The sequence below is a fragment of the Protopterus annectens genome, chromosome 1.part0 (genome assembly GCF_019279795.1).
Source record: "Protopterus annectens isolate FY-2018-M chromosome 1.part0, PAN1.0, whole genome shotgun sequence".
Taxonomy (NCBI): domain Eukaryota; kingdom Metazoa; phylum Chordata; order Ceratodontiformes; family Protopteridae; genus Protopterus; species Protopterus annectens.
The window spans coordinates 317,345,679-317,417,767 of NC_056725.1; positions in this window are offsets into that span (position 1 = coordinate 317,345,679).

Here is a 72,089-nt window from a genome sequence, read left to right on the forward strand (position 1 = left end):
ACAATGCATCCTGTTATTACACAATCACAGCAATTTCCACACAGGATACTGATGACAGATGCACACACGCACACACACTTGCCAGTACTGAGAATCAGACCCCTACCTAGTTATGCATTGCTACTACAGTGTACTGAATTTCTTGCTTGCACCACAGAGCTTATTAGATGAAGGTTGTCCTAAGGTACTTCTAAGCTGAGGAACATCACCAGCCCTTTTCTAAATACTGGCATTGGGTGATGTAGTTGGTGACAGATCGCAAAAATAATTATTTTACCCTGATTACACATTTACATTTGGCAGGGGTGAGGTTCAAACCTCTATCTAACAATCTTTACAGACCATTATGTTACACACTTACATCATGCACTACTGACCTAGCATAGCTTACGTCTGGCAACATGTACTTGTAAGGTGGATGATATCTGCAGGATTGCTAAAGTCAGGTTCTGAGATGTGTACTGGCTGTAAATGGGGCCAACATTTTTGAGGTACACACACAAACACTTGCCACAGATGAGATTCAAACCCATACCTATGTAGTTACTGCTCCTACACTGTTTCTCATTTATGGCATACACCACTGAGCTTATAGGGCTGGCTTTTGTCCAAAGGGGTATTTCAAGGTGACTGACATCAGCAAGCTTGGTAAAGTAGGGCAATGGGAGGTGTAGTGAATGTGAATGGCCTCAAAATCATTAATCACTACACACACACACACACACACACACACACACACACACACACACACACACACACACACACACACATACAGCTTCACAGTTGCCATGTCTGGGATTAGAACTCCTACCTGACTAATATATTATGCTATAGCATTACACAGTTATTGGACATGCCACTGAACTTATAGGGCTAGTCTTTGTCCAAAAGGGTATTTCAAGGTGACTGACATCAGCAGGCTTGCTAAAGTAGGGCAATGGGCAGTGTACTGACTGTGAATGGCCTCAAAATTGTTAATCTCTACACAAACACAGAGTTTCACAGTTACCATGTCTGGGATTCAAACTCCTACCTAACTTGCATATTACACTATAGCATTACACAGTTATTGCACACACCTCAGAGCTTATAGGGCTAACCTTTGTCCAAAGGGGTATTTCAAGGTGACTGATATCAGCAGGCTTGCTAAAGAAGGGCAATGGGATGTGTAGCAACTGTGAATGGCCTCACAATCATTAATCTGTACACATGCGCGCGCGCACACACACACACACACACACACACACACACACACACACACACACACACACACACACACACACACACACACACACTCACAGAGTTTCACACTTGCCATGCCTGGGATTAGATCTCCTACCTAACTATCATGTTACACTATAGCATTACACAGTTATCTCACATGTGTGTGTGAATGGGCCATAAACTATTCCACTGGGAACACACACACAACACTCAGTCACACACAACTTTACATTTGACAGGACTGGCTATAAAATGCTAGATGAATACTGATTTGAACTATCATGTTACACAGTTATCATAAGCAACACAGACAGTATAGGGCTGAGGGGTACCAAAAGCAAATATCTACAGTGATTGACATTGGCACATCATGTGATATTGGCCAATTGGATGTGTGGTGGGTGGGACAGGACTCATGATGGCAATCTCTTTGTCACTGTCTGCCTCTCTCTTCTCCACATCTCTGTGTGCGTATGTTTGACCTATTATAGTGTTTGGCCTTGGATATGTGTGAGTATTCCTATCCAATGTGCGTGCAAAGCATGAATCGTGTGCAATGTGGTGTGTGTGCACAGACATCTGCGACTGACAGATATGTATAGTCCACTGTTGTCAGACATGGGCTTCATTTCTCTAAGTGTAGGAGCATGTCCAGTATGACCTTCTGTACTGAGTGTGTGAATCCATTCCAGGTAGGCTGTACTCCAGTGCAGGATCTTGTGTTCTACACCTACAGCTAGCAACCTGTTTCTGCAGGATATCTGTAGATAGGTTGACAATATGGAGTCACAATGGGTGGCAGATAGTGGGATACTGTAACTATTGCTGTCTGTGCTGCTTGTGTTACATGGTTGGTGTTAGCAGAGATATTCAGAGTGTTAGCAGAGATATTCAGACATATACTGTTTTACACTGTGATGTATTATGTCATCAACTACTGACAGATATACTTATTTGTTCACAGTAATTTCATGGGAAATACAAGATGAATGAAGCTGTGTCCAGTATTGTGGTCTGCAGCCTATATATTCTTGCACACTCATGCCATTCTGGAGGGGTAGCTGCATACACTTACTGATGGATCTCTGTAAATGGCCCTGCACCTTGGTACTGTAGTGGCTGAGGATCCCCTGCTTGTACATCTATCAAAGTGACAGAATGGCCATATAATGCTGTGGCCATACTTCCCAGCTGTACAGATTCACCCAAGTTATCCAGAGGCAGGGTTCATATATCTGGTCAGTTCCCTTCACATTGTGGTTTACATGCAGGTTTGTAGCCATCCATTACTGGGTTTGCAGCCAGGGGTAGTATGGGCACATATCAGAGTTTCAGACTTCACACACTCCATGGCATCCATGCTTCTACACCCCCTCCACTTTGTTATTCTATCCACTCCCTAACATTATGCGAGTCATATCTGTGAAGTATTCCTATAGTTGTCCCTTCATCCCAGCATTATTTAGGAGGTGGTCCACATTTCATTCAGTAGGACATGGTGGGCATGCTACTGGGATTTTTCAACATGGCCTTGCATTTGTGTTCTGTGGACTGTGTTATGCTGTTATTTGGGACCCCATGAGATAACATACATTGGCAGTATGGGTGAGGCACAGGCCTTTGACAAAGGACTGTGGGGCATTTGGTAGTGATGCAGGCCATCTGTAGCAGGCCAGTGCACTCTGTCACTCCTACAGTCCTAGGCTGCGAGCCACTGGATTCCCCTGGGGTGACAGGGTAAGTGTGCAAGGTGTTAATGGCAATAGTTTCTGTCCATATTAATCCATTGGTCTGGATGCTGGCAGGATGCTGCTTACAGCTAGAGACACATCTGCAAAGGACACATTTTCAGCATGCTACATTCTGTGGGCATTCCCATACAGAAATGGGGGTCATGTTGTACTCATTCCCAACAGCAGGGATATGACCTGTGATAAACCTGTGGATGATGGTGGGGTAAAGTGAGTGCATGTGTGATATGGAGGCTTCTTGCAGCTAACTCACAGATATACCTGGGACATTCCCCTTATGCTGCCTTGAATGGGGACATAGGCATTCTCTCATTACTTCACAACTGTGCCTTTTGTAGTCTGCCAGTGATTGTCCAGACTACATCAGTATTCCATACTACACAGACAACTAATGTGCTGCTAACCTGTATGTACAATTCCAAAGGTGTGTGCAACTGACAGTTACATTTTATGTACTCTGTCTAGGGTACTTCCAACTGTGTACGGTGTGTATGTTTAGGCCCACATTCATGGCATGTCCATCTTTAAGATGGTGACAGATATTGACATCTGAACAATGCGTATGGATGACTGCTGAAATGGGTCTTGCTGAGATGCATTGTGGTTGGCACTGCAGTTGTCAGAACATGGCCCTGTCATCGACAGTAGTGGCCATAGGCCACCGGGACACAACTCTCCATGCCTACATGCTGACCACTTCCACACAATGTACAACACACAACCTAACAATCAGAGCCCTGCATATTGTACACATGCAACAACCTACCCTGTAAATTGTGCGAGCTCAGGTAATCTGTGCTCCACTGTTATTAACTCCACTCATACATGTTACTGCCTTTCTACGTAGGATTGTAGGGGTGGGGGGGGCACACCTGACAACTGTAAACATTTGCTATGACTGTAGTGGTATTTCAGGTAATCTGTTGGCTTCCATTTCATTTTGTATTCTGACCTATCATGCAGACTAGAGGCATATCAGTAGAGTACAGATTTTAGGTTTTATTGACCTACATTTCAGTTTCGGACTTCATATCCTGCAGAACTATCATAAAACTGCCTGACCTGTTGTAGTCTCTCTGTGTAGGTCTGAAGGGGGGGGCTGTTATCCATTGTTGTTATCCATTGCCATTAATTGGAGGCCTTAGTGCAGCCTTTCTTTATGGTCATCTACACCTGTCCTGCTGGCTGAGGCTGTTGTTGTGTATGTGAACCTCACTAACATGCATATGTGTGTCCTATGGACACACATTTGGGCCACCACATGTACTGCAGTGGTATTTGTCATCTTGTCTAGTACTGTCTACTTTGTTGACACCAGTATTTGTTATGGATTCCATGTTGCCCATATAGGTCTCCACTATCTGCTGCCATCTCATTTAGCCAAACGATTCCCTTGCATGCTCACATCCATACCATAGGTACAACTAGCAGAACATACTACTCCATTCAGCAATTGATAGGAAGAGTGAGCTACTTGTGTCTGTGCCAGTATTGAGAATGGTGCTGGAGGGCTGACTATGTCAGATGCACATAGTACACTCACTATACATGGTAAAGCAAAGGTAGTGTCATGTTTGGCATCCCTTGTGATAGCTTCCAGGGCTGCTAGCACACACATTCATTATAATGCCCTGGGCATCGCACATGACCTGGCAGTTGATGGAGGGGAAGCACTTGCAGTTTGCTTAGATGCTACCCCACTCAACAGGTGGTGCTTTGATGTGTATGTGTGTGCAGTCTGTAGCACCCACTACCTCAGGGTATTCTGCGATTTGGTGAAAGAGACAACTATTACTAGTCAACGCCTCATGAGTGTTAAGGAAAAACATATTTGCTCACTGGCATGTGCTGACATGGAATCCAGGAACAGGTGGAGTACCCTGGATGCTGATGAATATGAAATCCCCATTATATCCCCAGTTGGCCTTTGGAAGGTTCCTGTGGCTGGTATTCTTAAGCCTACACATACCTTGGTATCCACTGGGATGGGTTCCCCTCTGTTGGTTCTGTGTGAGAGGCCTGGCAGGCACAGCTCAAAAATTTGCTGTAGGATGTCCTTGTCCACCCTATAGCTCTCCACTCTCTCCAGCTCATGTAGCCCTTGGTAGGTTACCCTGGGTCTGTACAATCTTCTCCTTCTCCTCAATGTGAGATGGTCATTAGCATTCTCATCCTCACCAGCCTCAGCCTCTTCCACATATTGATGTATGAGAGCAACAGTAGCCCCTATCATTTTGTTAGTTTTGTCTGGTAAAATTTCCCCATCTGTGTACACCAGTGATGTAGAGTTTGTGGGAAAAAACAGACTGAAAGGTGTTTGCATAGTTTATAGTAGTGTGCTAGGCTGTTCCATGTGTAATTGGCTGATTCTAATACATTTCACCTGCCAGCTATGCTTGTTCTCCTTGATTGCCTTCCTATTGCTGTTTTCCCTTCCCATTGCCTTCCTGCTTAAGCCCCAAGGTGCACCATGCATACCCTGTGATCAGATGTGAACACAGCTGCAATTTCCTGTTTTTTTTTGTTTGTTTGTTTAAAATCCGGTGCGCGGAATGCACACCACTTTAGGCATTGTAAACACTGCTAGGCAGCCTCAGACACACCCTCTTCATTAGCTGTGTTTAGCTAAGGGCAAACCCGAGCCACAGAGCTCCAATAATCCTACAGCATGCATGACACTCCCCCTTATGAGGTCATCTACCTCTTAGGCCTGCACCATGGTGTTGCTGCACTTACACGGTTGGGTGCTAACTAACACTGAGGGGAAATCTGCGATTCAGTATCAATCCCCTCATACCTCAGGGTATTCTGCTATTTGGTGGAAGAGACAACTATTACTAGTCAACGCCTCATGGGTGTTGAGGAAATATATGTGCTCACTGGCATGTGCTGACTTGGAATCCAGGAACTGGTGGAGTACCCTGGATGCTGATGAATGTGAAATCCCCAAGATATCCCCAGTTGGCCTTTGGAAGGTATCTGTGGCTGGTATTCTTAAGACTACACAACCCAGACAGGAAGAAATAGATACATTTTGGAGAAATATCTATGAAGTTTCTGCGGAACATAGCAAAGATGCTAATGGACAGATGAAGTAAAAAAAAGGAATAAGTTCAAATGTACAGGATATAAAATGGGATGAAGTAACAGAGAGATTGAAACAAAGTTAAGAAAAGCCTCTAATTGGAAAACCCCAGGCCCAGATGCAGTACCTAATGTCTGGCTGAAAGTATTAACATCTTTGCACAAAGATTTAGCCATGAGTAAAAACTATTTATGTGTGCACCCTAAACAGACCCCAGCATGGCTAACAACAGGAAAAACAATGTTCCTACTTAAGAGTGAACCTGCAAGCTACCCTAAAAATTATAGACCGATAACTTGCCTTAAAATGATGCATAAATTATACACCAGAATTGATGCCGACAGAGTTTACAGTCATTTAGAAGAAAAACACAATTAAGGTAATAGAACAAAAGGGTAATAAAAGAAAGTCATATGGAACAAACACGCAACCTAACAATCAGAGCCCTGCATATTGTACACATGCAACAACCTACCCTGTAAATTGTGGCAGCTCAGATAATCTGTGCTCCATTGTTATTAACCCCACTCATACATGTTACTGCCTTTCTACGTAGGATTGTGGGGGTGGGGGGGCACACCTGACAACTGTAAACATTTGCTATGACTGTAGTGGTATTTCAGGTAATCTGTTGGCTTCCATTTCGTTTTGTATTCTGACCTATCATGCAGACTAGAGGCATATCAGTAGAGTACAGAGTTTAGGTTTTATTGACCTACATTTCAGTTTCAGACTTCATATCCTGCAGAACTATCATAAAACTGCCTGTCCTGTTGTAGTCTTTCTGTGTAGGTCTGAAGGGGGGGCTGTTATCCATTGCCATTTATTACAGGCCTTATGTCAGCCTTTCTTTATGGTCATCTACATCTGTCCTGCTGGCTGAGGCTGTTGTTGTGTATGTGAACCTCACTAACATGCATGTGTGTGTCCTATGGACACACATTTGGGCCACCACATGTACTGCAGTGGTATTTGTCATCTTGTCTAGTACTGTCTACTTTCTTGACACCAGTATTTGCTATGAATTCCATGCTGCCCATATAGGTCTCCACTATCTGCTACCATCCCATTCAGCCACCTTATTCCCTTGCATGCTCACATCCATACCATGGATACAACTAGCAGAACATACTACTCCATTCAGCAATTGATAGGAAGAGTGAGTTACTTGTGTCTGTGCCAGTATTGAGGATGGTGCTGGAGGGCTGACTATGTCAGATGCACATAGTATACTCGCTATACATGGTAAAGCAAAGGTAGTGTCAAGTTTGGCATCCCTTTTACTGTATGTGCATGTCAAAGAGAGATGTCATTCCCTGGATTCCTACCATGTTAGTGTATGTGCTATTTGTTGCCTCTTTGCCAAAGCCTGGGCAAACTGGGCATGCCACCTTCTGCCTACATGTGCAGGCTCAGGTTGTTCCTCCTCCGAGTCACTCTGTGCCTGTGCTGGCAATGGGGGGGGGGGGCTGTGTGGCCCTGCCCCATGCTGTTTCTGCTGCAGCTGTTTCCTCAGGATCATATTGTGTAGTATGGCATTTGTGTACATGTAGCTGGAGAGTACTTCAAGGCTCCACCGGATATGTCCAGGCACCAGAACCATGACTTGTGCATCCCAAACACATGCTCTATTATGATTCTCATTTGTGTGTGTGTCTCATTATGGAGTTCTTGTTCGGGTGTGTGCATTTCTGATTGGTGTCATCAGCCACAGCTCCAGTGCATAACCAGCATCCCCCAATAGATGGCCATATGGGATATCCCCACTGGCAAATCTCTGGTATAGCTGTGTCATATGCCAGATGTGGGAGTCGTGATAGCTTCCAGGGCTGCCAGCACACACATTCATTATAATGCTCTGTGCATCGCACATGACCTGGCAGTTGATGGAGGGGAAGCCCTTGCAGTTTGCGTAGACCCTACCCCACTCACCAGGTAGTGCTTTGATGTGTATGTGTGTGCAGTCTGTAGCACCCACTACCTCAGGGTATTCTGCTATTTGGTGGAAGAGACAACTATTACTAGTCAACGCCTCATGGGTGTTGAGGAAATATATTTGCTCACTGGCATGTGCTGACTTGGAATCCAGGAACTGGTGGAGTACCCTGGATGCTGATGAATGTGAAATCCCCATGATATCCCCAGTTGGCCTTTGGAAGGTATCTGTGGCTGGTATTCTTAAGACTACACGTACCTTGGTATCCACTGGGATGGGTTTCCCTCTGTTGGTTCTGTGTGAGAGGCCTGGCTGGCACAGCTCAAAAATTTGCTGTGGGATGTCCTTGTCCACCCTATAGCCCTCCACTCTCTCCAGTTCATGTAGCCCTTGGTAGGTTACCCTGGGTCTGTACAATCTTACCCTTCTCCTCAATGTGGGATGGTCATTAGCATTCTCATCCTCACCACCCTCAGCCTCTTCCACATATTGATGTATGAGAGCAACAATAGCCCCTATCACTTTTTTAGTTTTGTCTGATAAAATTTCCCCATCTGTGTACACCAGTGGTGTAGAGTTTGTGGGAAAAAACAGACTGAAAGGTGTTTGCATTGTTTATAGTAGTGTGCTGGACTACTGCCTGTGTAATTGGCTGATTCTAATACATTTCACCTGCCAGCTATGCTTGTTCTCCTTGATTGCCTTCCTATTGCTGTTTTCCCTTCCCATTGCCTTCTGCATAAGCCCCAAGGTCCACCATGCATACCCTGTGATCAGATGTGAACACAGCTGCAATTTCCTGTTTTTTTTTTTTTTTTGTTTGTTTGTTTAAAATCCGGTGCACGGCATGTACACCCCTTTAGGCATTGTAAGCACTGCAAGGCAGCCTCAGACACACCCTCTTCATTAGCTGTGCTTAGCTAAGGGCAAACACCAGCCACAGAGCTCCAATAATCCTACAGCATGCATGACACTCCCCCTTATGAGGTCATCTACCTATTAGGCTTGCGCCATGGTGTTGCTGCACTTACACGGTTGGGTGCTAACTAACACTGAGGGGAAATCTGTGATTCAGTATCAATCCCCTCATTTGCATAAAAATGACTGCTAATGCATGGTTACAAGACTGACACAGCCTTCCACCTTAGCAACCACTATTCAATGGCATTGTTGTGTTCTGCATGCCATTGACTATTATGGCAGAATGCTGATTTTGGTTTAAAAGCTCATGTCCTATTTTTTATTATTTTCAGGCCGATCCCATTTGCCCTACGCTTAAACGGCCGAAATTGGCCAAAACAAAATAAGCTTTTTTTTTATAATTTTGCAACTATTTACCATGCCATTGGCCATTGGCATACCTACTACATTGAATATATGCTTTCTTTGGAGCTGTCATGCCTCCATTTTATAATTTGCAGAAATGTATTTGGTTAGTAGCCGAATACATTTCTGCAGGTTACACTATTCCTGCACAGATGCATGCCTGCTTCCTGGATCACTAATTCATCTCATTTGCATGTTTTTCATCTGCAAATGGGGTACTTAGCATACAGGAGCTCTGTCCATGCAGGAATAGTGTAGGAGCACTCGTGCATGTCCTGGGAGCTCATTCCTGGATCACTCGTCGGCCATATTGCACGCAGCAGCTCTTGCACTATTCCTGCACACCATGCAGAGATCGCTAAATCCTGGGGTATGTGTCATAGGTTGGCAGTTGTTGTATAATTACGGGGAAGTAGCACACTGCCACGTGCATATGGGTGAAAAATTTGTGATACACATACATAAATCACATGATGCATGAACAGTTTGCTGCAGCTGAATTTATATTATAATATGTACTGCATAATGTGGATAAAGAAAATGCAGAAATATACCAACATCATGCTAAACATGTTGCTTAGAAGGGTCGCTTCCAGCAAAGGACATATACAGCATCTCATGTTTGGGTAACATAGCCTCTAATTCTTAGTATAACTGACTGCAACTAATATAAATTACTAAAACTAGAAAGTTCACATGTAGATATACATAGCATGAAAAGAGGCCAAAGCTGTATGTTTGGAAAACACAGAAAATGCTGATCCAGATTCTATAAATTTCATGGAATTCAGAGGATTGAGCTGAGTTATTTGCAAGAATTATGACAAGCCAGGCTATATGAAAATCTGGTCCAGTCTAGTGGGCATAACTCAGTACAATGCAAAATCAACAAATAACCTGTAATGCTAGCACAAACACATTTGGTCAGGATCAAATCATTTGACAAGGAAAACGCGTCCATAAAGTGGTATGTCTTCATTAACAATGCAGATATGTGGAAGGTATACAAGCTCAATGGAACGTGTCAGTAATATGTGGAAATTGATGGCTTAAGAGAAATGGAAGTCAGCAGCATTCTTAAAAAAGAGACAAATATAAGAAAACAGTTATGGACATTGTCGTAAAAGTAAATAGACATATATGAACACACCTATAATAATTTGTGTAACCTGTGGTAATCTGCAACATTTCCAATAATATAATTAATCAGTTAGGGTGAAGTGGCAATCACTGCCACATCACCAGGGCTAACAGTAGCTAACAGTGGAAGCAGGAGAGATATACACACCCAAGGACATAGGGTGATAGAAAAGCAGATGTGGGGTGAAGCTTAAAAAGAGGGGTACACAAGAAGGATGATAGAAAAGGAATGTGAGCGGAAGAGTCAAAGGGGTATGGGCACGTTTTTTTGAGGGAGTAGCCTTATTATTTATTTTTTTTGAGAATAGAAGGAATGCAAAATACACAGAAAGAGGAGGTGGGGAAATGTGCTGGTACATATATATAACAAATATCACAAAATATTAACAGACAAAGGTCAGTAATACACATAGAATATAGGAAAAATACACAGAGTACACACATGGACTATGCAATATTGGTAAAGAAAAATAACAAATAGGGTAGAAATACATACTGACTATGGTGAAACTCAAAAAAAATAGATACGTACAAATTCACAAAACAGTGATAAGATTTTGCAAACTGTGATACACTCATACCAAAAGGAGAATGGGTGATGGTAGCATGTGTCACGAACACTAAATAAGGGGCACTGAAAATGCAATATATAATGGATGACTGACATTGTTATCCACTAGGCTGTCAACATTACAAGTGTAAGCCAGGCAACAATAAGGATTCTCAAATCCAGTCAAGAAAACGTAGAACCAGACAAGTAGAGACAGATGAGAATCTTGAACCCTGCATCCAATAATCAAACACCAAAGCACAGTCTCAAAAAGCAGGACCGTAGTAACATACGAATGTGGCTGCACAATTAGCTAATAAGTATACATACCACTAGGGCAGGGTAAATGGGATCCAGATATCAAAGAAGGCATCTCATGCCAGAAGCAAGCAGTCTACATGTGTGACAAACAATGATATCACACAACCAAGACGGGAAGAAATAGATACATTTTGGAGAAATATCTATGAAGATTCTGTGGAACATAGCAAAGATGCTAATGGACAGATGAAGTAAAAAAAGGAATAAGTTCAAATGTACAGGATATAAAATGGGATGAAGTAACAGAGAGATTGAAACAAAGTTAAGAAAAGCCTCTAATTGGAAAACCCCAGGCCCAGATGCAGTACCTAACATCTGGCTAAAAGTATTAACATTTTTGCACAAAGATTTAGCCATGAGTAAAAACTATTTATGTGTGCACCCCGACCAGGCACCAGTATGGCTAACAACAGGAAAAACAATGTTCCTACTTAAGAGTGAACCTGCAAGCTACCCTAAAAATTATAGACCGATAATTTGCCTTAAAATGATGCATAAATTATACACCAGAATTGATGCCGACAGAGTTTACAGTCATTTAGAAGAAAAACTCAATTAAGGCAATAGAACAAAAGGGTAATAAAAGAAAGTCATATGGAACAAATGATCATTTGTTGTTAAATAAAATCATAGTAGAGAACTGTAAAAAGGGAAAGAATTTAAGTATGGCATGGATAGACTACAAAAAAAGCATTGAGAGTATCCCACATTCCTGGATAAAAGAGTGCTTAAAAATGTATAAGATACACTTTACACTGCTAAACTACAGCAGAACAACCATAAAACAGTGGCAAACCACTTTGCAGTTAAGCCACGATAAAGGACACATTTTTATTCCAAGGATAAAAAATTCAAAGGGGAATATTCCAGGGTGACTCTCTGTCACTGTTGCTCATTAAGCTATCTGCTTAACAGATTATTTCATGGCTATGATTTGGCTTCCAGAAAGCAACAGAGTATAAAGATTTCTTCTCTTTGTAGATGATTTAAAACTGTATAGCTTATCAGATGACGAACTGAAAGCACAACTGCAAGTAGCCAAAACTTTTTTCAGATGATATGGTGGTTTAAAGCAGGAAAGCTGCAGCACCAAGAAGACATCAGTTTGGGACAACAATGTGATATAAAAGAACTTGAGCAAGCGCGAGTGTATAAATATTTGGGAACTGATGAAGGAACAACAATAAAACATGAACTATTGTGGACAAAACTCAGTAAGGAATATTTTAGAAGACTTAAATTAATCCTGAAAACAGCGTTGACATCTAGGAACAAAGTTCAAGCTATAAACCAATTTGTTCTTCCTGTTCTAATTTACAGTTTTGGAGTGATTTACTGGCCCCAAAAGGTGTCAGATTAGACAGATAAACAAAAAGGATGCTTCATGTTCATCAAATGATTTATAAAAATCAGTGTATACCAAGATTATATATTCCCCCTTCCGAAGGAGGGATGGGCCTCCTTGAATTTGATTACATGTATTGATCTGCAATCATGGGACTGCATACATATCTACTGATCTCACAAGACCCAAACGTAGTGAAAGTTTTGAAACATGAGGACAATATCAGCATCAAGTGGGAATGGAAATCAAACCAGAAGTAGATAAAAATCAGGCATCAACTGAATGTGCCAAAAAACAAAAGAAAAATATAAGGTAAAGGATCAGATGAGAAGGAAATAAATATGAAAAATGCATAAATATAGTTACTAGTATAGAAAACTCCTGTAACAACCTCATGCTAATCAAGATCAAACACAGGAATGGTTAAGGAGAGGCAAATTCAATCCAAAAGCTGAAAGGTTAATAATGGCAGCCAAAGATAGTCGACTATATACACGTTGGTTTACAAAGTCCATTGAACATGTGGGAGGAAACAGACAAATGTAGGTTTTGTAAAAAAGAAACTGGAAACGGTTGCACACCATCTTGCTGGTTGTGACATACTAATGGCAGAAGGACTGTATACTGAAAGGCATAATAATGTAGCAAGACTGTTGCACTGGGCATTGTGCAAATATTATAATACTGAAGTAGCTGAAAAACACTGCAATCATGAGCCACAAAGCATCATAGAAAATTATGAAGTCTACATCACATGGGATCATCCATTACCAACTGTTCAAAAGATAGATGTGAGAAAACTAGATATAGTGGTCCATGAAAAGAAGACAAACATAGCATTGATCAGTACAATTCTACATCCAGTGACTACAGTGTCTTGCATACAGACACAATGTCATAAAACACCAGGAGTTGCAGGCAAAAATGAGAGCTATGTGAAATAAAGATATCCAGTAGTAGGAGGAGCAATGGGTCTTATAAAAAAGAATGTACAACCATTTTAAGAGTTTACAGGGACCTCCAAGACAGAAACACACTCAACCACCACAACACAACACTAATCATGAGACACATAACTCCCCTAAGCAGTGTGCCACTCAACCAAAGCCCCCTAAAGCAAAACAGCATACCCAACAAACTAGTCATAGGTGACTCCATAGTGAGGCACACTTATGTCCCCTCACTAGGTTGAATAAGGAGAAAGTAACAGCTGTGTGTTAGGTGGCAGGATCCACCACATAACGCATGCACTCAGGTCCCTCAACAAGTACAAATATGACTCCGTCATTATACATGTGGGTGTGAATGACCTGAGACTTACCTCCCTGGACTACATGAAAAGAGACATGGAGGAGCTCTCGGACTATGTAGCCCAAGCTGGTATGATCCTAGCCCTGAGCAGCATCCTACCATCACCCAGAATGATATCACAGTACAAGAAGAAAATTATTGATTTCAACAATTGGCTAAGTTTCTGGTGTTATTCTAAGGGGATCCACTATCTGTCTGCCTGGGATTACATGTCTGACAGACCTCGATACTTTGCCAGAGATGGCCTGCCTCTGTCACCCCTGGGCTTCCAGATACTAGCCAAGGCTCTTGCCTTTTTTAGGCAGTGTTCCAAATACCAAATTACCACCATAATAGCTACAATCAAATGCAGTCTGAGGGTCATGCTGTTCAACGCTAGAAGTCTAAATCTCAAAATGCACTCACTTGAAGCACTCCTTAAAATGGTGAACATTGACATTTGTGGTGTAACAGAGACCTGCTTCAAGGCAGCAGAAAGCACCCCTGCACTACCAGGCTATAACTCATTCCACACCTTTCAGCCTCAGAACTTGGACCGAAGCTCCAAAAGCAGTGGAGTTTCTATATTTATAAAGGATGCACACACCTCTAGACTGGTAGCCCAACATAATGCATCAGAGATACTTCAGGTGCAGCTAACATTTTGTAAGACAGCGATTCAGAACGTAGCCTGCTATAGGTGCCCAACCATGTCCCAAGTCTCACACTCCACATTCCTATGCACCCTAGAGAATATTAGGGCCCAACCTAACACTCTCATACTGGGTGACTTTAACAACCCCTCCATTAATTGGGAAAACTACTCATGTACCAATACACATACCCAATGCTCCTTGGAATTCATTAATTCCAATGCCCTGATTTGTTCTTACCCCCATTAGAAGTAGGAACATCCTTGACCTGGTCATTACTAACATGGGCAACAATTGCTCTACTCCAATAGTCAACTCCTCCCTAGTTAGATCCGACCACAAACTAATCACCTTGGAAATTCACATCCCTTCCACCACCTCAACCCCCCCCCCCCCCACAAAGGTACAAAGGTAACCACCATGAAAAACTTCTCCAAAGCTAACTTTGGGCTCCTAAAAACAGAGGTGGCTAACTTCATGGCACCCATGCAAATGGAGAATAGTTGCATGACTGCAGAATCATGCCCCAGTGCACTGTACGAACACATACACAAATGCATGGATCTCGCCAAACCCAAACGAACCAAGATGCTCTCCTCCAAAAAAAGGAATCAAATCTGGTGGTCTCCTGCCCTGAACAAACTCTACAACTGAAGGAGGAAACTGATGCAGAATAAGGTGAAGTCCCAGCAGTGGAAAAACTCCCTTGTCAGCCTCAACAAAAAGTTGAGCTCCCTCATCAAATCCCCTAAAGCTATCTATGAAAACAGAATAGTAAAGACAACCACAAGGCCTTCTATAGTTATGTAAAGAATCTCCATGGCAATACCCAGATTTGCTCTGAGCTATGCCCAATGGTACCTACTATACTGAGCCAACAGATATTCCCAATATACTGGCCAACAGATTCAGTGTCAACTTTACCCCTCTCTCTCCCCCCAAAGACCAATCACAATACCAGTAGATTGCCAGACTCCCAGTATTACTGCTGCACAAGTTAAATCAGCACTGTCCAAGGAAGGCCAAGAATACAGCTTCTATGGGACCTGACAATATCCCCTGCTGTGTTCTACATGAACTACAGATAGAACTGGCACCTCACCTGTGTGCCCTGTTCAATCACAGCCTCACCTCAAGCTTTGTCCCTACTGAATAGCACCCTGCTACAGTCATCCCTCTCCACAAAGGAAGAGGAGGGACTACTGACCCTGGGAACTGTCGCCCCATTCACCTGATGAGTCTGATATGCAAAGCTATGGAATGCATCATCATGGGCCTAATAAACAAGGATATAGGGAATGTCCAGACTCTGGATCCCACACAGTTTGGTTTTGTGAAGGGTAGATCATGCCTGATGAACTTGGTTGACGTCTTTGAGTCAGTTACAAGAGCTGTGGATGAAGGCAAGGTGATACATACAGCCTACCTTGACCTGGCCAAGGCCTCTGATACCATCCCCACTCACTAATCATAAGAAAACTCACTAAGCTAGACATCACCCCCTATATCACTAGGTGAGTTGCAAACTGCCTCACAGATAGAACCCACAGTGTGAAAATAGCTGACTCCAAGTCAGACTGCTGAACAGTCATGAGTACAGTCCCACAGGGTTCAGTCCTGGATCCTCCCCTGTTTGGTATCTACTTCTCTGAAGTCAAGGTCAAGATGAAGGGACTCTAGCTGAGAAAGCTCACAGACAATTGCAGGTTGGGAGCTATTATTAACTCCCCAAGTGACGTTGACATCCTACAGAAAGGCCTCACTGAGACCAACGACTGGTGTCAGAACCATGGCCTTAAGCTCAATGCCAAAAAATGTCTTGTCATCCCCTTTGGGAAAAACCCATTTCCCATGAATTACCACATCAATGGTAGTCCACTGAACACAAAAGGCATTATAAGAGATTTGGGAACACAGGCTGACACCAACCTCTCTTTTGACCACCACATTGCCACTGTGGTCAGAAAGTCCTTCTATGTGGCACATCTTATTACTAAGGGTTTTGTATCCAGGAAGAAAGAGGTCATTGTCCCCCTCTACTCTTCACTCATTAGGCCAATCATTGAGTACAATGGCCTATTTGGCCTGTACCTCACTAGACACCTGCAACAACTGGAGAGGCCACAAAAGTACCTCACAAGAGAATCCTAGGCCTTAAACACTTGTCCTGTATGGACAGACTCAAAAAATTACAACTATTCTCTTTCTCATATCACCTACTTAGATGTGATCTCTGCTTGACACACAAAGCCATGTCTGACCCAGCTTTGTTAGAAATGCTACATCTAAAGAAATCCCAATCCCTCAGCACCACATGCTCCAAACACCTCAACCTCATTACCACAATCAACAGAATGTGCTAGAGGGACAGGTTCATAACCCAGAGACTGCCCATGGTATGGAATAGACTTCCCATACATGTCAAACAGAGCATCTCACTGGCCCTCTTGAAGATAAATCTTGATGAGTGGATGGGAAATACAAAATTCACAGCGGGGATCACTCCAGTTGCTCTACTTGACAGACGCACTGGGAGCTAAGGTCAGGTGGCATGATGCCAGGGTAATCCTATGGGATAGGCTTGTAAAGGAGGCCCCAGGACCATTGGCATAGTACACACCTATGAACCTATGTCAACACAATGCAATATAATTACAGTGTATTTAATTTGCAATTGATAACAAGAATATACCATATGCATGATTGGTGTAATGATAGTGTACCTTTTGTTATAGTTTTGATGTCCCCCACTCTCAGCCAGTAACCAAGGAGCCTGAATCCTCACCTCTGACACTGGAGATGGATGTTCACTTGGAATACAAATGAATGCATTCAGTATTTCCAGATGCAGACCTCTCTGCATCAAGCACATTTTCCCTTAGTCATCCCAGGGTCTTTAATTCTTTATTTGTCTCTCTCTAGGTACCCAATAAGACTCCCAACTGGCACAACTGTGGGATTAGGTCCTCAGCCGAGTTTCCATTCCAAGTCCTTCAGCACCCTCTCTGTGAAACCAGTGCATCATGGCCTTGCTCCAAGTAGTTGACACACACACTCTTTAAGATGTAATTTTCACACACACACACACACACACACACACACACACACACACACACACACACACACACACACACACACACACCTGGGAAAGGCTGGCACATATTACCCACTCTACCAAGTTTGCCCAGACTATAAGGTTGATTCACTGCCACCAGTCATTTATTATAAAGCTTTTAAAATCATATCCAATTCTAGTGAGTGAAATTAATACTAATACAAATGACAATGACCAAACAGCAAGGTTTTCAGGAGTGGCCAGAGTTATCAACAAATAAATATATGCAAATACTCTCAAAACTTAAATATTTTTCTGGAAGGGCCAGCTACAATGAAAAGTTTAAATATATATTTAATAATAAATAATAAAAGAGCAAGAAAATACTAAATATCTATTTACAGTAAATACCAGAGTTTCAGTCATAGGAAATATTAAAAATAACACCAATAGAAATTTTCACACAGATACAGAAAAAAGAGTATTTAGCGACTCTCACTCTCCATTCCTGATTGACTAAAAGAATTACTGTTCCCTAGTTAAGTTACTTACTACCACAAGGCAAGATAATGTGGGTGAGGGCCTGTCTAGTCAGGTGTCCAAGAACAGACTGCCCCTGAGTCTTCAGTCTCCTCCAATATTAAAATATTTCTCTACAGAATGACATCACATACATTGGGTCATCTGACTTCTGGTTCTCACACTATTTCCAACACTAGAATCTGCTAGGGTTTAGCACCTATGTGCTATCATACATATATGCAGCTATGCGATCTGTTGAAGCATGTGGAAGCCATAAAACAATAAACCCATTCCATTCTTCCTACAGGAGCTAAAAACTATTCTCTATCACAGACATTGCATCTCTGGCTCCCTTCACAACTGTTGACTAACAGCTTTATGGCTTAACCTATAATGTAATTTAATTTCAAGAATATTTTTTTTCAAAGTCAGGTGGCTTAACCTCTTATCTTCTAGTAAATGCTGTTACAATATATACCTTTAAACAGTTACAATAATGCATGTACATTTCTTTTCTGTCCATCAGGAAACACTTTTGATACATTTTAACAAAAGCAACTTTACAAATACATTTTTAAACACAAGCATCTGTACAAATCAGTTTGACACACAAATGACATATAATTCTTTACAAAACTCTAGCTAGCTGTGCTGGCATATGTTACACATCCACTGCACCACTTCTCCAGGCATGGTTGCCTGTACCTCCTATCATCACATGTCTCCCCCTTTGAAGATTCAAACTAGTCTTTTAAGTGTCCCTTGAGAAACGTTGCTTGAGAGCAGTGAGCCTATCCAGGAATACATTACCCCATACCCTGTCTTGAGAGCCCATCTGCATTGGCATTGCTAACCCCACTACAACGCTGTAGTAGCTTGGTATTTTGCTGGCTGGTGTCCTGTAGCCAAAGATTTCCCCCCACATCAGACTCCTCCTGCCTCCTACTGCAGATACTTAGCAACAGGGCCTCCCTATCATGGTAAGGTTTCATCATGTTAACATTGTATAATTTGTGCCCCTGCCTGCTGCCTAGCAGTTCTACCATATAGTTAACATCACTGACTTTACTTACCACTTTGAAAGGTCCCTCCCAAGCTGACTGCAGCTTATAGTATCAGACAGGAATGAGAACCATAACCTGCTGCCTCTCAGAATACTCTCTGTCTCAAGCATTCATGTCATACCAGAACTTTTGCAGCTGTTGGGCTCCTGCCAGGATCTCCTCCTGGGCCAATTCTTTGAGCTCCCTAAGCCTTGTCCTGAGGTATAGGACATATACTACAACAGACTCCTTATGATATTCATATTTACCCTCCCATGCATCACGGATCAAATCTAAAGGTTCCCCTCACCCTATGTCCTTAAGGTATCTCAAAGGATGAAAACCTGTGGATTCCTGGGGTACCTCTATGTATGCAAACAGCAGATTGGGGCAAATATTCATCTCAATCTCTCTAAAACTGGTCTGTGGATGCCTGTTGCATGGTTTTCAGTGTAGAGTTTAACCTCTACACAAGACTATTAGTCTGGGGATGGCAGGGGGTGGTCTTCAGGTCCTTCACCCTACAATGCTTCCACAGACAACCCAGCAGATCTGACAGGAAATTGGCACCTCTATCAGTCAGTACTTCTCTTGGGAACCTACCTTGCTGAAAATCTCTATCAGACATTTGCCACCTTCTCTGTCTCAGTGGAGGACAGAGCCACCACCTCAGAGTATCTGGTAGCATAATCAACTACCACTAGGATATACTTCTTCCCTCTGGAATTTGAGATAGTCAGAGGCCCCACAATATCCTTAGATACCCTCTGAAATGGCTCCTCAATCACAGTCAAAGTCATCAAAGCAGCTTTGACCTTGTCTCCTGCCTTTCCTACGTGTTGGCACTGCTCACAGGTCCTGAAATACCCTGTTAAATCCCTTGCAATCTCAGGCCAATAAAAGTTCTGCATAATGGGTCTCTTGGTATGCTTTACACCCATATCACCTGAAAAAAGAAATGTCATGTGCTATGGCTAGAAGTGCCAGATGGTAGGCTCTAGTCACTACCAGGTGCTGTATTACCTAGCCCCCTAGCCCTAATCCTCTGCTGACATATTTCCCTGCTTTCCCTGAATAAACTTACAAAAATAAATAAATAAAACTGCTGTGATATAAAACTGAATGTTTACAGTGTGGCTGCTGAGAGAATGCACACATTTAGTAGCAACTGCTTACAGAGCACAAAAGTTCAATATCCACACCACTGCTCACCAATATGTGACATCCCTCACTCTGGGCCAGTAATTGAGGATCATGAATCCTTACCAGTGACACTGGAGAGGGACATTCACTTTGAATACAAATGGATACACTCAGTTTTCCAGATGCAGACCTCTCTGCATCAAGCACACTTTCCCTTAAGAGCATGCAGGGAGCACAATAAGCCTGTGGTCTGGATTTCTGTACCTGTCTCCCTCCAGTTCTGCAATAAGACTTCTGACTGGCACAGCTGTAGGATTATGTCCTCTGCTGAGTTTCCAAGCCAAGTCTTCCAGCAACCTGTGAAACCAGTGCTTTGTGATCGACTGCAAGTAGCTGACACATGCACACACACACACACACACACACACACACACACACACACACACACACACACACACACACACACACACACACACACACACACACACCTGGAAAGGCTGGCACAGATTACACATGCTACCAACTTTGCCCAGACTATAAGGTAGATTCACAGCCACCAGTGGCCAGAGTTATCACCAAATAAATATATGCAAATACTCTCAAAACTTAAATATTTTTCTAGAAGTACCAGCCACAATGAAAAGTTTAAATATATGTATTAACAAATTATAAAAGAACAAAAAATACTAAATATCTATTTACAGTAATCAACAAAGTTCAGTCACAGGACATATTAAAAACAACACCAATGGAAAGTTTGACACAGATACAGAAAAACAGTATTTAGATAATCTCACCATCTATTCCTGATTGACTAAAATAAATACTGTTCCCTAGTTAAGTTACTTATCACTGCAAGGCAAGGTGATGTGGGTGGGGGGTCTTTCTGGTCAGGTTAGCAAGAACAGACTGCTCCAGAGACTTCTGTCTCCTATAATATTAGCTCATTGCATCCATGTGATGCCTCCAGGTGCATCTGCTGTCAGCCACTACTGACACCTCTAGATATCAAATATTGCTTGTTCATATTTGCATCAACAATTCCAAAATCATGCTATGCACATGATATTGAACTATTTTGTCTTAAAGCTTACACAATGGCAAACTAAACTGTGTTAATATTTTACCTCTATCTAGTGCAGATAAATAGATATTAACTGTTGTTTTTATGATATTCATTTATATAGATATAATTTTCACATTTTTCTAAACATCTCAACAACAAAATAACACAGACAGAACATTTTAGCCTCATATGAAAGCATTCAGCTAGATGACTAAAATGCTGCTGAAAGTGTGTAACTTGAGTGGTTGCTGAAATATTGTAAGTTGTTTACAAAATATTACAAATGTGATTGTTACTGTGTTTACTGTGACTTATAAAATTCAGTTTAAAATCTAAAACCTAAAGAATACTGCCAATATAAAAATAGTTTGTGCTGAAGAGTTTGTAATTTACACTTCTTTCATCACCCCTATGGATCCAGAGATATGAACATGTGTTTCAAATGTGAAGACATAACTTGATTTTTCAAAAGGTTTAAGCTCCACCCATAGGAAGTTACAGTGCAAACGTCTTGAGCTCCATTGGAGGGAATGACTTAAAACATTATTTCAGTACAGAATGACATCACATACATCTGGACACCTGTCTTCTGGTTCCCACACTAGAATCTGCTAGGGTTTATCACCTATGTGCTACCATACATATCTGGAGCTTTTCTAAGATATGTTGCAGAATCTGGAAGCCATAAAACAACAATCCATTACACTCTTCCTACAAGAGCTACAAGCTATTCTCTAGCACTGCCTTTGTGTCTTTGGCTCCCTTCAAAACTATGGTATAATTATTTTCAAGAATATTTTTTCAAAGTCAGGTGGATTGACCTCTTCTGTACTGTTCTGTTATATGCTGTGCTAGCATATGTTACACTTCCACTGCCCTGCTTCTCCTGGTATGGCTGGCTGTTCCTCCTATAGTTAAATGGTCATGGAAGTACGTAATGCAAGTGTTAAGAACACATTACTGCATGGTAAGGGAAATGTCGAAATGCTTAAGAAAATTTATAAATGTTTATCTATCACATATTGAAGGGAGAGTGTACAAAGTAATTATACCATCACAAGACAAATGTTAATAAACTTATAAATGCACATCAATGCTTGTGGGAGCCTAGTAAAATGTTAAAACACAGCATGCAGTACCATCCTTCACAACGAATCATAAGACATCAAGATAATAATCACTGATATAAGTGCATATTTAGAAATAACAATCTACCAGACATTTTCAAACTACAGATACACAGGAGTGCTGCAGAAATACAGTATAAAGATATTGGTACTATTACAGCATATCACTCTAACCAGGTAATGAGAAGTATTACAGTTATAAATCAGGAGGCATAGATGATCTCACTGCAATCATTACCACGTACACACATTGCCTGAGGTGTCCTTCCAACAGTGACACACAATCATTAAAGTGTAATATATGAAATGCCTACTGAATGTGGAGATCACATAAATCTGATATCTGATAGTTAGAACACCACCATTTCTACATATACAAGTTTGTAAAACAACAAAACAGGAGGGCGATGCCTGAAGAAAGTAAACCACTGGAGTGTAACAAGTGATAATAAACAAGCAAATTCTTCTCCAAGTAGTCCACAGCAGATGTAAGACACAAATTTTAATGCCAGAATAAAATACAGATACGCGCTTTTGCGGTAAGCTTCATCAGATCTAAAATGCATTTCAAATCTACAAACTTAAAAGTGCAAAAGCAGTTACAATCAACAAATCAGAACAAAGTGCATCCATTGCTATTACTGCCATAGTAACTACACAAGTATATGTTTAAAGCTACAAACACTCCATACCACATAAAACCATATATGGTATGCAAAATCAAGATGGCTTTAAGTATAAACATCTCAAAGAGCATGTATATATAGTTTAAAAATGCATAGATACTAAAAAATATATATATATATATATATAATAAAACTGACGTAGCATGGAAATATACATACAGCTTACTTCTTTTTCAAAGGTCTTGCTGTCATTCAAGCCAGGGTAATATTGTGCTTGTAGTAAAAAAAAATCACTTAAGTTCTGCCTGATAAGTTCTGTTCACAAGGTCTTCCTTACTGATGTTATCATAAATTAATTCTAGTACTACAAACTTAAAAGAATGTTCCATGCCTGTGTTTATCATCTGTTTTGCCAGTGCACTGTAGCTCATAAACCCTGCGTGCACAGTATAACTTGTCATGAATCCACTCTCGTAGGCACCTATTCATTTGCAGTACATAGAATGAACAACAACCATTACATAATGCAAGATAAACTAGGTCCTTTGAATTACAGTCAGCTGAGGGCAGATGTGAAAACTCCCTGCTAGTGTTGAAATGTATGAAAGACCCAGACACACCAATATGCATACAATCGGAGCAGTTGTTACACCTCCTCATCCCATAACCATATGTAGTCCTATTTAGTCGGTTGGTTGATTTGGGATAACATAACTTATGTTTTAATTATTTCTTGTTCTTGTATCCAAAGGATGGTTTATATCCAACAATCCTATGTATGTCCTAATCTGTATGTAATAGTGTCCAGTGTTTATAAATAATATCTCTAATTTTCTTTATCATCACTGGAGTATGTTAACCCAAATAAGATCATACTTCCTTGGTCATCCCTATTAGACTTGGATGTGATATCATCACATCCAGGTGGTGTCAAAAAGTATGGTCTCCCAGTATTTACCCTATCAGCCCTAACAGTATCATATATACTATCGATTTCTTTGGCATTGTAGCCCCTAGAAATAAAATCAGTCTTCATTTTCCAAAGCCCTCTCTCAAAGTCCTCATTCCTATTGTGCAAATGGCTGGTACTCAAGCCTTGGCCTTTTAGTGTGTTTTTAAAAATATGTCATGGATGCATACTATTTTGATGTGCAAAAATGGGCCTATAACATTCTTTCCTGTATAACTGAGTATAGAAAGTACCATCTGCATTCATATGCAGTGTGATATCTAAGAAATTTATGGCTGTATTAGAAAATACATGAGAAAATTTAAGGAATGTGGTGCTTGAGTTCAACATAGAAACATAATGTTGTAATTCAGTGGGGGAACCCTTCCAAAAAAGGAAGAGGTCATCGACAAAATGACGGTAAAATAATATATTTTGCTGATGTAAATCAAATTTATACATAATGTTCTCATCCCAAGCTACCATGACAAAATTGGCATAGCCATTGGCACACGAGGTTCCCATGGCCAAGTCAGTAGTCTGAAGGTAATAATGGTCATCGAATGTGAATACGTTGAACTCAAGAACCATCGCCAATAATAAACATAGAAAAATCTATGTGTATTTCATCATATATACCACTCTTTAGGAGTACTCGCTTGACCATCTGTATTCATTATATATTTGGTATGCATATGAAAAGAGAGTTTACATCTAAGTACCATTATATTGGGCGACTTCAACTACCCAAACATAGACTGGGAGCATTACTCTAGCTCCAACACCCTAGCCCAAATGTTCCTAGAATTTATAAACTCAAATGCTATGGAACAACTTGTTACCACTCCCACAAGAGGAGAAAACATACTGGACCCGATCATCACCAACATGGGGACTCTATGCTCCAGACCAGAAGTGTATCCCTCATTGGTAAGATCAGACCATAAAATAATCTCACTGGATATTCACATCCCGACTCCACACCCTGCCCTGAAAACCACAGTGAAAAACTTCTCTAATGCAAATTTCACACTCCTCAAAACCGAGGTGGAATCCTTCAAAGCCCCCGGGCCTGTGGAAAATACGACCCAGACCGCAGAATCCTTTATAAACGCATTCTATGAACACCTTCAGGAATGCATGGATCATGCAATCCCAAATAAAACCAAGTCCCAATCCATCAAAGGCAGACGTCCTGTCTGGAGGACCCCAGCCATAAACAAACTATACAATAGAAGGAGGAAGCTACTACATGATAGAGCAAAATCCCAGAAAGGGAAGGCATCTCTGATCAGTATTAGCAAAAAACTACGGACACTCATAAAATCGTCTAAGGCCAGCTTCGAGAGAAAAATTGCACAGGACACTAAGGATAATCACAAGGCTTTCTTTAGTTATGTTAGGAACCTGGGTGGGAATTCCCAGATATGCTCAGAATTAGTCCAAAATGACAAAAGTACACCAAACCCACAGACATTGCCAACATCCTAGCTGACAGGTTCAGTGCAAACTCCCCCCCCCCACCAAAAGGGCAAATATCTATCCCAGCAGAGTGCTGCCCCCTGACATCTCAGATGCTCAGATAAGAGCTGCCCTCTCCAAAGCAAAAAACACAGCATCAGTGGGACCAGACGGTGTCCCGGGCTGTGTCCTACATGAACTCCAAGAAGAGCTAAACCCCAAACATAAAACTACTGTTCAGTCTCAGCCTTACTACAGGATATGTACCCAAAGAGTGGCGTACAGCAACAGTGGTCCCTCTCCATAAAGGTGGTGCCTCAACGGATCCTGGAAACTATTGCCCCATAAGCCTGACTGGCTTGGTCTGCAAAGCTATGGAAAGGATCATCATGGACCTCATAAATAAAGATATTGGGGACCTACAGACACTGGATCCTACCCAGTTCGGCTTTGTTAAGGGCAGATCCTGCCTCTTAAACCTGATTGATTTCTTTGAAACAGTCACCATGGCCATTGACGAGGGGAAGGTGGTCCACACAGCCTACCTGGACCTCGCAAAAGCCTTCGATACAATACCCCACTCGGGCATTATAGATAAGCTCACCAGCTTAAACATAAACCCCTATGTCACTAGATGGGTTGCAAACTGGCTCAAGGACAGAACCCACATGGTTAGAATTGCTGGAGCCATGTCAGACTCCAAACCAGTTACAAGTGGCTTCCCAGAAGGCTCAGTCCTGGGACCTCTCTTGTTCGGTATATATTTCTCGGAGGTACGGCCAACACGGAAGGACTGTGGCTGACCAAGTTTGGAGATGACTGCAAACTGGGCGCCATAATCGACACTCCAGCCGTCACAAGCATTCTCCAAAAGGGCCTCATAGAAACAGACAACTGGTGCCAGAGCCATGGCCTCAAGCTAAACGCCAAAAAGTGTATAGTCATCCCCTTTGGCAAAAACAAAGTGCCCACAAATTACCACATAGGTGGTAATCCATTAAGTACAGAAGAAGTAATTAGGGACCTGGGGACCAAGTTGATAGCAATCTCTCATTTGACAACCACGTGGCCAAAGTGGTTAGAAAAACATTTTATATAGCCCACCTAATCATGAAGGGATTCACATCTAGATCAGGGGAGGTCATCGTGCCTCTTTACTCATCCCTCATCAGGCTCATAATTGAGTACAATGCCCCTTTTGGGATGTACCTTACCAGACACCTGCAGCAACTGGAAAAACACTAAAAGTACCTCACCAAGAGGATCAAAGGGCTCAAACAGATGCCATATGCTGCCCGGTTAAAGAAACTCCAGCTCTACTCAGTGGCATACCACCTGCTCAGAGGCGATCTGTGCCTGACTTATAAAGCCATGTCCAACCCGGAATTAATGGACATGCTGCACCTCAGAAAATCCAAATCCCATCGAGCTACGCGCTCTAGAGACTTGAACCTCAGCACTGAAATAAATAGGACATGCTGGAGGGACAGATTCATAATGCAGAGGCTCCCTTCACTCTGGAATAAAATCCCATTCCAGGTTAGGCAGAGTCCCTCATTGACTCTCTTCAAGAGGAATCTTGATGAGTGGATGGGAGATCGTAGGTTTACCCCAGGTATCACTTCTGTGTCACTGTTAGACAGAGGCACAGTATACTAACCTTGAAAAAGGGCATAGCAAATTTAATTTAAAATGGGTGGCGAAAGCCAAACACACTCTTGCTAGGCTTATAAATGCCCTAGGGCAGATAGCCTAGTATGAACCTATGAATCTATACCCTGGTATATGATCCATTTTTTCATCAACAAAGTTAGAAAATTCTTGTAAAAAATGTTTGCTATCTATTAACACTGAAGTGCATATGGCAAGAACTGGTTTCAATTATTTTTCATGGTAAATAGAGAGGGGTTCAGTTGCCCACCCTGTTCCAGCCACTATGGGTCAAAAAGGGGGGGGGGGGTTCAAGGGATCCTTGTGAGCCTTAGACAGTTCATTTAGGGCTGGTACCCTGAGATATTCAACTACAAAACAACTAAGCAAGTCCTTGTCAAGTGTATTGCTTAAAAAACAATTATAATAATCTCATCTTGCATGCCTACTACCTCAGTATATTCAATTTCTTTGTACACATTAACATCAGACAGCATGGCTAACGTACTTCTAAAATAATGGACTCTGTCCATTATCACAATTAAGCCACCCTTGTCGGCTGGCCTAATGACAATAATATCCTTGCATTCTAGGTCATAAAGCACTTGTTGTTCTCATTTAGATAAATTTTGACAACCTTTCCATCCATTAGAATTATTTAACAATGCATAAATGCCATTCTCACATTGTTTAACAAATATATCCAGAACTGGATGCTGAGGTGTAAAACTGCTTGGTTTTCCAAACATAAAACTACTGCCACTAACTTCAGAGTTACCATACAATAACTTTAAAGATACATTTCTACTAAATGTCCTTAATTCAGTTAGTGTATCTGCTATATTAGCAGGCTGTGCAGGAATAAAAGATAAACCTTTATTCAGCACTTCCTCTTCTGCAGGAGAAAGTGCTGTTGCTGAAATGTTCCAAACTAAATTTAACTTTAAGTCACCTGTTTCCACATACTGTTTGGAGTATTTGTGGTTCCTTCTTGGGTTTGTGCCCTCCGTTTGTTCCTTTGCCTATAGTCCGTTCCCTTGATGTATCGTTTCCTGTTCTGTCGAATGCACTAAAACGCCAAGGCCTGCGTACCAGTCATTTGCACAATAGGAATGAGGACTTTGAGAGAGGGCTCTTGAAAATGAAGACTGGTTTTATTTCAATGGGCTACAATGCCAAAGAAATTGATAGTATATATTATACTGTTAGGGCTGATAGGGTAAATACTGGGAGACCATACATTTCGACACCACCTGGATGTGATGACAACACATCCAAATCTAATAGGCATGACCAAGGAAGTACAGTCTTCTTTGGGTTAACATACTCCAGTGATGATAAGAAAATTAGAGATATTATTTACAAACACTGGACACTATTACACACATATAAGGGCATACATAGGATTGTTGGTGATAAACCATCATTTGGATACAAGAACAAGAAATCGTTAAAACATAAGTTACGTTGTCCCAAATCATCCAACCAACTAAATAGGACTACATCTGGTTATGGGATGAGGAGATGTAACAACTGCTCCTATTGTATGCATATTGATGTGCCTGGGTCCTTCATACATCCCATCACTTGCAGTGAGTTTTCACATCTGCCCTCAGCTGACTAATTAAAAGGACCTAGTTTATCTTGCATTATGTAATGGTTGTTGTTCATTCTATGTAGGCAAAATGAATAGGTGTCTATGAGAGAGCATTCATGACTAATACTGTGCATGCAGGGGTATGAGCTACAGTGCACTAGCAAAACAGATGATAAACACAGGCATGGAACATTCTTTTAGGTTTGTAGCACTATAATTCATTAATGATAACTTCAATAAGGGAGACCTTGTGAACAGAACTTATCAGACAGAACTTAAGTGGATTTTTTTACTACAAGCACTCTATTACCCTGGGTTGAATGACAGCATATCTATACAAGCCACTTTAAGAGCAAGACCTTTGAAAAAGAAGTAAGCTTTATATATATTTCCCTGCTACATCAGTTTTATTAGATATATTTTATTTAGTATCTGCATTTCTAAAATACATAGACATGCTCTTTGAGATGTCTATACTTAAATCCATCGTGATTTTGGATACCATATATGGTTTTATATGATATAGAGTGTCTGTAGCTTTAAACATATACTTGTGTAGTTACTATGGCAGCTAATAAGACTGGATGCACTTTGTTCTGATTTGTTGATTGTAGCTGCCTTTGCACTTTTAAGTTTGTAGTTTTGAAATGCATTTTAGATCTGATGAAGCTTACTGCAAAAGCGCTTATCTGTATTTTATTCTGTCATTACAATTTGTGTCTTACATCTGCTGTGAACTACTTGGAGAAGAATTTGTTTATTATCACTTGTTACACTCCAGTGGTTTACTTTCTTCAGGCATCACCCTCCTGTTTTGCTGTTTTATTGTACTGTTTTGCTGCCTGAGAAGGACATGGCTGATGGTCATATTGAAATAGAACTGGGCTTTACTCCACATGAACAACGAAGAGATACGCTGGCACATTTGTCTACTTTCCTGAGGGATGATGTTAATGTATTACTTATTAGTGAAACCACTGGCAGGAATATGGGCAAGGAAGAAAAAGTGAGTGAAACCAAACTGTTATGTGAACATTTGGGAACTGTAGAAAATGACCTGTATAGGTTAAAATGTTTACAATGTCCATGGTTTCAATTAGATGCCTGTTGTAAATACAAAAGCATTCCTCGTGGGCTAAGAGTTTTGTTGATGCCCACATATGGAGAGCAATACCCCATCTGCTTGCTCAATGGCAAAACATTAACATTGATACAAGTTTTGCGTATATGCGCCTTCTCATTGACTATTTCCTACCTCTTGAAAAGGAATTAGTGACTACTATTCAGCATCAACAGGAAGAAGCTTATAACAAGTACCCTGTTGATTCTGTTGATGTGTTATTAAGTGAAATAATAGACCATGTATGCATTTATGAATGGAAGCTTCTTGCACAGAAGAAGAAAAAGCTCTCCAGAGATTTAAATGACTTTTCTAACAATGTTGTGTTTATGTGGCCAAAAACACAACAGGGAAAAAGTTCCACTAATAATTTAAATACTGAGCAAGTTAATATAAGCAGTAATAGTGAAGCAAGGTAACTAGCACCACACCCCTTGCCGATGATGATGCAGACATCCTCAACAGTAGACACATCCGCTTTGGCAGCTGATACCTTCACTGTAGAGCCGCGCTCAGTATACAATGCACCACAGGAGGGAATAAACATTGAACCTGAAGCCATAGTGAGACCAAAATTCCCAGAGCAGTAACCCATAACTACAAATACTTTTTTCCAATGAGCAGTACAGTTGTTTTCTAATTTTCCGCTCCCTTTTCAACAGAACAAGAAGCGATCCATCGAGGGAATGGACTACAGGCAAAAGAACAAACAGAGTGCACAAACCCAAGAAGGAACCACAAATACTCTAACCAGTATGTGGAAAAAAGTGACAAAGTTAAATTTAGTTTGGAACATTTCAGCAACAGCACTTTCTCCTGCAGAAGAGGAAGTGTTAAATAAAGGTTTATCTTTTATTCCTGCACAGCCTGCTAATAAAGCGGACACACTAACTGAATTAAGGACATTTACTAGAAATGTATCTTTAAAGTTATTGTATGGTAACTCTGAAGTTAGTGGCAGCAGTTTTATGTTTGGAAGACCAACCAATTTTACACCTCCTCAGCATCCAGTTTTGGATATATTTGTTTAACAATGTGAGAATGACATTTATGCATTGTTAAATAATTTTAATGGATGGAAATGCTTTCTAAATTTATCGAAATGAGAACAACAAGTGCTTTATGACCTAGAATGCAAGGATATTATTGTCATTAGGCCAGCTGACAAGGGTGGCTTAATTTTGATAATGGACAGAATCCATTATTTTAGAAGTATGTTAGCCATGCTGTCTGATGTTAATGTGTATAAACAAATTGAATATACTGAGGTAGTAGGGATGCAAGATGAGATTATTAGAACATTAAGGGATTGTTTTTAGAGCAATACAATTGACAAGGACTTGCTTAGTTATTTTATAGTTGAATATCCCAGGGTACCAGCCCTAAATGGACTACTTAAGGTTGACAAGGATATCTTGAGCCCCCTTTTCGACTCATAGTGGCTGGAGCAGGGTGGGCAACTGAGCCCCCCTCTATTTACCTTGATAAACAATTGAAACCTGTTATTGCCATGTGCACTTCAGAATTAATAGATAGTAAACATTTTTACAAGAATTTTAGAACTTTGTTGATGAAAAAATGGATCATATACCAGGTTATTTGGTCACCTTAGATGTGAACTCTCCTTTCACATGCATACCAAATACAGAGGGGATACAGATGGTCAAGCAAGTACTCATGAACAGTGGTATATATGATAAAACACACATATATTTTCTATGTTTATTATTAGAGATGATTCTTGAGTTCAACATAGTCACATTAGATGACCATTATTACCTTCAGACTTCTGCAGTGGCCATGGGCACCTTGTGTGCCAATGGCTACACCAATGTAGTCATGGTAACTTGGGAAGAGGACATTATGTATAAATTTGATTTACATCAGCAAAATGTATTATTTTACCATCATTTTGTCGATGACCTCTTTCTTTTTTGGAAGGGTTCCCCCACTAAATTACAACAGTATGTTTCTATATTGAACTCAAGCACCACATTCCTTAAATTTTCTCATGTATTTTCTAATATATCCATTAATTTCTTAGATATCACACTGCATATGAATGCAGATGGTACTTTCTATACTCAGTTATACAGGAAAGAATGTTATAGGCCCACCTATGTACATCAAAAGAGTATGCATCTACGACATATTTTTAAAAACACATTAAAAGGCCAAGGCCTGCATACCAGCCATTTGCACAGTAGAAATGAGGACTTTGAGAAAAGGCTCTTGGAAATGAAGACTGATTTTATTTCTAGGGGCTACAATGCCAAAGAAATTGTTAGTATATATGATACTGTTAGTGCTGATAGGGTAAATACTGGGAGACCATACTTTTCGACACCTCCTGGATGTGATCACATCACATCCAAATCTAATAGGGATGACCAAAGAAGTACAATCTTCTTTGTGTTAACATACTCCAGTGATGATATGAAAATTAGAGATATTATAAACACTGGACACTATTACACACAAGTCAGGACATACATAGGATTGTTGGTGATAACCCATCCTTTGGATACAAGAACAAGAAATCATTAACACATAAGTTATGTTATCCTAAATCAATCAACCAACTAAATAGGATCACATCTGGTTATGGGACGATGAGATGTAACAACTGCTCTGATTGTATATATATTGATGTGTCTAGGTTCTTCATACATCCCAACACTAGCAGGGAGTTTTCAAATCTGCCCTCAGCTGACTGTAATTCAAAGAACCTAGTTTATCTTACATTATGTAATGGTTGTTGTTCGTTCTATGTAGGCAAAAGGAATAGGCGCCTACAAGAGCGCATTTCTGAGCACTTATACTGTGCACGCAGGGGTATGAGCTACAGTACTCTGGCAAAACACATGATAAACCCAGGCATGGAACATTCTTTTAAGTTTGTAGCACTAGAATTAATTTATGATAACATCAATAAGGGAGACCTTGTGAACAGAAGTTATCAGGCAGAACTTGTGGATTTTTTTACTACAAGCACACTATTACCCTGGCTTGAATGACAGCATATCTATACAACCCACTTTAAGAGCAAGACCTTTGAAAAAGAAGTAAGATGTATGCATATTTCCCAGCTAGGTCAGTTTTATTATCTATATTTTATTTTTTATTTAGTATCTATGCATTTTTAACACACACATATATATATATATATATATATATATATATATATATATATATATATATATATATATATATATATACACATGCTCTTTGAGATGTTTATACTTAAATCCATCTTGATTTTGCATACCATATATGGTTTTATGTGGTATGGAGTGTTTGTAGCTTTAAACATATACTTGTGTAGTTACTATGGCAGTAATAGCAATGGATGCACTTTGTTCTGATTTGTTGATTGTAACTGCTTTTGCACTTTTAAGTTTGTAGTTTTGAAATGCATTTTAGATCTGATGAAGCTTACTGCGAAAGTGCTTATCTGTATTTTATTCTGTCATTAAAATTTCTGTCTTACATATGCTGTGGACTACTTGGGGAAGAATTTGTTTGTTTATATGCAAGTTTGTAGTTGAAATTCACATGTAACTGTGTACAGTGTATCATGGGTGGCAGATAACATCACAATATATTTGTATCAAAAATGGAATAGAATGCCATATGCAGTGTCAAATGGGAGCATTCTTGCCTAGGCTATGCTGTATTTACATAATAGGCATATAAACATTTTCCTGTCCATTCAAATGTGTGTCAGTGAGCCCAGAAATATCACACTGATGTGTAGAAGCAATATTGAATAAGAAATGCTCATACTTCAGCATTATTGTGCTGCAGTTAGGTCATTTACAATATATACTTAAATATGAAGCAAGGCGTGCAATAGACCAGGTAACACATCACAATAATGATTGCCATGCAAACCAATAGGTTGAAATTATGTATATAAGAAAATGCTATAACAGACCTGTACACCTACACATAGGTGTTAGCAGAGCATTCTAAGTCTGCCAACATCACTGATAATTTGATACAGCAGACACCCATTCTACATATAAATAAAAGTAAAACACAGCATATAGTAAGTTAAGAAACACTACCAAAAGTTGCTACCTGTCTGCTGTTAACACAAAATTTGTATTGCATGTTGTCAGCATTATTTACCAATGTAGCAAGTTGCTAACTACTGCTGTTGACACAGCTGAAACAGTAAAAGTATTCTATGCTATCATCAATATTCACCAGTTTAGCAAACCCACATAACTTGCACACAAGACTTAGACTTGCAGGTATAAACAAAAATGCTGAATATCATTTTGATTGTGTCAGTGAACAGCCTATGACCCCAAAATAAGCCATTAACATTGGCATTGGAAAGATGTGCACACATGCAGTTTTCACAAAGAAAAATGTTTAGCAAAAGGTATGTATAAAACATTAAGAATTACAATGTATACCTTTTGGATGCATGATGGAAACATTGTCATCTAATTTGCATGTACGGATGCCATCTGAATAGCATTCACATCCAAGAAATAGACACATGCTAATGGTCTTAATGTGCAGAAATAAGGCTGAAAATAACAACACATAACTCGTTCCCTTTACTGCTCCTCCAGCCTGTACATTTGCTCAATGTTAAAATCAATAAAATAGTGCTGGAACCACTAAAAAGAAATGTTTTAATAAATAAAACACAAATATTAGAAGTGTAGATGTACTTTTTCCTAATCGGCTTTTTCAGGAGAATATAAAAACAACCTTAAAACTTTGTCTTATATAATAAAGAAACAATGAAGTCACATGAAAACCAGATCACATGATCAATAAAATCACATAAAATAAAACAATTAAAAAGTTTATAAAAAAGTTAAGAAATATAAATAATAAAACTATTTTAAAAATCATTTTATTATATTATACTTGTATCTGCAACTGTTTCAAATATGGGTCAATGCTAATCATTTCATTAAGACTCAGTGCTATATGTGCTCTAAAACATTTGTTCCCTGACAACACATGCTTTTAGCCTTTGAAAGATCAGTTGAAAGAGAGATTTATCAGTTGCTTAAAATGACGATAAGAGACCACATAATTTTTATAATTTGACTTACAAACAACAAGAATCTTTGCAAGCTTTAATTGGTAATGAAAATATAGTTATAAAAGGGGCTGACAACATGGGAAAATTGTGGTCATGGACACACAAGATTAAAAAAAACTCCATGTACCCTATGCTAAACAGTGTTAAACATACCCAGATATCAATGAAAGAATATGACATTATGCTTCATGTTCAAAAACAGTTACCATGAATGAATGCTTCCAAAACAATCACCCAAGAATTGTATCAATATATTGCTACTGCATCTCCTAAAATTTCCATAATCTATGGCCTTCCAAAAATACATAAGTCACTCATAGATCCACCACTAAGACCAACTGTTCCAGCCAGAGGCTAGGTGACTGAGCCAATCCCAAAATATATAGATGGCACATTTAGAATACATATTAAGTAGGTGTTTACCATTATCAAAGACTCTGGTGATTTTTTACATCAATTGGTGAATTTTTAATTGGATAAAGATCTAAAAGGCAGTTATTTTGCTACTTTGGATGTAGTCACTTTTTACCTTTATTCCGAGCAATATATGTATCCATTATGTAAGAGAATATCTTGCTGAATACTATGAATATTTTGTAGAATATATGAATTGCTTATGTGCATTACTTGAACTGGTGCTTTTCAATAATGCATTCATGTTTCAGAAACAATTGTTTAAACAAAATACTGGTGTTGCAATGGGCACATCAGTAGTAAATACATATGCCGATCTCTTGATGTTTTATAGGGAAGGGAAATGCATTCTATCAGATTTTCCGTTCAAACATAATACTGTCTTTTATAAACATTTTGTGGATGATGTATTTCTGATCTGGAATGGTACTGCAGCTGAACTTAATTTGTTTATTGAATACCTCTCTAATGCAACACAATATTTGAAGTTTAAGAATGAGATTTCCACTGAGGAGATTAATTTTCTTGACATCAAGTTGACTAACAATGTGAATGGTATTATAGAAACATTATATAAGAAAGAGATTAAATGAATACCTTTCTACATAAGACTAGTATGTACCATCCCTTTATATACAACAATATAGTCAAATGTCAGATGCTGAGAGCAGCACATTTAAATGCAAATGATACAAAAATGCAGCATGTTTAACAATTACGATGTCTGGACTAATATATAAATAGATAGTGCACATCAAATATAAACATACATGCTCTCAAATTATGCACAGGGACCAACACATACACATGAAAACAACAGGGGGATAAGGATAAGGTAATGTGGACTGCAGTCACTTATATGATCTCTTATGCTAACCCTCCACAGTCAAGGGAGTACATGGTCAGATTTGCTTTAAATAAAGTGTCAATATAATTGGAATTCACGGCCCGCTGCAGTGTTCCCAAAATGTCCCAGATCAGCAAAATATCAATGATAATGACTAATAATTATGTAATATATAATTCTGAACATACAATATAAGCTTCAATAAGAACACCAGGAAATGTGGTAACGTGTAAATTACATGTGAGTATCTAGAATTGCTGGTAATAATGAAGGAATATGTAATTACGTGGCATGGAAGATACTTGTAATACAAAACTGAAATTATCCAAGTTGCAAGTAAAATATGTCTGAATTAAAAAAGAAACAGTATCCATGGCAACAACTAAAAGATATTGGAGTTCAAATCCAGAACAAAATATCACCATCAGCTATGCCACAGTGTAGCGGTAAATCACTACATTTCATATATATTCAGTCTAATTACTAAAATCATATCAAATGCATGGTGATCTGCATTAATGTTACTTTTCTCTCATCCACTCTAGAAACAATGCATGTGGACACATATTAATGAACACCTAAGACAAAGCTCCGAAAATATGCCTTTAATGATCATTGCAATCGAATAAGACAGACATCAGGGTTAAGAAAGTTCTTGTTATATAATACAGTCTTTAATAATTGCAAATATCAGCAAAATGCATAGTCATCCATGGCCCAGGCACTGTAGGTGTTAATGCTTTTTGAAAATGAAATATGTGAAAAGGTTACGTCTTCAGTCTGTAAACAACTTTGAAGCATATTAATATGGATTTAAGAAAATCATACGAATCTGCTCATACATTTTGTGCATATCAATGAATTAGTGAGATTTGAACGTTTGGATAATCTACATCATCATGCATTGCTGCATTGCTCAGCAAGGTAGCTATTGCACATCACACTATTTTCTGTAGCTAAAATTCTTCTCTGGCTAGCAGTTTCATTAGAATTTGTAGAATACTTGCATTCCTTCATAATACCTAATGTTATTTATGTATCCTGCACACCTGCTGTTTTGGCTAAGCTAGTTTGTGCATGTCCACTGTATGTACAGTTAAACCTCCACTATCTTTTAATCTAACATTTTAATTCCATTAGGAGTTCCATAGTCACATACATCTATGTATTGCATATGGGAAAGAAATGGACTCTAGTTCATATAAAACAGATGTAGTCAGTAAATGCTAACTGTAAGAATTAGCGGTTAAGGTCTGTATTTTGGCACTTACTGTAGGCATCCAGGGGCTGAGCTCAAACCTGAACAATCCTGTCCTACATGTCATCCCTGTCCCTTTGTGAAAGTCATTGTGTCAGTGCCAGACCACACCTCTCTTGACTTAACTTGTTTGTCCTTGGAGATCCCTCACAGTCTAGTTCCAAATGTCAACATGTGTGAAATTCCTTGGTCCTGCTTGCATCTTCTGTTCATTTCAGGTGTAGATGGCTAGCATATTCATAGTCCAGTGACATGTCATCAGTCCAGTTGAGCACCCAAATGCACCACAGCCATCTCTGAGTTGGCATTTTTGCTACTGGCTTTTAAAATTGAAGAAAAATAGTTTCCAAAAAATGCTAACTGAGGTTCCACTCAGTTCAGAAATAGCAATGGTATCATATGAAAATGTATCAATTTCACATTTTATAAGTGGTGCATAGGCGGCAGTAGCAAACTATTGGTGGGCATGAGGGACATGTTACAGATGTACTCTTTCGATGATAACTATTGATAATTTCTGCTGAGCACTGAACACCTATGCAGAGATATCAGTTAATGTGCCAAGATTCGAGATTTTAGCCAGATGTTGTTGCTGATGGGATTCCAAGATCTTGTATGCTAATGAACCTCATTAATTCTGTATGGTGCAAATGGTACTTAAAAGGTGTTTGCGCTTAACTAAATTCACTGTGAGGCACAGCTGCCTAACTGCTATCCTCACAAAGGTAAGCTATCATAACCAGCCCTGGTGAATATTGGATATGGATGGAATAATCTACTGTCTGTCAGTAAAACAGATTCACTTTTATATCTAAAGTAGGTTTGCTGATAACTCTGACTTATGGGGTTGTCCAGATGTTATACATTCAATGACTGATTTATGGGTATTCTCTGATGCTTACTCATACACTGATAACATTCAATAGGATTGTGGGAACTTCAGGATGGCTTAACATTTACTTTGGTTGTTTTCATCACATGTAATCTTGACCATAGAGCTATTCATTTTTTTATAAGCTGATTTTGTTGTGCCTTAGTATTTTAACATGCTTAGTATATCAGTTGTTTTCCATATCAGGAAGTTCACATCTGTGTTGCTTTCAGTCAGTGACTACAGTAACATATGTGATGCATCATACGTGCTTCAGGTAGACTTGTTAGGTAAAGTTTGATGCACATGTAACTGTGACAACAACATTTTGTACTACTAAAGTTGCAATCCATTGGTTGTGCATTTGACTCTTACTTGTTGAAATATCTATTGACATGTATTCAAATCCCACCTCTGTCTATATGACATATGTAAATGTGGGGAATGGATTGATAGCTGTGCACATGTATGCCGAAGAGATCAGGACATATGGGTCAGCTATTCAGACATGTTCTCTACACTTATCTGTACATGATGGTGATATAGATGACACAGACTGCTTTGTATAACTATGCACTGTAAATGAGAGTTGAGGCACTGAATTTACACAACCTTTGATCATTGATATGTCAATATGTGAACCTTTGCATAAAATCTGATATGTGCATGTCACCTTTTTTTCAGATGTCCAGCCATAATAGGCAGGACAATTTTTCACCCAGAGAGAATGAAATCATTATTTAGACTCTGTGCAAGCATGACCAGAACTTATTAGAATGGACAAGTGATACTGTGTGAAGACATCAAATGTTGAGGGATCTCAGTGGCCAAGAGCTGTTAGCAGCACCGAAACCTTGCTCTGCTTATTTTGATTTATTCTGACAGAATTTTTATCAGAAAATTCAGCTTATAGTCTTTTTTCACTGGAAGATTAATATTTAAGTATTTATCTATAAGACCAACACAGGAACCAAAACAAAAAACAAAGTAAATTCAAGCTTCCACTAGCGATGAGATGAAAAACAGACAGCCCAATCTGTATTCTTTAACATTTTCGTTCTGTTTAATCCAAAAGAACTTCATCAGAAAAGCACCCTTGGGCAAAAGCCAAATTTAAATACCAAGTCATACAAATAATTAACCAATGAAAAAGCATACTTAATTATGCCTGTACTAAACATAAAACTGTGAGTAAAAAATATATACACAGTAAAAACTGAATAATAGAAACACAATAGCGTGAATAATAATGACAACAAACTAAATTGTAATAAAAATCTTGTCATTCAAATTTAAAATCTTTTAGCTAATAAAAAACACTTAATGTTGATAGTGTTGTTTAAACCAGGCAAGCAATCAGCCTTTAGCCTAATCTGCCAAATGGCTTCCCTACATTCCAAATGGTTCTTGAAATCACCACTAAACAGTGTGTCATCAACTTTTTCTAACACAGAAAAAATGAATTTCTTGAACAAAGGACAAAGTATTGAATGCTTTGCCAAAGCGTTGTACTCATCCTTTTTCTTAGTAGCTGAATACATATTGGGCTGTCTGTTTTTCATCTCATCGCTAGTGGAAGCTTGAATTTACTTTATTTATCTATAAGATCTTTACAGAAATATCTAGTTGGTGATTTTTCTGTTATTTTTTTTTACTGTCAGGGCAACTTATTGCTTCATTACTACCATGAGTCATTTGAAAGGAACTACACAAGAATCTATAATGAAAAAAGAACTGCAGTCTATACTAACCAGTATCCAGGAACTTGCAACAAAAATAGATAAACTGGATATGAAAATGGACAATATTAAAGAAGAAAATAAGGAAATGAAGCTATGGAATGAGCTGATTAAGTAACAGTCACAGCAAATAACAATTAAAGAAGCAGTAAATGACATTGATGGAAGAGTGGCTCAAAATGGGAATCACGTTGAATTTTTTTTCAAACGGAATTTTCCAAACTTATAGAAAAAAATAGAAAATATTGACAGTAGGTCAAGAAGAAATATCATAAGAATCTGCAGACTACCAGAGAAGGAGGAAGGAGACAACATGATTTTATTTTAAATAACTGGCCTCCTAAGTCACTAAACTTACCTGAAACTCTGTCATTTTGCATTGAGACTGCACATAGATCTCTCTCAAACACTTCACATAAAACAATCCACCTTCTCCTATATCAATTATAGTTAAATTCATGTCAAGTCAAGATAAAGACTTAGTCCTGTAAAAAACTTGGACTAACTCACCTGTAAAAATAAAAGACGATTCCATAAGGTTTGATAATGACTATTCCACTTCTATTATGATTAAAGAAAAGTCATGTGCTCCCTTAAAAAAAAAAAAAAAAAAAAAAAAAAAACTTAAAGAAAGAAAACATCAAAGCACAGCTTGCATTCCCGGCTAAAATAAGGATGTTTTTAAATGAGGGACAAAAAGCATTTGATACCTTAAATGAAGCAGTGGATTTTGTACAAAAGAAGAAACTTTTGGAGAAGACTGAAAATATGGATTGGACACTGGAAAGTTTAAAAAGACAAGCGACAAGAAATGGATGGAATTTAAAAGAAAAACAAAGTAAAAAGACTAGAGGCAAACAAATTTGTATAGTACAAGTTGTAAGTTCTTAGTATACTGTTGTTCTCATTAACTTCTAAATAAGAGTATTATCTGAAACAAGATAAAAGCTTTTTTACTTGATCTTATAGATAATGTTCTAATACAAACTTAGTTATTCCACCTGATCTATATATGGGCTGTTATTGAATAACATGAACAAAAGCCAGGGAGCTATTCCTTCTGAGGTTAATATTAGTATTTATATTCAAATAACAGCTTACAGTGTCTTATTACTGTATATTGTAATTAAATGGTATACCATATAGGTTCTATGCTAATAATAAGTTAATACTAGATATTTAAATAAGGACAAACTCTGTAACAATGATATTTTAATGTTATGTGAAATGTCTAGTGTGAATATATGTGTTTTTCCCTCTCTCTCCTACTAAATATTTAGTTGTTTCAAAAGTATATGGTAAGTCTGCTTCCCTGAGTGATTCTGATGTTAAATGAAAGGTATACTTTTTCCATGAAACAGCTTTACAGTTAATTTTCAATGTAAAAGTCTGATTAAAATGGTTTTCTATACTGCAGCAGCTCACCTGTTGCGGGCATAGATTCATAGGTTCATAGGTAGGTACTAAGCTATCAGCTAAGCTATCAACCCAAGGGCCTAAGTAAGCCTAGTCAACAAGGTTCCCTGGCTTTCACCACCCAAGAAAGTTATTTTCCTATGCCCCTGTCGAGCAGAGCCACAGAAGTGATCCCTGGGGTGTATTTCCTATTTCCCATCCACTCATCAATATTTTTCTTAAAGAGTGCCAATGAGGAACTTTGCTTGACATAGATGGGTAGCTTGTTCCAGAGTATGGGAAGTCTCTGGGACAGGAATCTATCCCTCCAGCATGTCCTGTTTATTGTGGTGACAAGATTTAGGTCCCAAGAGCATGTAGCTTGGAGGGATTGGGATTTCTTTAGGTGTAGCATGTCCAACAGCTCTGGGTTTGACATAGCTTTATATGTTAGACAGAGATCACCTCAGAGTAGGTGATATGCTATGGAGAAAGGCTGGAGTTTTTAAGACAGTCAGTGTAGGGCATCTATGGCCAGTAATCCACTTTGTGAGGTACTTCTGTGGCCTTTCCAGCTGCTGTCGATGTCTAGTGAGGTACATTCCCAAAGGGGCATTGTAGTCTATAATGGATCTAATGAGTGTCGAGTAGAGGGGAACAATTACCTCTTTTTTCCTGGATGAGAACCCTTTTGTGATGAGGTGTACCGTGTAGAAGGATTTCCTGACTACTGGGGTAATGTGATTATCAAAGGAGTGACTACTGTCCACCTTGGTCCCAAGGTCTCTTATCACACATTCGGCATTAAGTAGAGTGCCACCTATGTGTTAGTTCATAGGTACAGAGTTTTTACCAAAAGGGATGACAATGCACTTTTTGGCATTGAGCTTGAGGCCATGGCTCTGACATCAGACATCTGTCTCAGTGAGGCCTTTCTGTATGATGTCCACATTATTTGGGGACTCGACTATGGCTACTAGTTTGCAGTCATCTGCAAACTTCATTAGACAAAGGCCTTCTGTGTTAGCCTGTACTTCAGAGAAGTAGATACCAAGCAGGAGAGGTCCCAGGACTGAACCCTGTGGTACTCCACTTGCCTCTGGTTTGAAGTCAGATTTGGAGTCTGCAACTTTTACAGTGTGGGTTCTATCAGTGAGCCAGTTGACAATCCATCTCTAATGTAGGGATTTATACCTAGTTTAGTGAGTTTAGCTATAATTCCAGAATGGGGGTTGGTGTCAAAAGCCTTGTCGAGGTCAAGATAGGTTGTGTGAACCACCTTACCCTCATCTACGGCTTTGGTGACTGCCTCAAAGAAGTCAATCAGGTTCAGGAGGCATGATCTGCCTTTTAAAAACCTGAACTGGGTGGGATCCAGAGTTTGTAGGTTACCAATGTCTTTGTTTATGAGTTCCATGATGATACATTCCATGACCTTACAGACCAGGCTCGTCAGGCCAATAGGGTGATAGTTCCTGGGCTCAGTAGTGGCTCCCCCTTTGTGGAGTGGGATAACTGTTGCTGTGCACCATTCAGTGGGCACAAAGCCTGACATGAGGCTATGATTGAACATGGTGCTTAGGTGGGGAGCCAGTTCAATCTGAAGTTCATGTAAAACACAGCCTGGGATGTTGTCCAGTCCTATGGATGTTGTGTTTTTGGCTTTAGAGAGTGCAGCTTTTACCTGCATAGCTGTGATTACATGGACTCTGCATTCTTGCTTTATAGATATGGGCCCTTTAGGGGGTGAGAGGAGGGGGTAAAGTTAGCACTGAACGTATCTGCCAGGATGTTGGCAATATCAGTTGGTTCTGTAATTTCTGTGCCATTGTGCTGTAACTCAGAGCAGATCTGGGTGTTGCTATTGAAATTCTTGACATAGCTATATAATGCTTTGTGGTTGTCCCTAGAATTAGTGTCAATTTTGTTTTCATAGCTTTGGAGGATATTATAAGGGATCTCAGCTTTGTACTGAGGCTGACCAGGGAGCTGCTCCACTCATGGGATTTTAATCTCATTTGCAACAGTTTCTTCCTTCTGTTGCAGAGTTTATTTATGGCAGGGGACCACCAGATTGGCTTCTTTTTTTGGAGGATAGTGTCTTGGTTCTGTTTGGGATAGCACAATCCATGCACTCATGTAAGTTGCTATAGAGTGCATTTGTGTAGGATTCAGCAGTCATAACTGTATTGTCCATCTGCATGGGTGTCATGAAGTTCACCACTTCTGTCTTAAAAAGCATGAAGTTGGCTTTGGAGAAATTTTTTACCACTGTTTCCTTAATGGGATGGGGGCGAGATATGGATATCTAGGGTGATTAGCTTATCGTCAGATCTGACCAACGAGGAGTTGACTTCAGGTATGGAACACCGGTCACTAATGTTGGTAATGACTAGGTCTAGGATATTGTTCTCCCTGTTGGGGGTGTGGATATGTTGATCCAAGGCATTGGAATTTATCAATTCCAGAAAGCGTTAAGCGAAGGAATTGGTACATGAGTAGTTTTCCCAGTTAATGGTAGGGTAGTTGAAATCGCCCATTATTATGGTGTTTGGTTGAACCCTAATATTTTCCAGTATATCAAGAAAAGAGGAATGGGAATCCTGGGGCATGGTGTGGGATCTGTAGCAAAGTTCAATTTGGATTGCAGTTTTGCTGAGAGTTAGTTGCACTTGGATAGCCTCAGATGCATTATGCTGAGCAACTAGCCTGGCGGTGTGAATATCCTTAATGAATATGGACACACCTCTGCCTCTGGTGCTCTGGTCCAGGTTAGATGGCCTCAAAGTGTAGTATGAGTTATAGCCTGGTAATGCAGGGGTTCTCTATGGATCCTTGAACCAGGTCTCAGTCACTGCACAGATATCGATTTTATCCTCTTTAAGGAGTGCCTTGAGGGAGTGCATTTTGAGAGTTAGACTTCTAGCATTGAGTAGCATTACCCTCAGTTTTTGCTTGCCTGTTCCTGTTACGGTGGTGAATTTGTCATTTGAACCTTGCTTCAAGAAGGCACTAGAGGGGCAGCAAGAGCCTTATCCAGTGTTCAGAATCTGAGGGGTGACAGGTGCAGGCCTCTCTGGCAAAGAATTATGGTCTGTCGACCATGGCACCCCAGACAGACAGATACTGGATCCCCTTAGAATGACACCAAAAATGTAGCCAATTGTTGAAGTCAATCATTTTGTCTTTGTACTGCAATATCATTCTGGGCAATGGCAGAATGCTACTCAGGGCTAGGGTCATACCTGCCTGGGTTACAAGATTGGAGAGCTCTTCCATGTCTCTTTTCATGTAGTCCAGCGAGGTAGATCTCAGGTCATTCACACCAACATGGAAAATGAGAGAGTCATATTTATACTTGTTGTGGAGTGACCTGAGTGCATGGGTTATGTGGCAGATTCTGGCACCTGACAGGCAGCTGACAGTAACCTGCTCCTTGTTTAGCCTGGCAAATGGGACATCAGTGTACCTGACTATAGAGTCACCTATGGCTAGTGTGTTGGGTACATTGTTTTGCCTTATGGGCTGTGGTTGAGTGGCACACTGAGTCAGTAGGCTATGTGTCATTTGGGTTGTGTTGGGGGTGGAGGTTGCTTGCGTTTCTGCTTTGGAGGTCTCTTTTGCTTGAGCAGATTATTATTGAGAGAATCCACAAATGTTTTTGTGTTTCTATTTGTGGATTTTGGTGGAGTAAGTTTAGTGGGACTATGTGATGAGTTTGGTGTGGTGCAAGTGTTTACCTTCTCTTCTTGACTGTCAAGTTCCGTTTTGGTTGGAGAGAGCTTTACCTCCAGTTTGGCTAGATAAGTGCATCTCTCACAGGTTGTAGTGTAGGGTGATAGGCAGAGAGGGCTGTCTGTGTACATGAGGCAATTGCTACATTGCCCCAAGATGCCCAGATTCATCAGATAGGCAGGAGAGAACACTAGGAGCTGACCCTTGGACATGCCTGAATAAAAAACTATTTTCCTCTAGACAAGTGAGGAAAGTAAGTACAAAAACTGTTTTCCTCTAAGTAATGAGGAATGTTGAGTGCTGTAGTAATTTGTAGCTTTTTTAATACTTACAACAAGTTCTGAACAAGTGTTGAGCATGAATAAGCAAATTCAAGTGCTAAAACTAAGAATCTGTACCTGAACTAGACTAGCTACAGGAAAGAAACAAGTGCAAATGCGAGCTTTTAAATCAGAAAGTTGAGAGAGATGGAAAAATTGCCCAAATGACCAATAACTACATTTTATGGGCCAGAAGCCACTCCTTATGTGGTAGACATATTGCAAGTTTAAAAGTGAAGCTAAACACTGTTTTCCCACAAGAAGCATATTTAATTGTTTTTTCATGCTTTGGAATGAGTCTCTAGCTGTTTCCCATTCACAGAAGCCCCCACAATATTGTCATAGACTTGTTGTAGCTTCAGGAAGAAATCTTTGACCTTTAAACATCCTATGAAACTGAAAATACTTCCACGAGATCACTGACGCAGATAAGAAAACTGAAGTAAACAAGGTATACTTTAAATATAAAGGTTTAATGTTATACATTTTTTAAAGATTGTTAGGTGTAAATGAAACTCATAAAAAGCTTCTTTAGTTTTTTTAGTAAAGAATGAGGTAAATGTATATTTGACAGTATGGAAAGGCATGTTTGATTTTCTCTGCACTGATTTTGCTATACTTATTGTCTTGTCAGTTAAGATTTGGTGTTTTACATATGCAACTTGTTATTTTTTTTTTTTTGAAGCTTCATATCATTAAAATGAGTTACGATTCTATAAATAGTAAGTTAGTAAATTAAACTGTTACAATAGGCATAGAAATTTTTGCATGCAGTAAAAGGAAGCAGAGCAGCAGAGTAATACATTCTTGTTTAACCACAAACAAAGTACGAAACCAGCAAACCAATAAAAAAGCACAGCCCAGCAAATCAGGACCCGAAACTGGCAGCAAATTGTTCAAAACGTGATGAAATTACTAGCGGTAGCAAAAGAGTTTTATAGACAAACGATCTTTATTAGGACAAACCAAATAATCCACAAACGATCTTTGTTAGGACAAACCAAGTAATCCAAGTGCTTTCACCCGTGTACTGTCGGGCTTTTTCAAGGAAAATCTCTGAACACCATTGTGCACCTCTTTAAATAGTTAATTCAAGTCACATGATAAAATTAATTAATTAATTAATATCCATTATGCTTTAAAAGATTTCTGCCTTTAAAAAAGTAATGCATTCAGTTTGAGATTCTCTATACATTCAAGTTCACTATCGCATTTTTTTAATTCATAGTTGAATGTGCTCAACATTTTAACTAATAAAAACTTGAATAATATATCCTTAAATGCTGTATTTCATGATTTGAGTACATGAAATGCATTAAATACATAAAAAACTTCAAATTTCTTCTTTTAAAATAGTAAAAGAACATGATAATAAATAATAAATAAAGAATGTCTATAATAAACCTCTACATTCTTCCTACTATTTCAGTAGTCTATTGTTCATTTTAAACATGTAGAGTTTAATAAATTAATCTTTCTTATTGCTATGAATGTGAGTAAACAAAGAATCACCTCTAAAACCTTCACTAGCAATGTTCAATATAATAATCCATAAATAATGTAAAATATGTGATATATGTAAAATATGTAAAAAATGGTTAGGCTTAAAATGTTAACCCTTTGTCAAAAAGGCGAGTGTGTATATAGATGTGAATTAAAAAACTGTATTGCAATGTGTCATTTAAGGGACTGTTGACTAGAACTATTATAACCTTGCTTTTCTCATTTTTAACACACTCATGATGTTAATAGAGTCATTTAAACTGGGAGTCTTTGTAGAGTTTAATTTCAACTGCCAATATAACTCATAATACTCTAACGTTGTCTCCCAGTTACCACCTCTAATGTCTTGTGAGACTTGCTCTAATACAAAAAAACTTCACGTTCATTTTTTTCACACATTAGGGAATGTTTATAAAAGGCATTACTCTCTTTCTGTTTCATCACATCATTAAAATGTTCATAAACTCTTCTCCTTATGTGTCGTTCAGTTTTTCCTATGTAAAAACTATCACAGGTTATAAATATCCCTATATATACTACCCCCCTCATGGCACAATTGTAATATTTCCTAGCAGTAAAGTTAAATTTCCTGGAGGAAATACTAATCCGTTCCTGATTGATCATGGCATGGCATTGCTTACAATTACCGCACGGGTAGGTGCCAACTCTCCTTTTGTTTTTGTTGCTCTCTAAATTATGTTTCATTTCAAAAATCTCTTTCAAGTTTTTATTTCTTTTCCTGACAAAATGTGGTCTTTCTGAAATGAAAGTTTTTATATCTTCATGAAAACTAAGAATGGGCCAATATTTAAAAAATAGTATCTTCTATTTTTTCAGAATTCTTGTTAAAAGTGTAAATAAAACTGCTTTTACCATCTGTTATGTTTTCACAGTTGGTCTGTGGATTATTGATAGTGCCTACTCCTAACAGTGGCTGATACGACGTGTCCCTTTTTTGACTAATATCCTGAACCAAATCTTCAAATAATTTGTCTGGATAGCCTTTTTCTAAAAAGAAGGTTTTCAGAATCTTCACTTCTTCATTAAAATCTTCTAGAGTACTACACATTCGAGAAGCTCTAATTAATTGACCCTTAATAATACCCCTTTTTTGGAAGTACGGATGTCCGCTGTTATAATGAAGGTAGGAATTAGAGAATGAGCTTTTTCTGTGTAGTTTAGATTGAAAACATTAATTTTCATAATCTTTAACAATAGTTACATCCAAATAATGTAATTTGTTCTTATCTATATTGTGTGTAAATTTAAAAAATGCTGTTGTGTTATTGATATAATGCAAAAATTCAAAAAAACTCTCTTCACTACCCTTCCAGAAAATACAAATGTCATCCAAAAACCTCCTATAATATAAAATGCCCTGTTGCCATTTACTCAAAAAAATTTATTTTTTTTCCCAGAAATACAGCACTATATTTGCATATAAAGAGGCACAGGATGCTCCCATTGCCACACCTTTTCTCTGATGATAAAATTCTCCATTGAAATGTATAAAATTGTTTTCAAGGACAATTTCCATAAGTTCTATTAATAAATTGATAGTTGTGGCAGTTTGGGCTATTTCTGTTGCTAAAATTTGATTAAACCATTATAATCCAATTTCATGTGGAATACTGGGGAAAAGGTCTATCACATCCACTGTGACCATCAAAAGTTTGGGACAGAACATTCTTTGATCTAAATTTCTCAAAAAATCCCAAGAATCCTTACAAATATGGTCCACGCTAACCACAAAAGGTTTTAAAATGATGTCAATAAATTTAGCCAAGGGTTCAGTAATACTGCCAGATCCTGATACTATTGGTCTACATTCTTGTTTAAACTTAAATTATAGAGTTACATGTGAGTTATATAATGGACAATAATATACTATTATATATTAGTTTTTATTGACTGCAGAAAATGTAGTTTTTAAGTATTGCTATGTAATAGTTATAGGTAATAATAGAGAATAAAAATAACTCTGAAGTAGATATATTGGTAGGCAGATACAGTCATATACCTGATATAAGGAGATAAGACTATATATACAAGTTTTGTTTATATTTCTTAACATAAAAAGTTAGAAGTATAGTTCTTTTTCATTCATATTGATATTCTATTTACATAATATGGATGTTTGTGTTTATGTTATGGGCATAAATAGGTATTTGTATATATATATATATATATATATATATATATATATATATATATATATATATATCATTGATTGATTGATAGTTCTTTAGTGGATTGTTTGACATGCACACAAATTAGTATATTACAGAGAATTATAAATAGTAGATTGGCCTTATTTAAAATGCAAAAAAGATATTCCTTTGGTGTCCAATTATGTCTTATATGTAGTGATAGCAAAAAAGATGATAAGTACATTTTAGCTTTAGTTCAAGCATAGTTAGATTTATGGTTATTTAGGTATGTTGTGGTTTGAGTCATTAGTACTTTAATGTTTCAGTTTGTATTGATCGTATTAGAGGTAAGGATATAACAAGGATGTGATATAATGTACTTTTAGTGTAATATACTAACATTATAAGCTGAGGTTATCACATTATGCTTTTTTATCATAGTAAATTCTATATTTTCCATGATTTTGGTTGCGGGCATTGTTGCTATTATATAGTCCAAAGGAATAAAACCAGAGAATAGTACTATTAGATAAGATAGGGTTCTGACATCAAGGTTTTGTGATGTCAAAAAAGTCTATGTATTACTTAGAAATGTTAAGTCAGGAACTGAAACTAATACCTTATGATTAATATAAGCCTAAAAATTGTGTGATGATTTAAAAAGAGGTTTTGACAATATAGTAATGCAAAGGAAACAAGCCTATATGTTTCATGCTAGTGGTATCAGAGATCCTAAAGGTATTATGCAATTCATTTATACATATAAAACTAATAAAAGATGTTATAAGAGAGGCTTTAATAATAATATATTTTTATTTTTTACACAGGAAAAAGAGTTCTCCGAGGAGAAACAAAAACTGTATAAACCAAAACACCTTGTGGAACCAGACCTGATACCAAAAGAAGAGTCCAAAGTAAAATTCTTCCATTTATTCACAGCCACAAAATAATTCAAGCACTTTTGTCCGCCACACTACAGGACTTTATCAAAACAGTTAACATCCAGTCAGAAAGTGCTTTTATCCTTGAATTAATTAACAGCAATTAAATACTTAAATAATTCAATTATCCAATAAAAGTGTTCATGAACTTTTAAAACATTCAAGTAGTCATTCTAAAATCACAATATATTAGTTGTTACCATCTTGAATGAAAATAACTATTATTAATTAATATTAAATAATTATTACTATAAATACAAAACAAACATATGTTGTTCAAAAACTTTCTATAAAAACTTTCACAGTTCATAATTTAGTCGCTCTTTCTTTAAGTATAGGTACAAGGGAAATATGGTCATTCAGACCTGGAGGTTGGGTGGCATTTAACAAAATCTGCCATCTATACTCACTTCTATATATGTTATTTGACCAGTCCCCCCTCTAATATCTTTCTTAATAATTTCCAAGATATGAAAATGAAATCCTTGCCTTGCGTAACCCCACAAGAGAGTGTATGCTTATATAACGCATTGTTAGTATTGCATGTCTCAATAGCATATAAATGTTCATTTATTCTTTTACATAGGGATCTCTGTTTTCCACACGTAGAACATGTATAAGTCTTTACAAATAACTATATATACTAACCCACTGCTATCACAGTTCCCTTTTTTCAAGTAATTCTTTCTCTTGGGGTCATCTACCATTAATTCCTTACCTGTGTAAATGTAGGGACACTACTTGCATAAACCACAACTAGTTGTACCTCCTTGGGTGGGTTGTTGGTGGATGGGATGTTCAAACAAACATTTTAAGTTATGTCCCACCTTAGTTGTAAATTGTGTTTTTTCTCCCACTTTATTACTTAACACTTGGTTACATTGCAATATTAACAAGTTGTGAGTTAAAATATCCTTGAATTTACCATCAAAAGTTCCAAACTGTGTAACCATAGTGTTGGTATATTCTTGGTTTTTTTTTTTTTTATTATTGTTGGGTCTCCCTACCCTATTTGTGGTTGTATCTTGACCTAAAAGTGGAACAAATGTGTTTCCCCATCCCCTCAGAATTTTGTCAGCCAAATCTTAAACCATTTTTGGGGTGTACCCTCTGGGCAGAAACATTTAATTTAAAATCTGTAATAGTGGAGTACATTCTGGCTCATCGGATCATCTGGCCTCTAACTAAGTTTCTTTTGATGTAATATGGGTGGTTACTTTCAAATGCCAAAAAACTGAATATGTGGACTTGCAAAAAACCTTGAATGTAAACCCTTGTGTTTCATAGTTCTTTTTAATGATGACATCCAGGTAGTTAATTTCTGTAGCATGGAAATTGTAGGTGAACTTAAAATATTCACAAATGTTTATGTATTCCCAAAAAGTTTTAGCATTTTTTCTTCCCTTTTCCATAAAACAAAAATATCATCCAGGTAATGCAAGTAAACAAACCACCCTTTTTCAAAACCTGAGTTGAAAATGTATCTCCTTTCCCATGCTGCTACCACTAAGTTGGCATACATTGGGGCACAGCTTGACCCCATGGCAACACCTCTTAGCTGCCTGAAAATTTGATTTTCAAAACTAAAGTAGTTGTGCTGTAAAAATGGTCTCCATAGCATCAATAATAAAATTGAAAAGAGGCCCCCCTCAATGTAGTATATTCTAATAAAGCCTCTGAAAATAATTCCAATCCTGTTTCATGTGGTATGGAGCTAAACAAGTCTACTACATCTATGGTAGAAAATCCCATAGATTCTAAGAAATATTCTTGTTTAATTCTTCCAAGGAAGTTCCATGAATCTGTTAACATATGTTTAATAGGAATTAATGTATCTTTCAATAAAATATCAATAAAGACCCCCATTGAGTAAGTAGAACTGTTATGCACTGCTATGATGAGACTGTATGGTGGATGAAAAAGTTTTTATGCACTTTTGGAACTCCAAAGGCAGTGGGGATGTATGGGTGGTCATTAAACAAAAATCTAAAAGTTTGTTCATTAATCACACCCAGGAATAAACTACCTTCCAGGAATAGCATTAGCTTTTTATGAGATATGTCTATTTCACCTATGGAAACTATTTCATAATGTTTTGTGTCATAGATTGTGTTTGCTATATCATTCACATAATCTTCTTTTTCACCAAAACCACCCCACCCCCTTTATCAGGTCTCATCACCCTGTATTGATCTGAATCTCTTATTTTTTTCAATTCTAAGGCTTCCTCTCCTGTGAGGTTAAACATTTTATTTTTATGCAAATAATAGGCTTGATAGATTTCCTTTTGTACATATTCTTTCGAAATCCACTAAAGTAGGATGTATAGGTGGGTTGTATAAGCTCTTTCTCTTAAATCTATTACCTACTGGGGTTCTTTCTGCCTCTTGTTTAAACTGTAGTTGAAAATTCAACTTCCTAATGTAAATTTTAAGTCCTGTGAGTACATCCACTATATCTACTTTACTCCCAGTTACAAACTTAAACCCTTTTCTAAAAAGAGAGAAATGTGCTTCAGTGATTTCCATGTCTGTGTAATTATAAACATGAAACTCTTGTGAACAAACTAATTTCCCATTAAATAGTGAAACACAGGGTTATATCTGTGTACTTAAATTCAGTACCTGTTCCCATAATTGTCTTTACCCTTTGGCCCTTGTCCCCTTGGTGTCTGCGGTCGCCCTAAAAATTATTATTGTTTTGGTTTCTGCTCCTATTAAGAATTCTTTCTGACCTCCTTGGAAGAGGAAAATCTTGCTCAAAAAATTTATATGTTTCACCTTCATATAACTCTGTTTTGTAGTTGTTAGACTCATTTCTGTCATCATATTGGCCTCTCCTAACTTCTGCATCTTGCCTGTTCTGGTTAAAAAATGGGGGGGGGGTGTCATAATAACTTTTTGGAAGTGGGTATGCCCCTGTGTGCTGATAGCCAAGTTCATCCCTCCTTAGCTTCCTTTGTTTCCTTAACACATTTTCTTTAACTTGTTATTCAATCCTGTTAAAATATTTTCATATTTCACTTCAAAAATCATAAAACAATCATCCTCCACAATATTTTGATTTAACAAATTAATTTAATCGATTAACTTTTGAATTTTACTACTGTTAATTTTAATAATGAAATGCAATAGCTCTAAGCCATGCTGGTCAAACATGGCTAAAAGTTCTTTAAGTTCTTCCTGCCCTGCTTTAATGCCATTTGGAAACTTATACACACACACAGTCCTTTGAGTACTCTTTGGACCCGAATACATTCTGCCAAATAGGCATTGTCAGTTTGTAGACTATGTATCTTGTTAATTTTAAGTTCAAATGTATGCAAACGTGTGTTAATGTCCATTGGTCTGCTAACAGTCTCCTGTCTGTTAAAATTCAAGTCTCTATTAATCCATTGTTCAAACTGCATGGTTCTGTTAGAATTAGTTTGCTTATTAAAGTTCCCCTGGCCGTATGGAACACTGTTGGTTTGGGTTAAACAAGTCGGTCTCGGACTGACTACAGTAGTTTTTCCTGTTGACCTTAATCCACCGGAAGTCATCATCAGGTGCATGGGTTCATCTGCAGCATAGTCTCTTGGGAACTGTAGTTTATCCAGAGTGGATTGCATCTGCTGGTATTGTGATGACATTAGTTTTATGAGATGAGTTAAATTACCCTCATCATTCACTGATGAAATCTCTAGCAATTCCTGCACTGGTGAAACTGGTGTAAAATTGTTCAAAGCAGTACTGCTGTTGGTATCCATGACAATGGTATCAGTTAACCATTATGTCAGGCCACAATAAAGGCAAGGTTGGATTCCAAACATGATCCAAAACACAAAATACACAGAAAAAAAGCATTCTCTGAGGAGAAACAAAAACTGTATAAAGCAACACACCTCGTGGAACCAGACCTGATACCAAAAATGAATTTTTATTTTATATTTGGTTTATGTAAATATAGAATAATATTGTTGTTATATATAGGAGTGATTTTGCAGTTTTAAGCACATTAAGTTATAGAGGACACATATACAGAAGTAACATTAAGATGTTTAGACTAACTGAAAATGAGTGGGTTTGAATATATATTTTTAAAGTGATGTTAGCATTAATTTAGAAGTAGTAGCAATAAGATTAGGCTAGACAGTTTATGGCAAGGCTAAAATGGAGTTTTAATGATTACATCATCAAACTAGGTATGTGTTATTGAGTGATGGGGTAGTGTTGTTCTTAGTATTAGTTATTTAGTTTTAGTCATTATGTTCTTGTCCATGTCAAGGTATGTTATAAATAGAAATATTCTTATATGTTGTATATTTAAAGTCATATTAATATATAACATTTTGTCTTGTATAAATATCAGGTAATACATGTATGTCATTGAACATTAATGGTTTAAATAATCCATTAAAAATAAGTCTTTTGAAATACATAAAACTTCATAAGACTGATATTGTCGTTTTGTAAGAAACACACTTGCTATCCAAAGATGTAGATGGAATGTTCTTAAAAGATTATACTTAGTTGGGTCTCACTTTAGAACAAAAAGAGAGGCATATTTATATTATGAAAAAAAACAATGAATATGCCAAAAGTGATTGATTCCTATACAGATAAGAATAGAATGTTAAGTTTGGTGATAATAGAAACAGAAAAAAGTATTATATGTTAGTTAACTCTTACTGGATACCTGGAATTGGAGCAAAAGTGTCTAAAAAAGTTTTTAGATACTATAGCACTTTATATGAAGGGTGAAGTAATTATAGCAGGTGATTTTAATTGCATGTTATTGGAGAATGACACCACTGCTAATAGAAAAATGCAAAACATTTTAATCATTTCATTAATAAAATGAACTTGAGAACCATCTATGATTTAAGAATATGTAAATCTCTTAATTATATATACTTCTCTTTCAGATTTGACACTCAAACCAATATAGACAATATTTTTGTCTCAAATGACTTATACTCTAAACCTGAAGATGTATTAATTATTTCCTGTCCATTGGCTGACCACAATGCAATTATTTTTAATCTCACATTGAAGTCTAATACTCTAATAATATATAATAGACTTCCTGTATATATATATATATATATATATATATATATATATATATATATATATATATATATATATATATATATATATATATATATATATATATATATAAATAAAATGAAGAGTTTTAAAAACTGGTTTATTAATGAAATTAAGACATTCTTAGAGTTTATCAGTAATGGAGAAGTTGTCAAGATCATTCTTTGTGATTCATTAAAAGCATATTTAAATGGTAAAACTAAAAACTGATATGTATGCAAAAGAAGAGAATGGGATAGAAAATTAAAAGAGTTATGCACTAAGATAGATACTTTAAAGTCAAAAACTAAACCAAATGATCAAACTAATAATTTAGAATTAAAAACCTTAAATCAAAAATATGTGGATATTTGTAGTGATTAGATTTCTTTAAATCTAGAAAAAATACAATTAGAATCTTATTCAGTAAATTCCAAAAAGTTTACACAGATTAGCCATTAGATTGAAGAATATGAATAAATTAAATGATATCAAGGAGATTTCATGTAAATATGGAAGTAAAAATAAAACAGTTACTGATTTAGAGGCTATATTAGAATGTTTTAGGGATTATTACAAACACATTAATAATAGTAATATGATAAATAGCAATAGTCTTACAAACTTTAAAAAAAATTATCAATAAGATAACCAAGTAATAAAGGAATTGTATTAATAAACCTTTTTCACTCAAGGAAATTAAAGATCAAATTAAAAATCTTAAAATAAATAAAGTTCAAGGTTTGGATGGACTAATTCCCAAACTATATGCATTGTTGCCAGAAAATATATTAAAAATTTTGGTGCAAGCATTTAATGATGTTAAATATACAAGTGTGCCCCCATCTTGGAGATTTTCACTTGTTTCACCAATACTATAACAAGATAAAGACCATAGGTTTTGGTATTTGTATTATCCTATTTTACTTCCAAACATAGATTTTAAAATGTTAATGTCAATACTGGCAGAAAGAATAAACAATATTTTGGATGAAATTATTAATGGTGAACAAGCAGGCTTTATAATGAATAGGAGATTGTATAATAACATTATTAGACAATAGAATTTGCTAGCGAAAAGAAAAAATAACTTTCAATTACAAGTTTAGGTTTGGACAAAGCATTTGATTCTGTAAACTGGAATTGTTTGTTTAAAGTTCTTGAAGAATATATTTTTTTCTGTAGAATTTATAAACTTAATCAAGATGTTATATAATAATGTGTCTGTGTTTATCAAATGAGATTCTTTGTTATCTAAATTTATTTATTTATTTATTTTACATTTGTTAACCGGGATAGTCCATCTGGATACATGTCCATTTTCAATGGAGACACGGGGAGAAAAGCTCCAAAGAGGCAATTTACAAGACATACAGACATTGATTAAAAACATTTTTCAACTAGGTCCACTAAGAATTTCTAGTTGAGAACACAAATTCAGTGTCATGCTATAATTTGAAATGATACAAAACAGCAATATCCACTTTCTCCATTGTTATTTGTTTTTATGTATTGAACCATTTGTAAATAACATCAGATCAAATAAAAATATAGAAGGCTTTTCAATCAATGAGAATTACTCCTCTAAAATAAAATTATTTGCAGATTATATATCATTAACTATTTATAATATTGATTCGTCATTACAATATATAGTAAAAGCCATGGAATGTTTTGATGATAATTCTAGCTTGAAATTTAATCATAACAAAACCAATATTTTGTTAATTAGCAAAGATCTAAAACCAGACCAAAAAAGTATAGTAATTTTAAATTGGATAATAAACAAATTAAATATTTGTGAGTTGCTATAACTTCAAGCAGTAAAGAACTAATGTTAGTTAACTATAGAGATATAACTAATAAAATGACACAACTAATTTCTAGTTGAAATAAACTATTCTTCACTATGGACGATAAGGGTATGCTAATAAAAACGATAATATTACCAAACATTTGTTATATATTCAGTCTTTAATCATATTCCTAAATAAAACATTTTTTAAATGAATTCTATTTGACTTAAATGTTTATGGCTCGATAATAAACATTGGATTTCATTAGACCGGTATATGAAAAGCTGGGAAGACTGTAGCATTAGCTTTCCAAATTTTGATTTGTACGTAAAAGCAACAAGTATTCAAATGATAGTTCAATGGTTAAATAATTTATATGATTCTAAGAGGAAATTAATTAAAAAATATATTGTTAAGTAATAATAATTTAGTGATTGAACCACATGTATAAATCATTGGATATTAAAATATTGCCTGAGTAGTAAAAATAAATTCTTCTGTATCCCATCGATTAATTATATTTTATCAACATTTAGAAGATATCTAAATAATAATTACAAAATAAAAGATCTTGAATTCTTATTATTTCCCACAGCATTTACTAGTGAATGTTTAACAACTCATAATCTTGGGAAAATGCTTGATTTTAAAGATAGCAGTTTAGTATTTTGGCACCAGTTTATACATGGTAATAAAGCACATTCAGCTGAGTATTTATTAGTCAGATATAATTCACAACAGAATAACTGCTTGAATCTCCAAAGTTGTAAGGATTTTGTAAATGAAAAACTAAAAGTGTCCTTAGACTCACTTATAAAAAATATTCTAAACATTTTTGAATCTTTATTTAACATCAGTTCTAATACAGGTAACAACAGGTAATGCATATCAAAAATATATAGGATATTAAGAATACATTGTTCCTTTATAGAAGTAAAGGTTTAGGATTACTCTACAAGAGTTAATAATGCACAGTTTTCTGAGGTGAATAAAGCATTATTACTTAAATCAATAAACATAAACAAAACATTTTCTTCACTGTACTGGAACTTATTTACTTGGAAATATCAGAAAAGATCTTTTATAACTCCCCATATGGTTGCAGTAATAAACAAAATATCAAATGTTAATTTCTGGAGATGTGAGAATGGCTACATATGATACTAGAATGTAAAATAATATATCCATTTTGGAAAGAGTTTAAAACTGTGTTGTGGCCAGATAAATGTATAATAATGAACTAATTAATATTGTTTAATGCTCCAATTGCAGAAGTTAGTCCAAAAACACAAGTGTCAATTTTATGGTGAATTTTAGTGATTGCAAGGAAAATAATTACTATAAATCGGAAATGTAAAAATACTATACTATTCTATGAATTTAGAAATTTAGCAAAAAGTGTATGCAAGAAAGAATTGTTAAGCATTAAGTTGAGACCACCTAACATCATCCATAAAGTGAAAATTGGAAAAATTCAGCTGCAGAGAAATATGGCTGTTGTGAATGTCCTGTGTGCAAACAGAAGAATGTGGTGCTATGCCCACAACTTCAATAGCTATATTCATAGGGGGAAAATAATGTCCATGGCCCACAAGGTGGTCAAAAGCACTACCCGATTTGACCACCATAAAACAACACCAACCCCATAACACATAGCTTACCACCACAGTGTGCCCCTCAACCTAAGCCCTTAAGGCAAAACACTTTGCCCAATTTACTAATCATAGGAGACTCAGTTGTGAGGCACACTGATGTCCCACTCATAGGCTGAACAAGGAGAAGGTGATAGTCAGTTATCTATCCAGTGCCAGGATCTGCCACATAACACATGTACTCAGGTCACTCAACAACAAGTACAAATATGACTCAGTCATTGTGCATGTGGGTGTGAATGACCTTAGATGTACCTCCCTGGACTACATGAAAAGAGATGTGATGGAACTCTCGGATTATGTGGCCCAGGCAGGTATGACCCTAGCCCTGAGCAGTATTCTACTATCACCCAGAATAATACCACAGTACAAGCAGAAAATTATTGACTTCAACAATTGGCTAAGTTTCTGGAGTCATTCTAAGGGGATCCGGTATCTGTCTGCTTGGGACGACATGATTGACAGACCTCGATGCTTTGCCAGAGACTGTCTGCATTTGTCATCTCTGCGATTCCAGGTACTGGTTAAGGCTCTTGCCCCCCCTATAGTGCCTTTTTTAGGCTGTGTTCCAAAGACTAAAATTCCACCATAACAGCTACAAACAAATTCAATCTGAGGGTTATACTGCTCAGTGCAAGAAGTCTAAATCTCAAGATGCACTTGCTCGCTCTCCTCAAAATGGAGAATGTCGACATCTGTGCTGTAATGGAGACCTGGTTTAGACAACTCATTCCATACCTTTTGGCCCCAGAATATGGACAGAAGCTCCAAAGGCGGCGGTATCTCCATATTCTTAAAGAATATGCACACCTCTAGACTGGTAGCCCAACATAATGCATCCAAGATACTTCAGGTACAACTAACACTGTGTAAGATGGCGATTCAAGTCACAGCCTGCTACAGAACCCAAAACATGTCCCAAGAATCTCACTCCAAGTTCCTAAGCACCCTGGAATCTATCAAGGTCCAGTCCAATACTTTCACACTGGGTGACTTCAACTACCTTTCCAGCAACTGGGAAAACTATTCAAGTACCAATGTACAGGCCCACCACTTTCTGAAATTTATCATTTCCAGTGCCCTGGACCACCTCATTCTGACCCCCACTAGAGGAAGCAACATCCTCAACCTGGTAATCACCAACATGGGAGACCATTGCTCCACACATATAGTCAATTCCTCCCTGGTTAAATCTGACCACAAACTTATCACCATGGAAATCTCCATCTCACCTACACCCCTGCTAAGGTGACCTCCCTAAAAAATTCTCTAAAGCCAACTTTGGGCTCCCAAAAACAGAGATGGCTAAATTGTTGGCACCCATGCCAATGAAAAATAGCTACATGACTGACAAATCATACACCAATACACGGTACGAACATGTACACAAATGCATGGACCTTGCCATACCAAATACAACTAAGACACTCTCCTCCAAAAAAAGAAAGCCAATCTGGGGGTCCCCAGCCATCAATAAACTCTACAATAGAAGGAATAAACTGTTGCAGAAAAAAATGAAGTCACAAGACTGGAAAACCTCCATTATTAGTATCAACAAACAGCTGAGATCCCTTATCAAATCCTCTAAAGCCAGCTATGAAGGCAGAATTGCAGCTGACTTCAAAAACAATCACAAAGCCTTTTATAACTATATCAAGAACCTACAAGGCAGTACCCCAATTTGCTCTGAGTTATTGCACAATGGCACCTCCTATACTGAGCCAACATATTGGCCGACAGATTCAGTGCCAACTTTATCCCTCCCCCCCAAGGGCCCTATCACAAAACCAGAAGAAAGCCTGGTACCCACCATTTCTGAGGCACAGGTAAAAGCCGCATTGTCCAAAGCCAAGAATACAGCATCCATGAGACCTGTTAATATCCCTGGCTGCATCATACATGAGCTAAAAAATGAAATGGCACCACATCTGTGTGCCCTGTTCAATAACAGCCTTACCTTAGGCTATGTATCTAATGAATGGTTCACTCCATAAAGCGGGACTAACTACACACCCTGGGAGCTATTGCCCCATTAGCCTGATGAGTCTAGTATGCAAAGCTATGGAGCTCATCATCATGGACCTGCTTAACAAAGATATAGGAAATCTTCAAACTCTTGACCCCGCACAGTTTGGCTTTGTCAAGGAGAGATCCTGCCTGCTGAACCTGGTTGACTTCTTCAAGGCAGTCACCAAGGCTGTGGATGAGGGTAAGGCAGTGCATACAGCCTACCTCAACCTGGCCAATGCCTTTGATATCATTCCCCACTCAGGTATCATTGATTAACTCACCAAACTACGCATCAATCCTTACATCACAAGGTGGGTTGCAATTTGGCTCACAGACAGGACACACAGAGTGAAATTTGTGGATTCAAAGTCAGACTGTCGATCAGTCATGAGTATAGTCCAGCAGGGCTCAGTCCTGGGTCCTCTCCTGTTTGGCATCTACTTCTCAGAAGTCCAGGTCAACACAGAAAGACTCTGGCTGACCAAGTTTTCTGATAACGGCAAGCTAGGAGTCATTATCAACTCCCCAAGTGCAGACATCCTACAAAAGGGCCTCTCTGAGACCAATGACTGGTGTTGGAACCATGGCCTGAATCTTAACATCAAAAAATGCATTATCACCCCCTTTGTAAAAAACTCAGTTCCCACAAATTACCACATTGATGGGAGCCCACTGAACACTGAAGAGATCTGGGCATTCAGGTCGACAGCCACCTCACCTTTGACCACCACATTGCCACTGTTGTCAGAAAGTCATTCTACATGGCACATCTTATAACCAAAGGTTTTGCATCTAGGAAGAAAGAGGTCATCATTTCTTTTTACTCATCTGTCATTAGACCAATCATCGAATATAAAACCCCATTTGGCATGTACCTGACCAGACACTTACAACAGCTGGACAGGCCACAAAAGTACCTCACAAAAAGGATCCTAGGCCTTAAACACATGTCCTACATGGACAGACTCAAGAAATTTCAGCTGTTCTCAGTCTCTTATCATCTACTTAGAGGTGATCTCTGCTTGACTTACAAAGCCATGTCTGACCCAGCCCTACTTGAAATGCTACACCTAAAGAAATCCCAATCCCACCGTACCACACACTCCAGAGATCACAGTCTCATTACCACAATTAACAGAACATACAGAAGGGACAGGTTCATCTCCCAAAGGCTGCCCATACCCTGGAATAAGCTTTCCCATTCATGTCAAGCAGAGCACCTCGGTGGCCCTCTTCAAGAGAAATCTTGACGAGTGGATGGGTAACAGAAAGTTCACCCCAGGGATCACTCTAGTTGCCCTACTGGATAGGGGCACTATGAACTAACATCTGGTGCCATGGTGCCTGGGCAATTTTCTTTGGGCTAGGCTTGTAAATGCTCCAGGGCCATTAGCATAGTACACACCTATGAACCTATGAACATAAGACAGTAAGCAGAATGACAGGCATCAGCTGCAGGCTGGCCAATGGGCATGCCAGTGCCAGTAAAAATGCATTGCACAATTGGCAGCACCTTTATAAGTGGTGTGAGTGAAGCACTACCCCTTTCACAGTATCTAGAGGACAATACCCAAAATGCATACTGGAACCTAATGTGACTACACAAGCATGCAGAACATTATGCATGCTGTAGCACACATCTACATGTTGTAATTACATAAGCATGTACTGTACACTGAGCACAACTTTCATTAGTTCTTTTCCCCCCATGCACTTGGTTATTAGAGCTGTGGGCAAGGCAGTATGTGCTTCTCTTTGTCCACAGGAAATGCACAAAAAGCCATATTTTCTGCAGCTAAATGTCACTTCAGTCATGTGTCCCCAACCAAATATACCACAGGGAAATATCTCACCGCCTAGGCGCCTGAACCCATTTTAATAATATATTTGTTTTGTTATATTGTGATTGTTGATAACAATTGAATTAAAAAAATTTAAAAAAGTGTTGAGGGATCTCACCAACATGATCAATGCTGTGGGTGGACACAACTATTCCAGGGAAGTTATGTTGCTCTGACATGATCATCCATGAAGCCCACAGATGCTGACACTATGAGAGGGAGATGACTTCCACCCCAAGATGAGATAACAACATTCCTGGTCTCCCTCCATAACACAAGATCTTCATATCGCTAGTGAGGTACTGAGGCAGGTATTCCAGGATGATGAGCTATGTACAACACTCAAAAACTCTGAAGCATATACAATTGTCATTAATAACTTTCAGTCACAAATCTTATCTTACTTTTATATTACTGTGACAACAGCAGGACTACACAATATACAACACAACTCCCCTGATGTGGATTCACATGGTAAGTGTTACAGCATGTTATATTATCTACACAATGGGTATATAACACTGTGGGTAACAAGTGTGATGTGTGTTTCAATTTCATTGGCCCATAAATATTGGAACAGTGGCACCACATGTCATGTTCTGTTAGTGCGAACCATAGCTGCTGTGTGTCAATGCCTCCCGTTATGACTCAGGAGTATACCCACGTTTTGTGTTCCATTTTAAAGAACAGGTTCTGCTTTATACCAGATGATTCATTCCTTGGCCAGGGAGTAAAGACCTAGTAAAGCAATCTATACGGTTGCTATATTTCAATATTGTTAAATACATTTGTGATCTTCATAACTAATGCAGTCTTGTTCACCTGCATAGAACAACTGTAATCAGGTCAACATCCTTGGCCATCCAGTATGTGTATATCTCATTTGCTGTTTTTTATACATCATATCAAATGTTACATGATGCCTTCAATGTGCTTACTACTGACTTGTGCACATTTTTCTTTTTTACATAACAGTGAGTTTTCAAACCTCAACACTGACAGAGGAGTCTCAGAGAAAGTCATGCCATGTAAGGGTTAGTGGTTGTTTTTCACATTGTGTGTCATATTTGCTTGATATGTGACAGACATGGCATGTCTCTGCTTTATAAGTCCCCTGTACCACACACAGGTATCCTGACCTGGTAAATCCATGTCACTATAATTATGCATTATAATTTGATAGTTGTCCAGTAGTGTCAGTCGTATATTGTCTCATTTCACTTCAGAGAATGTATATTACATGTGTCATATCTCTGTATTTGCAATACATCCACTACTTTCTTCCCATAGTAGCCCCAACACTGAACCTGAGGTGGGATGTGATGAGCCTCTCTCTGATATTGTTGATAATGGCACACTACATTGCGTTCATTGTCCAGGCTGGAAGTCGACAGTCATGTATGTCATGGTGTAGCCATTTAATGATGTAGGGACATCAGATGATAGACATGATGCTGAACATGACCTACTTTCCCATGTTGAGTGTGGCAATGATGGTGACAGACACCTCCCCATGATGGACTGATACTGTCCATCAGACTTCATGTGGGAGTATTTTATGTGCATGGACTTGTGTCAGAGGATGTCCACATACTATTACAGGCACATGAGTGTTCACAGCAATGCCATTGATTTGACTTGTTTGCACTTGTGTGTGCCTCAGATTATGTAGCACTCCAACTGCATGTGTTACATGAAAGTTAGGAGTGCAGACATGGAGAAGTCATGGCAGTATTTGCTGCACAGTATGACGGTGTGGTATCTGTTGTATGCTCTGTTGAAACCTTTGTATGGTGATTTTAGAGCAGTGTTCTAGTATGATACAGGTGTTACATGCCCTAACTGCCTAACTGTGTTGAGCAAGCTACCTCCAATGGGAAGAGGCAGACACTCTCTCACAAGACCCACACATGGCCCTCATACATTATTTTCTGTACTGCAATGTGCATACACATCTGCTGTTGGTCAATCTACTCTGAACACAGCTATCATGTCCAGACAGACACTTCACACTACTGCCCCAACCCACATAGTATCCCACACTGCTAGTATCACCACTTACAGCTCCTAGGTAAAGAACTATAGGCCAAGAGTTTCTAGATGTGCCAGGGACAGCCAGTAATGCAGTATGAACCAAAAGCATGGGTACCCTAGACTGAGTTAGAGAAACACTGACAGCCATTTTGTGGCCGTCAGTCTGACCCTGTGTCAATGATAACCACTGTTCTGACCACTGACTAATATATCAGTGCTTTCTCAAATGTCTGATGTCTCTAACTTTTTCTGATCATTTATATGAATTAAGTGGCTTCCTTGGAGTTGTATTATGTAGGACTTATTTGTAATTAGTATATGTTAGTTTTGATATTAACAACTGCAGTGCTGTATGTGACAATCTCCCTACTTCCAAGTTTGCATTTTTTGGTAGCTGACATATAGCAATCATTTCTCATGATCATCAGAATGTTACCTTATTATTCCAGCATTGCTTGCTACTTTTCACATTTTATTATTGTCTGTCATGCTTGTATGTGATTGTATGCCTCTGTATGCATAACAGTGTGACATATAGCATTTTACTTATGTACTGTACATGCCTCACCCTCAGCACTGCATGGACTTATGTCTACATGTTTCACATTGTTATCCTCTTGATGATACCTGGTTACATGCACATGCACACATATACACACACACCTATGTTGCTGTATCCCAATGATGCATGTTCCAATGGCTGATGTGTACTGCTTGTCATTGATGCTCTGCATGATTGAGCATATTCCTACATCTAAATGATTGATGTTGCAACAATAAGTGTGTTGACTTATGTTTGAAATACCATATCAGGCATGAAACATGAACCTTGTTTGTGACTTAGATACAGTATGTTTAATTTTGGTCAGTCCTTCACATGTTGTCTCGGTCTTGTTGTACACCCACTGCAATAAGGTTATGTTTGTGCTGAGCTATTCCCATACAATGCATGGGCCTAGATTTGTTATGGATCTGGCTGTTGTTCAGCTAACTTCACATGCTGCTGTTCTGTATAATGATATCATACCTGGATAAACACACATTTTGATAAGTATGCCTCAAGCATCCACACATATGCCAGTGTGGTCTTATCCAGTGCTGTACCTTGCAGAGAGTATACCTGTAGTGATGTTGCCTCTGTAGACATCCAGATGTGTTCATTGCTATGTCATGGGTATGTGTATATGGTATTATAAGTGAATCATGTGCTTATAATATGCATGATGTTCAATGTGGATGACTAATAGTCCGTTTCCATTAGTCATGTTCTGTGCTGCTATCATGAGGCAACATGGTATGATTATCAATCCTTTATCTGTGCCCTTTAGTACATGTGGTTTTTCATGATTCAAATGTGTGTGTCAGATGGAGTCATGTTGTATGAGCTTAGACATATAGTAACAGCCTCTGTCACCCACAACTATTTCTTCGCACTACTGTATCCTCCAGATCATCCACTGACAGCTATGACAGCTCTACTTCTGATATCTAGGGTCTTTGGGTTAGATCACTCACACCTGATGCTGGTAGGGCAATGCATTTTGATGTCATGTTGTGTAGCATGCACACACATGACATTGACCATCTGTGATTTCTTTTCTGGTGTTTATTGGAGTGCACTCCTAGACTGCAGTGACATCTAAATCTTGCTTTCAGTATGGCAAATGCATGCTAAGTTGTTTTTTATGTCACTGTGTATGCTCTGTTGTATGCATTCTTTGCAGGCATTGTGGGGGCTCTGTATGATTTCATAAGATAAGGCTCTAGTGGACAACCACAGTCATTTGTTTGTAGTAAGAATAAGACTCATTTTGTCCTCTTGTATAATGTGGGCATGTCTAGCTTCACATAATATCATAGCTGTGGGCCTGTACTGAGTAGGAACGTAGCCGGCATTTCAACAGGTTGCAAAACAGCTTTCAGTGCACTTTACCTCCAGATTGATACATCATGCACACTAACAGGGTGTGTTGCCATGATATTGGTAATGAGGCCACCTGCAGAGGACAATACCTGACAATTGAGCAATGGTCACCCCTTTCTATCGATGTACTTTTCAGCAACAGGTACTGCTGGGTTTTGATTGGAAAATGGGAGCAGTCAATTGCACTGAGGACATGGGGAAGTTGGCAAAAACATAGCACTGTCACTTGACATGTCTGCTGTTGGAAAGTGGATGCACTCATTCACTTTGGTGGATATTACTTTAGGAACTGTGTTAGAATATGATTGGTAGCTATCTGGGACACTTCTATATTATTGCCCATCTGCTGCTGGAATGTTCCAGATGCCATTATACCCAGACTCTGACATGGTTTACTTTCTATCACTACTGAGTTACCCCTCAGACTGTGAGCACGCATGTGGGATTCACCCATCCTGCACATTGCCTCTACCAGTATTATATCTAATCTTTATCTATCTATCTATCTATCTATCTATCTATCTATCTATCTATCTATCTATCTATCTATTATTTTATGATCAGAAAGATGGTTTACTGAAGCATAGTTTGTCTAATAGCACTCATTTGAAGATTGTCCTGTATTATGACTTGTACTTCCCAAGCCTCACATGATACATTAAATATAGCTTTCATTTTAAGTGATATTTGTGAGCACAAAAGATTGCTTAGAATATTACAGTAAGTAATAAGATTAAAGGTAAGGACAAATGACCTCCTATGAGTGCTTTCAGGAAGTTGCTGGTGAAGTGCTCTGTCACATTTTGTTTGAATTGGGGGCATCTGCTGTGTTTGGAATCAGGCATGTATATACAGAATCATAGTTATCCTATGCTGAATAGATAATTACTTGGTCCTTTTTTAATGTGCATTATTGTATCATGTCTGTGAAGATTGGATGAAGATAGGTGAAGGCTGCCAGCCTAGCCAGATAGCATTTTATAGATAATTCTGTCATCTGTAAATATTAATGTAAACAACAGGCTTGTTGTCTTAAATGGTAAAAATACTGTTACATGTGGAACTGAAAAAAATGTAACAGCAGTGCACTCTACTGACCAAGTAAACCATGTTGTGATCATTTGATTAAACACGGCTCCAGCCAGTCTAGATGAAGGAATTCTTGCTATTGTTTTAAGGCCAGAGTTAATGGCCAGAATTTGCATGCATAAATGTCCTTTGTTGCTCTGGTTTCGGCCCAGAGGTGAAGAATGTAAATGTAGCTTCTGTTAGTGTGAAGAATGATGTAATGTGAACCAGGAATGTGGTTTATAAACAGAGAGAATCAGAGAGCATTAAACATTTTTTTCTCTTGACCATCCATCTCATCAGCACTGCCTTTGCTCTATATCTAAGTTTATCTTAGACTTGTGTTTTCTCTTAGAAATAGCTTGAAACTAGAAATATTAGACTAAGTGTTTTTTTCTGTGATGTCAGAACTGTACTATTGAATTATTTTAAGTATTTCTCTGTGATCTCTGAATTCTTGACTAGCACTGTGTAGTAAAAAGTATTATCTTGTGTTTTGACTATTTGTTATTAAATATTGTTAAACCCTTTCAACTTTGACTGTTTTTGTAGAGATAATTTAAGCTCTTTAGAGTAATTGCATGCCTTTGTTAAAATTCTACAAAGCCACTCTAATAGCTTTAGCCCGGGGCTATACTACCAGTTGGATAATAATATTGCACAGTAATAATTGGACACCCTTTTAAGGGCCTTTGAGTAGCTGATAAATATTAGTGGTGTGGTGGCAGCTGGTACTACTGCATAGTCTGGGAAAAAAGGGCACAGCTGGAGAACCTGTGCCAGCCTTCCTCAGGAGTGTGGTTGTATAAACTTTTCTCAAAGTGTGTGCGTGTGTGCGTGTGTGCGTGTGTGTGTGTGTGTGTGTGTGTGTGTGTGTGTGTGTGTGTGTGTGTGTGAGCTACTTGGGCAGGGACACAAAGCACTGGTTGGACAGAGAGTGTACTGGAGGTTTTAGCGTGCACACTAGTCTGAGATCTGGACCCTAATGCTGTGCCAGTGGGGAGTCTCATTGGGGACCTGGAGAGCAAGGGAGTGACCAGCCCCGGACTGACTGTGATCTCTGTGTGCTCTTAAGGGGAAATTACACTTTATTGTGTGTATTTGTTATCCTTTCCTCCTATATGAGATGCCCCTCACTGGTGTTAGTGGTGAGGATTGAGGCTCCTTGATTGCTGGGCCATGGCATGAGCATCACAATGTCCACCACTGATCTGCTGTAATCTTCCATCAGCATGCTGTGCTGTCCACAACATTCTTTTGGAATGTTCCCCATAGGAAAGCCAAGTTCTCAAACAATTACTACAGATAGAACAACTCATATTGAAAATGAACACATGATGGTGTACCAGTGAAAGCACAATATAAAAGAGATGTGACTATGACATCATAGTGTGGGTGTGGTTAAAGAGGAAATCTGCGTGGGGAATTCAATAAAGCCTACACAGTCATTTTTTTTCTGTGTGCATGTTGCAGCACAATGCAAACACAGACGTGAACAGTTTTAGATTCAGTAAACTCTGTGTAGTGGTGAGCAATCATACACACTCACCCACAATTACGGAAACTTTTGTGGAATGGAAATTTCAGTATAAGTAATTGAAATTTATGCTAATGAAGTGAAACAACATGGCGGACAACTATCTATGGGTTTCCACCTATTGTTGCTTTGTGTTTAAGTAAGAACTATCTACTTTCTTCAACCTAGTTTGTTTGTATTTTAATGCCTAAGTACCCATGGCGTAACACAATAGCAGCCTACTGCCATCCATAGACACCCTTTACTCCCTCCCTGATTTAATAATTTTTAGCTGCCTGCATCTTACAAAATAGTTGTATCACTGTATGATTTTCACCACTAGGTGGCAGCAATTACCCACGTATAGATAACACTACCCCATATACCAGCCTATTTAGTTGTACCCCTAGCCCTTGTAGTACTATATATATTGCATATTTGGTTTTTACTTATCTCACCTCCCAAGACTGCTGTGTATTACACCACCCCAGAGAATTTCACTTACCTAGCATATAGCTGTTGAACTTTTCCATTTCCAAAGGGCCAACTCACTGATAGTCTCTCGTGGGACTCTCACTCCTCTCAGCTCTTCCCGCTCCGTTTGCCCATTGGGCTCACTCAGCTCCCCTACCCTGCCCCGAATTCTCACCCGCCCCCAGTGGTCATACCTTTATACTGCTAATAGTCACACCCCTACTTCTACAGCATATCACCATCCCTCAAGTCCCATATCCACTCCCACTCTCATACCACACCCTCCTACATACATCCATCTACTCTACTAATCCCTGACAAATTATGCAAGGCATACTACCACTACTACTACTAACTCTCACTACTCTAGCCTACACCACATCCATACATGCTATCATACCATCAAACACTACCTTCCATATAGCACATACCTACACACATATGCATACACAAACAAACATTATAATCTGCCCCACACTATTTAATAGTAGCTCATTATATTATATACACAAACCACACACCACATTATCTCCCCATAAAATAACAGCAGCTAGGCATCATACAGACCTAGCTCATGCCATCAAACTCAAGTTATTCCTCAAAAGATGGCTACTAATCTCAGGAGACATGCACCCAAACCCGGTCCAAGCTATGAAATTCTCTCCCTCAAACAGGAAACAGACCTACTTATTATTAACCTAAACTCAAGAAGTATAGCCAACAAACTACAGGACTTACACGCATTCATAGCCCACTACTCACCAGATATACTCACCATTACTGAAACCTGGCTAAAACCCACCACCCAAAATGAAGAAATTCTCCCCCCTGGTTATAACATTCTAAGGCAAGACAGAGATGACAAAAAGAGTGGCGGAGTTGCAATCTTATTTAAAATCACACTTAACCTCCAACCCCATTAAAACCCCACTTCCCATGTTTGGCAATTCCGAAACATTTGGCTCCATTATCTCCCTCAAAAACAAAAAAAGAATCAACAACCTCAGCAGTTATGTTCCTCCAGGAAATAACTCACCTATAATAGAGGATATGTTGCAATTGGCTACAATCAACCTGCCCTAAGAAACCATCCTGCTAGGTAACCTAAACCTAGACTGGCTAGCCTGCAATGTCAACAATCCCGCAAACCATATAAACTTATTTGGATTCTCACAATTAATCCAATAATCCACCAGAGTTGACAAAAGATCCAATAAACACTCCATTCTCGACTGGACTATGCCCCTTGGCTAAATAGGACAACAAAAGTACTACTAAAAGCCAGAGATAATGCCTAGAAGAACTGGAAAAAGAATAACACCAACCAAGATAAACAAATATATCAACAACTTTGGAACCAGGCCAAAAAACAAATAAAAATGGACAAACAAAACTACTTCCTAGGGATCCAAAATAAACATTCCAAAAACCACAAAAAGTTCTGGCAGGCTTTAAATTCCCTTCTAAAACCCGGCCAAACTACAACCCCAGCTCCCATCACCAACAATGATAATGACAGCATAGCTTCCCAGTTTAACCATCACTTCACAGACTCTATTCTATCATTATCTACCCAGCTATCCAACAATAACTCCATATTTACTCCAACTATAGATCACAATAGCATACCCCCTTTATCCTTTCACCCATACCAACCTCCACAGTAAAAAAAATACTCTCAAAACTAAAACTCACCCCTCTCACAGCAGATGGCCTACCCACTACTTTCCTAAAATTAGCTGCAGAATCCCTAGCCTACCCCATCTCACTTCTTATAAACTGCTCCATACAGGAAGCCTACATTCCCCAACTATGGAAAGTGTCATACCTAATACCCCTATACAAAGGAGGCAACTCCTATGGACTATCAAACTACCACCCCATTGCTATCCTATCCCTCCTTTCTAAACTCCTGGAGAGATGCATTCACACCCAGGTGATGCACTTCTTAATCTCACATAATCTCCTCTCCCTCACACAGCATGGCTTCCGCCCAAACAATAGTGCAACCCTTTTCTCCTTTACCAACCAGATTAATCAACTTAGAAACAACAACTTCGTATCAGCTATTTTCTTAGATCTATCTAAAGCATTTGACATAGTCTCACATAACCTACTTATAGACACTCTAACCGCCATCTCCTTTGCCCCCTCTGCTACTTCCTGGTTCAAAAACTATCTCTCTGATAGAAAACAGTCAGTAAAATGACAAGGAATACTATCACCACTTCTACCAACTACTGTAGGTGTTCCACAAGGATCAATACTAGGTCCTTTACTATTTACCGTTTTCGCCAACAAACTACATACCTCCACCCTACATGCATCACTTATACAGTACGCAGATGACTCAACCCTAATCTGCTCAGCCCCAACCATAACCACTCTTCATAAACGTACCCAAGAATCCTTCTGCTCCATAGAAAAATGGATTACTGATATCCACCTTATTCTAAACACCAAGAAGACCAAATTACT